Source organism: Centropristis striata, chromosome 4, assembly GCF_030273125.1.
Source record: "Centropristis striata isolate RG_2023a ecotype Rhode Island chromosome 4, C.striata_1.0, whole genome shotgun sequence".
Classification (NCBI taxonomy): Eukaryota; Metazoa; Chordata; class Actinopteri; order Perciformes; family Serranidae; genus Centropristis; species Centropristis striata.
This window is the reverse complement of record NC_081520.1, coordinates 7,531,069-7,603,157: the sequence shown is the minus strand read 5'-3', so window position 1 is coordinate 7,603,157 and position 72,089 is coordinate 7,531,069.

The following is a 72,089-nucleotide window of genomic DNA, read 5'->3' as shown; positions in this document are numbered from 1 at the left end:
ATCAGCATTAACCCTTAATAGGGCACTCATTGAAATACTTGCAAATTCCAGATTTTAACCCTAGAGAATATGAGAGGATATAACATACTGACAGAATGTGTAAAAAAAAACATACGAAAATAATATTTTGAGAAAAAAGTTTACGAGATTAAAGTGGCAAATCTACGAGAAAAAAAAAGCGTAGATTTATGAGATTTAAAGTGGTGAATCTGGGAGAAAAAAAAGTTGTTTTTTCCCATTTTTTTCTCATAAATCTGCAATTTTTTTCGTGCAGATCTGCTTCTTTAAATCTCTTAAATCTGCGACTTTTTTTCCTGTAGATTTTCCACTTTAATCTCGTAAATGTGCAACTTTTTTCTCGAAATATTACCTGAAATTACCAAATATAGTTCTTTGCCTGATAAAGGGTTAAAGGCCATTAAAGGCATGTTGAGGTCTCTGCGTGATTTTGGTGTTTCTGGTTTGTGAAGACTTCATCTGACTGAGTGTTTGGGACATCACAGTGTTATTGGGACACTGGAGGACACATGAACACAGGAGTGCTAACCCTTTCATGGCATCACAGTTAATGTTTGGCCTCATAGCTTGAGCCTTCACCAGGAATAGCAATAAAAATATTTAAATTATATATTATTGTATACACTATAAGTCAGAATATGCCACATAGAATATATTTAGCTTATACTAAGTGTGACAGTAGCATTTCTGTCTCATAAAGAAGGCTGTAAAACCTGAGAGGCATGCAATGAACAGACAACAGTCTTTGTCTAAGTAGTCTTTTGAGAGCAGCGGGATGGGTGCCAGCCAGCCTGGGCATTATGTGGTCCCCCTCTCAGCCCGACAAGGACCCCTCTTATCCTGCCTGTCGTGGCTGCAAGAGGGCGGGCACAGTGGGGGCCCTAGGAAGATCTATGAGACCCTACGGTGCTGTTGTCTCACGAAAAACGAATTACAAACAAATTGCTGAGGGCCAGCACATAATTCCAAGACTCGTGGCAAGTTTATGACTTGCTAATGTTCCTAATTACATGGCCGTGAAAGACTTAATTAATTGAGGGGTGCATGGGAGACACGGTGAGGGTGAGGGTGAGGGTGGGGGGAGTTAAGAAGAAGGGTGCAGAGGAGAGTAAGAAGGAAAGAAAAAAAAACTAGGCCCCAAAGTAAGAGAAAGAAAATAAGAGAGTGATGAGAAAGAAAGTGGTTGCCTGTGTTTGTTATCATGGTTCCAGTGCATTGGTTTTTACTGCCTGAGGAGAATTTAGTAGCTCTCACTATTGCGTGCAAAAGAAAATGTGAGTCTCCGGGAAACGCGACCATTACGATCAACCCCTTGCTGATACCTAATATGCCCCGCGTTCCCCCCATGACTTTGCCAAAGTGTCTGTAATCATATCATTGTAAATGTTGGTGCAGTTAATTGCATGGAGAGGAAAATGGGCTACGCTTGGTGGGTTATGGGGAATTTTTTGAAAGTTTGTTTGCCCTCTGGAGTATTGGAGGCACTAATAATGGTGGATTGGAGGCGAGAGTGCGAGAGAGAGAAAGATGGAGAGAGGAAGGAAGCAGGAGGAGGGCAACACTTAACCGGAGTGTTTCTTCTTTCACAGCCGAGTCTGATATGATTCCAACAAATAAAATAAAAAGAATGTAGTGCTGCTGATGTGGATGACTACTCTGGGGTGTTTTGAATTCAGCAGCAACTCTCAAACAACTGATAGATGGTGATGTGCATGAATGGACTATAGTTCTATGTTAATGTAAAGCCTTACAACATTTTTACAATGTTTAAAACCAAATAACTGATATAGAAATACAGTACTTACAGTCTTCTTTTTTTTTTTTTTGCAAAATGATGCAAATAGCACCTGACAGTGACATCTCCACAGAATGCATTAAACATTTCAATAAATTATTCAAACATATTTTAACTTTATTTGTTTAGTACAATTATTTATGGGGGGTTTTTAATAGGGGAACTGCAGTTAACATGATTTATTTCTATCAGTTTCAATACAAAGACACATATTGCACACTGTAAAAAATGTCTGTAGATTTTAAGTTGAAAAAATGCTAAACCATGACAGTAAAAGACGGTAAAATGATAAATGGGTTAATTCAGTTTCAGTAGCAATGAAACACCGTTACTGTATATATCAGCCAAAACAGTATTTTTTACATTTTATTTTGAAAAATACACCGTGTTTGTAACATAAATACACGGTAATATATATACAAGCCATCACTGTAATTTTAGCATTTATTTTTTGTAAAAATACTTTTTCTCACTGTTAGTATATATTTGACTTAGCTTTCCATATAGGGAAATTAGACTGGGTTCAGCCTTCATGAACTGATCAGTCTTTGTGTAATCAGGGATGTGTAGTTTGAACCCAGAGACTCTGTAAACTGCACATTTCTTGACGTATTGTAATAAAATGAAGTTAAACTGAGAACTCAGACGTGTCCTGCTCATCATTTCCCATCAAACGATCAGTGCAGAGAAATAGGTGAGGATTTTGTGTTGGAGTCAGATAATTTAATTTTAAAGGTTTCCTCAAGGCATTTCTCACACACCTTAGGGTTAAGTAGTGAAAGTAGTGTTGCCTTAAGAGTGAGGAGGTGGCAGCAGAGCAGAGTTCATGCCCCATCATAGGTATTCAATTAATATTTGCCGTTTATCAACTAATCTTCTCCACTCAGTCAAGTGTCAAATTATTTTCAACAACATGAAAGTAGGTCAGATTGATTCACAGCTCCAAAAATATTGAAGAACACATAACTCTCCACTCCACTACAACATCATAACAGAGTAAAGTACTGTACTACACTTATTTTCTCCACACTACAAAGAAGAAGTGAAGCACTGGCTGAACCTCACATCTTAAAAAATACCAAGTAGGTTTAGTGACAAAACAGATCATCCCAGTATTGTGCACAATGCAGTGTAAAAAATAATACCATATATTTCTCAGGCTTAACTACAACATAGTCATAACACAGCACAAAAGTGTCCACCTGTGCAGTTCGCAACTTAACCCTCTGGAGTCCACGAAAGCACCAGAGCATGACTTCTTCATGACGTAAAAAAGAAGCAGCATGGAGCCCTGCTGTCAGCTTTTCTCTAAAGTTTTTGCTTTTCCAGAAGTTTCCATGTCCAATTTAATGCATCAACCCTTTTTCAGCAAAGGTTAAAATCACCACGACCAAGTGTAGTAACATGATTTTACTTTTTTTGAGATTTTGCAGATTTTGCAGTGTGCGTTTTAACATTTTTAATGCAATCTTTTGTGTTTACTGTTTATTTGTGTGATTTTGGGCTATTTTTTGTGTGTTTTCATCTGTGTTTTTTGTAATTTTTTCATTTTTGTGTGTGTTTTTTGTAATTTTTATGTTTTTTGTGTGTGTGTTCTGTGTTCTTATGGCATTTTTTTGGTGTGTTTTTGTCTGTTTCTTGTGTGTGTTTTATGTGTGTTTTTTATGTGTTTTTTGTATAAAAAAAAAAAAAAGAAGTGTTTTTTGTATGTTTTTTATTTGTTTTTTGCAATTTTGTGTGCATTTTTGTTTTGTTTTTACATGTTTTTTTGTATTTTTTTTGTGTGTGTTTCTGTGTGTTTTTTTGTTTTTCAAAACGTTGATCCAGTAAGTCAAAATGACAAAATAATAATGAGGTGAGTTTGTGCTGAAAAAGATGATACCAGAATGACATGGTAATCATTATTTAAGTTGCATATACAGGCAGAATGAAATAAAGAGTCAAAAACCAACAAAATAGCCCCAAACACCAAAGGGTTAATGCATAGGAAATTGACAAATTTGAACCAAAATCTCCTGGACTTCAGAGGTTTAAAGGGCAAGATGGCGTGGCTTGGCCTTGAATGCCTTAATAATTTCTTCATATGTCTCTATAAGTTATTTTTCAAACATAAGCAATGAGAGGCTATTCAGTCTTCCCGTGAGCTTGGTTGCTCTGTAGCTAGATTTTATCCTGTTTACTGTTTTTGTTGTTTTTTTTGGCTGCCTCTGTGGGTGCACTGGCACACTCGTGGTTATGCCATTGATCTAAACTCTTGTTTATGTGCCATGAACATAATCTCTGCCAAAGCTTAACTGTAATCAATGAAAGAAAGCCAGGTATCCTGCAATACTGATATTTTTCTGTGGTAAAAGGGTTGACACGCTGACATGTGCAACACATGCATATTTACACCTATGCAAATAAGTATGTGCAGGCTTTTTGAAGTTTATCTTACCTGTCATAAGTTCATCAATTTTGATAATGCTGATTAATTCCATTTCATTCTTGTTATTATTCTAGTAAGAAAAGATTAAAAAAAATGTTGACATACTCTACACTGTGACGGATTGCTGTAAGAAAACAGCAAAATTGTGACAGTAACATACTGTTTTTCATTAAAAAGGTATTATACTATAGAAAACAATGCATTCTGGGCAATATTTGTAGGTAGCTAGGAGTTTCCCATAAAAATAAATAAAAAAAATAAATATATATATAACAAAAAATGAACACCCTGCTGCTTTTAACAGCCCCTCCTCTTTTTTTTTTTTTTTCCTGACATTTTTGTGTTTTGTGTATCTATCTATCTATCTATCTATCTATCTATCTATCTATCTATCTATCTATCTATCTATCTATCTATCTATCTATCTATCTATCTATGTATGATATTTTCTAAGTCTCTTCTTGTAAACATTTTAATGGCTGTATTTTACTTAACTAACTCATTCAGTATATGGTTTATTAAAATTACTGAGGTTACAGTGAATACAGCGCTTAATTCGTAGTAATTGGCTTTCAGACAGTAATATGCTCTATTTACAAAAAATGACTGCATTGTATACTGCAACAATATTGCAACTAGCTTCAATGCAGGATTTTACTGTAATTCAGTATGTGGTTTTATCACAGTAACATACTGTAAAGTAGATAACAGTAGAGGAACTGTAAAATTAACAGTAGAACAGTAGAGTGGGGACAGAGTCAGGCACCTCAAGCAGAGAGAGGCGCACTGGATTCATGTCCTTAGGGCCACCAGCTTTCCTGGCCTCAATGAGGATTTGGACCTTTCATCCTTTCTGTGATAAAGACATTTTTGTTGTATAATGATTGGATTTTTTTGTTATATAATGACTGGACTTCTTCCTTTGGGTTTCTATATTTGCTTTTCTATATTTGCATTTATGTTTATATTGCTCTTCTGTTCTGTGTCATTACTTTTTAGGCCAGCTTTTGGTTTATTGTTATGTTTTGTTTTGGGGAGGGGGGATTTTCTCTAAATATTGAGTTGGATTATTCTTTATCCTCAGATAAATATGTGAGCACTTAAATGGTTAGTTCTCATATTTGATACATTTGAACATTGAATGTTGTACAACTAAAGAACTAAAAAAAATGAAGCTTTGAGATTTGATACGATTGAAGATTTACATGAGGTTTGATACAATATATTGATTTTTGACATTTAAACCTCTAATGATGCATCTGAGAATAGAATATAGGGTTTCCATTTTGTCACCCATGACTTATGTTTTACTGCTACACTTTTTATCTTAATAAGAGTCAAGTGGTTTTGTCTGATTGTTCAGGAAGCAGAAAATCTTGGAGCCCCTGCCGGGGCCTCCTGTAGGCCTGGAGGAGCACTACATAGACCTGAGGAGCCACAGCTGAACTCAATCCCCCTATAATTGCATGTGTTTTTGTCTCTTGTCTCCTACACCCTGAGGAAGGCGCAAGCCGACACGCGTTGGTGTTTTTAGGCCGCGTTCAGACTGCAGGCGAATCTGATTCAAATCAGATTCCTACTCAAATCCGATTTTTAGGGCTGACTGTCCACACTGTTTTTAGCAAGTGTCCAAATCGGATATGTCTCTGTTCAGACTGGGCCCCATTATTGACTGATCTGACAGGTTGCCATAGTAACGGCGTCAGAGCGTCTGACGTCGTCAGAGCGTCTGACGTCGTCAGACGTCATATAATTGCTACAGCGTCAAGAACAACAACAAACATGATGGAGGCCGGTGACCTCAGTATATTGGCCTTATCACTGTCCAGTAGAGGTGCAGAACATCTCAGACGCACCAGGGGAGAAACCGGGCGGATGGACGCCCCTGTCGGGCCCGTATGAGTCGGGCCCGTATGAGTCGGGCGCGGCTGCCGATGGACAGCTCATCTCCGTGCTGCCCGCTCTACGCATGTCGCGTAGAGTGACGTCACGGACAGTCAAAACCGATCTGAGTGTTTGGAGGTTCAGACTGAGGCGCATCTGTCCAAATGCGATCTGAAAGTACCTCCCGAAGGTGGTTTCGATCCGGTTTGCAAAAATCGGATTTCATGTGATTTGTGACTGTTCAGACTTCAAAAGAGCCATCCAGTTCCAATCTGGATGGGCTAAAAATCGGATTTTGGCTGGCAGTCTGAACGAGGCCTTAGATGTAACCCATGTAAAATAAAGGGTTTTTAACTTTTGTCAATCCACCAGAGTGTCTGCATTTTCTTCTTTTGAGTTCACTGTTTACCCACTGCAAGTGCACCGGTGTATTTAGGGACACCAGCAGCGCTCCTGTTATTCTGTTTTTTCAGGGTTTTTTTACATGTTGACACATGTTGTCCTTTCTCAGATTTTATTAGTTTAATCCAGAAACTGACAAATGATATTTCCCTTATACAGTTTGAACTGAGGACCATGTCAGCCTACTGTATGTTTAAATGCTCTCATCATCTTTGATGAACATTAGATCAAGGGGATATTGGATAGTGAATAGTGCACATGCACACAGACTCCTACACATACACTTGTATGGGCTCCCTCTCCGCTTCAGTCATGAAAAGTGGGCCGGCCAGGCAGCACTGTGGCAGGCCCGACCACTCTGGGCTCACCCAGGGAACATTACTCATTTTCCAGCTCATTGCTGAGGCTCATTTAGCAAAGCCTCCTCCCGACCATCATCAATATCTCTCTTAAAGAGGCCTATGAGCAGGGAAGGACCAGGCTGCCCTAACCTGCTGTGGGTCACGCTTCACCATGTCTGCTGGAAAAGGCCGGGAACTAATGAGAAATGACAAGGGGCTATTCAGACTTTTCTCATTTTTTGAAACCTGTTGCATCATTTCTCTTTACATGCATGTTGTTCTCCTGGATTAGGGAGACCTGTCAGGACACAGTAACAGGTCGAGTCTACTCAGAAATACTCTTAAAGTGAAATTATTTTGTATTTGATTTTGTAACCGTCTTAATGTACAGTTCACACAGATTTCTGGCTTGGTCTGTGGTTTATAACACTGTATATTGAAGCTGAGTGCTGATTTTGATGGTCCAGAAACAAGAGCCTCACTTTTGTCTTTGTTTCACTGAAACATATTTGAGTCGATATATTTATGTTAATTTGTGTGTCATCTGCATAGCTATGATAACTGATTTTGTTGTATTCTATTGAACCAGTGAAGACTTTTTTTATTCTATTTAATTTTCTATTTAATTATCTATTGTGTGTGTGTGTGTGTGTGTGTGTATATATATATATATATATATATGTATATATATAACCACTGATACAAGACTGAGACGTTTCCTTGACTTCTTGTTTGGACCTTCACTTGATTGCAATCCAACCCTTTTTTTAAAACTTGGTGTCGGGATCCCACTTAATACACTGTTGCTTGTAAAGATGGAATAAAATATATATTATTTAACCTCTTTCTATTAAGTGATTGTGACACATAGTCAATCATTCACAAATATAGTTATAAATAAAACCAATGAAAACAATAAAATACTAAAAACAGTAAAAGAATAAAATAGTAATAAAAGCTCAATCTAATAAAGGAGTTAGAGTTAAAAAACAAAAGAAAATAGTAAAAAAGTAAAAAAGCCAAGGATTCTTGCCTAGCTGGGACTGAACGCCAAGGAGAATAAATAGGTTTTTAATAATAATTTTAAAGTGCTCCACAGACTGTGCAGCTCTGACCTGGAGAGGTCGGCTGTTCCACAGAGAAGACTCTGTCCCCACGAGTACAGAGTCTGGACCTCGGTACGACCAGGAGCAGCTGGTTAGACCACCTAAGTGCTCTGGAAGTACTGTGGGGTTTTAAAAGCTCTGATAAATAAGACGGTGCCAGACCATTTAAGCACTTCAAACAACTAATAAAACCTTAAACTGGATCCTAAAATTTACAGGTAGCCAGTGCAAATAATAATATTAATATTAATAATGATAATAATAATAATAATAATAATAATACAAAATGTAAATTTCTTCATTACAAATACTTATAAAATAGAAAAAGCAATGGATAAAATTACATGGACAGTATTGAAAAAAACTCCTAAATGTTGTTTTTATTTTACTGTAGGTCACCATTGGTTCCTGGATGAGAGGAGGGCAAAGGGCCCTGTCCTGCTGTGATAAAATGCTGACTACAGTGGTGTGTGATTGGCAGGAAGGCTGCAGCTCGACTAGTCCTCTGGTGTGTTTAGTCCTCAAACCACTGATCCGTCCATCATAGTTTTTAACACATCAGCATTTCCACAGCACTGACTAAGCATAGTTGTTGTTTTGTCAAGGTTATAGACAACAGCAGCTATTAATACCACCATTAGTATAATAATAATATCACTAACTAATAATAGTAATGGTGCTTTAGTACTAGTTATAACTTCAACAAAGGGTTTTTTTTTAGGACAGAGGGTGTCGTACCATGTACAGTCTGTAAAGCCCTTTGAGGCAAATCTGTGATTTGTGATTTTGGGCTATATAAATAAAATTGACTTGACTTGACTTTAGGCTACTACCACCATTACGTCTATTATAATAATAAATAAGAAATCCTTTGTTAAACTGTGTTAACATTTAATATAGTCATTGGAAAACTGTAGAAAGAAAATATATGTAATGTTAAACCTGATAAACTTTGTAAATATACATTAATTCTGAACTTAATGCCTGAACACCTTCCGAACAGTTGGGATAGAAGCATGTTTACCACTGAGTTACATCACCTTTTCTTTTAACAACACTCAGTAAGAGTTTAGGAACTAAATGAGGACACTAATTGTTGAAGGTCTGAAAATGAAATTCTTTTCCATTCTTACTTGATATACGACTTCAATGTCTCAACAGTCTGGGGTCTGGGTTATAATATTCTGAGCTTCATAATGCACCACACATTTGTAATGGGAGACAGGTCTGGACTGCAGGCAGGCCAGTCTAGTACCTGCACTCTGCATTGGAAGCCATGCTGTTGTAACATGTGCAGAACGTGTCTTGGCATTGTCTCGCTGAAATAAGCAGGGACGTCCCTGGAAAAGACGTTGTCTGGGTGGCAGCTCCAAAACCTGTATGGACTATTCACCATTAATGGAGCCTTCACAGATGTGGGACTTACCCATGATGTCATGGGCACTAACAGCCCCCCACACCATCACAGAAGCTGGCTTTTGAACTTTTGTATATTTTGTACATTTTCAAAAATCGAGTTGGTAAGGTAAAATATTAATTGTAGCTCAGCGTAACTTCAATCAATTATCAATTAATTCCCAATGATCTCTCTCTCATTCACTCAATTCCTCCCATTTCTGCTAATCAGCTGCCTTAATCAACACGTTTTTGTCAGGCTCTCATCATGCCCCTGCTGTCTGAGTTTAAAAGTTCCTCTCGCCTCTGCTGTCTGCTAGCCTGGGTATACCCAGACTGCCTTGCGCGCTCGAATTTGATTTCGAACCTCCAGCCAGTCTGGAAACGAGGCGATTATCTTAGCCCTGTTTTAGGGATCCAATCACAGAGCGGGGAGGGACGGTGAGACGATGACGCGTACTACTCGGCACTTAGAAGCTTTCCGGATCCAACATGGCTGCTGCAGACGCGAAACTCTCTTTAGCTGTAGATGGTGTTTTAAATAGTTTAGAGCGAAAGTTGAAAGGCGAAAGGTCTCTCAGCGGCTCCGCTGTCCCCCGGCTCGGAGCCAGATCACCGGTAGCGGGGCTATTAGCGCCGCACGGGCGGTTTCTGCGGCTCGTTGCGCCGAGCCGGCGAGACCGCCGGTCACCGCCGGTGATCTGGCTCCGAGCCGGGGGACAGCGGAGCCCCCAGAGACCCGCAGCAGCTTGTTTATTGCCCATAAAATCAGTGGATGTGTGTGGCAGAATGACATGAGGGGGAATAAAGCGTGAAAATAAATAATCTTGCAGAAAGCGAGAACTGGAGAAGCAAAGCAGCAGCAACACTCTCTCACAGACACACACACAACAAACATCCATTTCTGTTGCTCTACTACGTCATCTGGTATAACTGATCTGATTGGCTAAGAGCTACCTACAGACGCTTTGATAGACATTCTAAGCGTCCAATAAACGGCTCCGGAGGATCGTAAACCACACCTCCTCTACGGAGAAAAGCATTGTAGGTGTCCAGACCTAATCTCCAATGAGATTTGGTCTGGTGTTAGCCAGGCTAGCTGTCTGCATCATTTTAGGTGAAATCTATCCCCATTGACCTCCAGTCATAATACCAGTGCCCTGTTCAAAAATAGCAGACACATCATTGCCGTCTGAAAAAAAGGCTACAGTTTCTGTGAATTTAGGCTTGAAAAACACTGACCTAGGTTTAGGGCACAAACTTCCTGGTAAGGCTTTATAAAAGACAGTTTAAACAGTAAATAAATGTATGTAAATGCTGGAAGTGAAGTAGTTATGAGGGTGACGTGAGCCACGGAAGTTACGTAAAAAGTAATTTACTTTTGTATTCACACGGGACCCGAACCCTGCTCTCCTGGGTGAAAGTCCTCCAACTCGCCCTCCTGGAGTTTATTTTAGTTTTATTATAGGCTGGACATAAAGTGGCTTTAGTTTTTCGTTTGTTTTGTTGTGGCACAGTTCCTTTGAATTGATGATCTTAACAGAAAATGTTAGAGTGGACTGTTACACCTCAATAGGTGATTTTTGAAAAAATGTCTAAAGAAAACGCTAGAGTGCGCTGTCTTGTGTATCGTAGAAGATCTTCGTACCTGTTGTCCGCAACATTCATTCATTCATTCAATCATTCATTATGCTCCTGTAAAAGAACGAGCTTTTAAGTAAATAAAGTTGCCAAGAGAGAAGACTTTGAGTCATTATTGATACTGCTACGTCAGCAAGATGGTGGCAGAGGACAGTCTAAAACGTAAATATGAGTTGTATTTTGCTACATGTACAAACGACCTTTGTTGAAGTTTTTGAAGGGAGACCAGTCTGACATCAGTATGTGGATCCATCAACTCATCACATCCAGATCATCAACAGTATCTTCATCATCCCATCACCATCACCATCACCACCGCCAGTGTCCAGACTCACAGGGGGGATCCCTATTCTACTTAACCCTTCATTTCCCTGTTAATATATATGACGTCACCATGTGGTCTAATCACCCAAAGACTATTCACACTGCATCACTTCGTGCATATGACAAAAAAATAGTCTGTCTTGACTAAAATATATTGCCTTTGTCAAAATGGATTAGCAAATGGTCATTGAACAGGGATTGATAAAAAACTATATGACCTATCGAAACGTGGATTAATACACCAATACACAAGACTTGTGTCTACTGTTTAAAGTTTAAATGGAGTCTCTAGGTGAAATTGTTTGAAAATCTCCAATTATTGTTCTTTTTCGCTCATTTTTTTCCGGCCGTCCCATTCACTTCAATGCAAAATTTTGCAATTTTTTTATGTAAATGGGGTTTATTTATTTATTTCATTTAAATGTATTTGTTTTCATTCATTTGTAAAAATCAAAATACTTATAAAATAAGCCACATATTTAACTCGTGGATTAGTTGATTCTTTTGGGTGTTTGTGTTATGATCACTGACAGAAGGTTAAAGATTCACTTCGTACGTCAGTGCTGCTTGTAAGAGCATCTAGTCCATCGTCTTCATAAAGTGGTTTGTTAATGAAATATTACACAGTTTGCTTGTGTACTGTGTTGTGTTTCTGATGGCTGCAGAGTGCCTCTAGCTGAAAAAGCATGGAAATGAAGTGGAAAATGCATATGATTAGAACAAGGCAATCTCCTTTTCTTGTTTGTGTGTGTGTGTGTGTGTGTGTGTGTGTGTGTGTGTGTGTGTGTGTGAGCGAGCAAAAGACACGATTACATCTGCATTTCCACATCCAACATTTGTTTTCATTAAATTGCCATTCTGGTGTATTTGCTTTGGCATTCCTACATTTCACAGTATTTGCATCAAATTATGTGTTAAATGATGCACAAACATTTTGACCAGACTTAACTTATATAGAGATGCAGCATGTTCACTACTTACTCCTGCTTTAGGCTTTAAACTCATGATCACACTTGCTTCCAGAATCTGATTCCAAGGATGAATAATCTTGTTTTTCTTGAAACTTTGATGTTTCAAGTTCACATTTAAATATCTCTACCCATTTTTTGTCGTTATGGTATATATTCTATATCATCCTAAATAGAAGCACTGCGTCTACCCTGTCTCTCTCAGCCTGCCCTGTCGGTCAGCAGCCAGCATGTTCTGACTCACTATTCATGTCCCTGTTTAGTTGCCTGACTGAAAAACAAGTTAAAATTCCTGTTATTTTGATAAAACCACTAACAATGTACTTGGACTCAAATACATGATTGGACTCGTACAACAAATAAACAAAATTTGTCATCCCAAAGGCAATTTTGTGCACAGGCAATTTTATGTGCTTGCAGGCGACCTGCACACATCTGTTTGTCTGTTATTGTGGTGAATGAGAGGTGTGTGTGTGTGTGTGTATGTGTGTGTCTGTGTGTGTGTGTGTGTGTGCTGGGGGGTTTTCATATCAACAACAATGGAGACACGGAAAAAACCATCATGACCTGCCCACCTCTCCCGTCTGCATGTACTTGAAGGGGCCCAACAAGTGGCAGCAATTTTCCATTTTCATTTGTTGACCACTTGACCATGTGCTTTCCCCGGCTCCAGCGGATGAGCTCCCATTCATGGTCGACTTCTGGTCTGTACACACCTGCGCACTCTGCTCCGATGCACTGGCTGCTGACAGTGAACATATCCTTGGAGATTTTTTGGACTTTTGTTGTCTTTTTCATCCAAAATTGTAATTAAAAAGTAAGACATTTCTGTTTTTTTATTGATATTATCCCCACTTTACGCAATTAATTTATATCATACACACATTCTAATAATAAGTTGTAAGACACAGTGGCTATGCGTCTGCTGAGCGTGTTGATAAAGGCCACTCAGGCAGTTTTCACACCTGCCTCATTTAATTCAGTTGAACTGAACTCTGGTTCGTTTTCCCTTTGGTGCGGTGTGTTTGCCAAGTGTGAACACAGTAATCACATTTGGGTGCACACCAAAACAACAAATTGAGACCATTATGAGGAGATGGTGCTGTTGCAAACAGACTCTGGTGCGCTTCGGTACAGTTCATGTTTAGAACATGATCTGAAGGAACAATTGTGCATTTGTGGATTAAATCAGCTTCCATAGTTAGCTGCACTGTGCATTATGGGTAGAATTGTTATTCTGTCGCTATAACAATATTCAGTATGATGCATTAGAGTGATCAAGGACAGACATGGACTCGCAAGGAGGTGCAGTGCCTCATAGAGATTTAGTCTGATGACTATGACGATAACATCCAAATGTACTCACTTTTTAGCAAACGGCTCAGGGAAGAGAGGTTCTTGCGTTCTGCTGCACAGTACTGCATTAAGTTGCCTTAGCAAGGATGTTATAGAAATTTTTTTTTAAAATTCGGATTCATAACTTACATAACTTAACATTCCCAAGCAATAAGCTACCACATCGTTAAGGGGTTGACATCAGTGCTAAACAGGTGTAGGCTGTGTTGAGGACTAGGCAGACCTGCTCCACCTTTGGAAATCTGTTCAGCTGATGAGCATGTTGAAGTTCTAGTGAGCTAATGCCCGCCTTCTCCTGAAGTGTCTTGGTATGCACCTTAGTCAACTCCAGAGCAACAACAAGTTGTTTTCCAGTCGAGAAAACAAACTGTGTCATCTGCCTAAAGTGATGAATGCGAACAATCTAATAAACAGGGAATCAACCATGTGATCGTCCCTACCTGGTGGAATTGGAAAGCAGATCTTTTGCTCTTAATTTACTCTGTGTTTACTTCCAGCAGGTAAAGCTTTTGGTTTTTACACAGCATGATTTTTGGAATCAGGGTTGTTAGTGAAAGTTTATGGGTGAAGAGCCTGAATGTAAGGCCTTTGCCCAACACTTTGGCTTCACAGATCTTGTAAAGTAGTGAAAGTGTAACACAGGCGAGCTATGTGGTACCTCACAAAATTGCTAAACCTAATGAGCAGTTTAGTAATGTAAAGTTAAGCAGAGCTGTTTGGTGAAAGTTGACATCAACTGTCCTGAACCTGTGCAGCCCAGAATGATAGGCTGACTCCCAAAATTGGCATTTAGTCATCAAAACTTTGAGGGCCCGGTTGTAGACCCTCAGCATCCTGCTCATTCCTCTTTCTCTACATGTTGGCTCTGATCCCTGGAACCACTTGCTGCTCTCCCTCTGGCCTCCTCCACTGCTTCCTCCTGCTCAGTCTTCCTCTTGTTTTCCCTCCATTCATCCAGTGTTTTACCCTCTCCAGCGGCCCAGACAATGGGACCCTGGCTGCAGCCAGCCGCAGGGCCCCTCAAGCCCACTGAGTCTTTTCACAGTGAAGCCCAAGGGCTCCAGGGTAAATCCTACAACTTGGCATGCCAGCGTGCCAGCTAAAGGGATGCCAATGTCCGCCAGCATTGCTGCACTCTTCATTTGCAGCCTTTTCTCTTTGTTTTACAGTGTCTGTCTCTATGACTGTATGTGTCTATCTCTCGCTTTGTCTCTCAGATTTATTGGCTTTTCCAACTTCTTTAGTTTTTCTTTGTCTCTGGTTTGGCACACATCGGAGTGCTGAATGTCTCGTCTTCACCAGGTGTCCCACGTCCGGTTGTGAAAAGACTTTTTCTCAAAATATCCCTGTTAAAAAATGCACATTTAGAAACTACTGCCAGTAAAACGACCGCTGCAACAATAGTTATTACTGAATACGACCACAGGTGGATCCACGTGGACTTAAAAAAACACTTTTTTTTATGTTAGTGTTGTTTGGGACCTTGTTTAAGCTGCTTTCAAATGTTGGATTTAACCCCAACGGCTATGTTGGATATGTCAGAACACAGTGGTGATTGTCAGCTACTGTCCAGTCTGAGACGGGCCTGCTGCTGTTCCATCTGGCAGCCAAATGCAAACAAAAAGCTGACATGATAGCTTTGCCTAGAATGCAGCTCAACTGGCACCTGGTCATCCAGTGGCTTATGTTAAGATCTTTTGACAAATTATTTGGATTTGGCAGAGCATTAGCGTTTCACTTCAAGGGATGGTTCATAGTTCATAGTTCAACCTTTTGGAAAGTATGTAAGTTTGTAAGGCCAAATTAAAAATAAAAAAATACCACACTTTGATCTTTTTTGTTTTTACTTAATTCAATATTATATAACACTTTTTAAAAACAAAAATATATGTTTCTATCTTTTCTTTCTTGTCTTGAAGAAAATCACTTGTGCCTGTTTGGAACTAGCATTTTACATTGTATCTGATTAAATCTGAGCTTCACATTATTGAGTTTAAAAAGAAATAGTAATCCATTGTGAGGGTATGAAATATAATATATTTTTATTAGGGCCGGGCCTCGATTAAAAAAATGTATCTAATTAATTAGAGGCTTTGTAATTAATAATCAAAATGAATCGCATATAAATATTTGACCTGAGAACAGTGAGAAGTAATTTTTTTCACATGGATTTTTAGTATACCATTGAATAATGACTGAAAACATAAGCTTAAGCAACAAAAATATTGTTTATTTTTGTTCAAGTCCAACAGACCAGTGCAATTTTTGCCATTAAGTGTAGCAATAGCATATTTAGAAATATAGTACATTTCAGAAATTCAGGTAGCCTATAGGTAGGTAGACCTTCTGTAAACTATAATACTTTGGTTTTTTAAGTAAAACACAATCCACGCTAGCTACCACACTAGCCGCTAGCTGCTATATGTTTTGCATTGAGGTGATACTTGAGGCTCGATGTGCTGCGGTGATATGTGAATTCCTTGTTGCATAGCAACACAACCATGCTCTTATCAACGCTTCCATGCGTTGTTTTTTTGTAACAAAATGTCCCATCATCCACGGGGCCAACCAAAGCGTCTCATCAGCTTCTTCCTTCATGTTCACTGTGGTTTGTTGTTGTCTGAACTCATGAACGCTAGTTGGTGCTCCAGTATAATCGGTCCGCCTGAAACTCATCCAGTGAGAAACGTTCCGCGGTGCAAAAATAAGTGTGATTAAAATGCGTACATTTTTTAACGCGTTAATTTTTGTGTAATTATTTAATCTTAATTAACGCGTTAAAGTCCCGGCCCTAATTTTTATATTATGTTAGTTCATTAAATATAATTAATTTTGTTAAAAATTTCACTGAATAACACTTAATTAGACACAGTCTAATTGTAAACCTTATTAATATCGGTTGGGCTTCATAACCTAGCAAAAATAGTAGGAATGTGGTGTGAAGGTTTTTTAAACAGACAGCAGTGTTCATTTTTCAATGATTTATTATTATTAGCTGTGCAAGGAAGAGGCAAATCACCTTAATTCAACACTACAAAAATATGGAATTCTTTCAAATAATCTGAGTGGAAGCAGTTTTCTTATTTAGCTGGGTGAATATGTACATTTTGGAAAGCAATGTATTGCAAAAATCCAATATCATGCAGAAAATTGCTAATATCGAAATCAGGCATGTAATTATTGTTATTAACTTTCCTCTGCCTGGTTCCCTATATTATCTTTATCTATGCCTGGCTCCTGTGTCAGGTTCCCTGTATTTTCTGTCTCACAGTCCATGCAGTCTTTCTGTCCCCCTGCATTTCTCAAAGATTTTAAACACTTTAGAGCTTTTGAGGCTCATCAGTCACAGCTCTGACAGGCACTGCTGTAGGATCCACCATGAGCATGCTGGCTCACCCAGGGTCTGCTTGATTTTGGCCGCCTTTGCTGTTGTTGCTGATCATAACCATAACTCATCAACAACACACCCTGACACAACCAGTCAGTGATTGTATATATGTATATTTTCCAGTGTCAGCTCTGCTGTCCTGCAGCTGCAGACAAACCAGAGCCCTGTACTACCAAGCTGGATTTAACACAACAAAGTCTTTGGCTATTTTGTCCATTTTTGAATCCTTCATCCTGCCTGTATACACCACTTTAAAAAAAAATGTTTAAATGCCATGTAGGTATATATTTTTTCAGCACAACCTCACCTATATGACATACAAAATATATTTGACCTTGTCTCCATTTTTTACTTGGTATATCATCATCAAACTGAAACTGGCCTCATGGAGTTTAAAGCCAGAACTTTAGAGGTAAATTTACAGTAGGGCTCCACGCTGCTTTGTTTTGATGTCATGAAGAAGTCTGGATTTGGCACTTTTGATGACTCCAGAGGGTTAAAGGGTAAAGGAGGTAACTTCAGCTCTAACCCTGGGTTTTCAGTATCACAAAGGTGGTAGATGGTAGATTACCATGGTAACTCATGCTGAGAAGCTAACCTGGTTAGCTTCTAGATAAGAGTTTGGTATCTATTAAAGCGCCACCTACTAACCAGCGCCACCTACTAACCAATCAAAATGGCACACCCTTTTGGGAAGATCCTGTGGACGTTGGTACACGGATAGTGCGAGGGTTTTCGAGGCTGATAAAACCCGTTAGAAACCCCAAAGAATATTTATATAGAAGCTCCCAGCGCCCCCTTTATATGAACGCGAATTTCCTGAAGAGGAAAGGGTTAACTGAGAAAGTTAATGACCACCTTTGTGATCCCACTTATCCGTGACTGCGGTTGTTAGGCTTAGTGAAGCGAGACAACAGGAAGATATCCTGGGTATGTTGAACTCACTTCAGAGCACAAAGCTCAGGAGCTTCATCTCTGCCGCCTTTGTAAGCTCACAGAAAATAAATAAACTACAATAAGGACAGTAAATGAACAACCCCAATAAACGCTGTGTAAACATTAAAAAAAATAAGTAAAGGCAATACATTCATTGTTTCACCTCATCAACTATCAGTGTGGTTTTTTGTTATATGTTTTTTCTGAATTTCACTTTCAAACCTTCAACAATTAGTGTCCTCAGCTTCTGTGTTGAGTGTTGATAAAAGGAAAAGTGTAACACTGCAACAACTTTTTAAATTATATTTACAATGAGTAAAGTCAGTTTGAACAATATGTGTTCCTAATAGTTTTCAATTTATGATATGTCAAAAATTATGACACTTTTATTTACGTTTAAGATGGGGTCCCAACTGTTTTGAATCAGGGTTTTACTTTGTGGCAGATCAATCCGGCCTATAACACAAAATACCATCGTTAACCATAAATATGCAGTTGAGAGGGTGCACACACTAGAGTGACAGTTAGAAATAGTGGCTCATTAACATTTATTTACACAGTTTATGTACATTTGTTGTATGTTATGCATTATTTTCTTACCGCCCGCAGTACTTCCTGGTTTGTGAAAGGACCCGAGGACAGTGTATGCTGCCCTTTTATTTGCCTGTGTGGAATGTGGGACATACTTGGGCCAAACCAATGTTTCTTTTATTCCTCTTTGTTTCAGGGCTTATGGGTTGAAGTATTACTGTAGAATATGTATCACCATGTTGATTTAAGCCTGAAATAATTGAGTGATTATGACCCATGTGTTTGTATACATTTAAACATGAATTTATTATTTAATTGCCTGGAATGGTCTATTCCACAGTGAGGAGCTTAGGCTTTATATTGGTAGTATTTTTGCTCACTTATGGTAGCCTGGGTATACCCATACTGCCTTGCGCGCTCAATTTCATTTCGAAACTGCAGACAGTCTGGAAACTACGGCCATTTCTTAGCCCTGTTTAAGGGATCCAATCACAGAACGGGGAGGGACGGCAAGATGATGACGTGTACTACTCGACAGATGGAAGCTTGTAGTTTTTTAGTTTTCTTACGGATCCAACATGGCTGCAGCAGACGCGAAACTTTTTAAATAGTTTAGAGCGAAAGTTGATTTAAAAGAAGAACAACGTTTGACTTTACACTCCTGTTTCACCACAAAAAAGGATGTTTTAGCCTTGCTTCCGACAGGATTTGGCAAAAGCCTAATCAACCAACTAGCCCTGCTACCGCTCGCTGCTGTAACGCCGGTGATTTCGCTACGAGCCGGGGGACAGCGGAGCCACCCAGAGACCAGCAGCAGCTCGTCTATTGACCATAAAATCAGTGGATGTGTGTGACTGAATGACATGAGGGGGAACACACACACACACACACACCAACACTGCCGGTAGACTGTGAGCAGCCAGAGTCTGAACATGCTGCAGAAAAACGTTGCAGAAGCAGAATTGAGCATTTTAGTCTCAAAGTAGCGATGGGCTAGTCTGGCTATGTAAACATCAATTTCTGACGCTCTACATACGTCATCTGGTATAACTGATACGATTTGCTAAGAGCTATGTACATACGCTTTTGATAGACATTCGTAGCGCGCAATAAACGGCTCTGGAGGATTGTAAACCACGCCTCCTCTACGGAGAAATGAATGGCTGGTGTCCAGACTAATCTCATTTGTGATTAGTCTGGCGTTAGCCAGGCTACTATTATGGTAGTTGCTGGGGGACTTCTGAGCTGTGCTGACACTCCTGGGTAGAATACATACTTTTGTTTCCCCTTTAATTTCTATTTGATGTTTTTGTAGTTCTCTTTTGATGTAAATAGTTCTTGTGGTCGACCATAATGAATGGGATTTTTGCACCTTCACTTTTTGACTGCGGCTTGTCATTATCTTTGTAAGGTTCTTTTTTTTTTGTTTTTTTTCCCGTACAAATTGTTTTTTGGGGGGATTTTTTCCAGTGTGCCAAACGGCAACGTGTCAGAGTGTGACATAGTTATTTACTCACACCTGTTATTACCATATCTAACTATAATCACTACACCAATTCTAAATTTTACCATCCCAGTATACTGCTGGAACACACACAGACACATGGCACTGCCCTTTGTGTTATCAGTGAGCCAGAGGGCCGCTGAAGGAGAGGACTGGGCACGTGCTGCTGGACAGCTACATAAAGGCCACTGGCATGAAGAGTGATGGGCCGCCGCTGCATTACTATTCAGCCTTCAGTTGCTCTATCTGACCCCTACTGCCCCAAACCTCATCCACCTTGCTGACCACCCCTCCTCTTTCATTTTTGCTTTTATGGAATCATTTGCATATGGCATTGGCTGTGCTGTTTTTTTATTGAGGTCATTTTTATCACTGCTGTGTGGCAGCCGTGACAACAATAAATCCAGTTTACTCCTGGACAAGGATGACCTTTTTTCTCTCACTAATCAAGCGGTTACAGGTTGAGTCCATACTCAGAGAAGAGTCCTTTCTCTTCTTCTGTTCATGTATAATTATCAGCTGAATGAATGAATGATCGCTGGGTGTGTGGAAACAGCCCTGGAACGGCAAAACAACACCAATACACATGCTATCACAGTCACCCTTAGTTTCCTTTAGGGCTGGGCGATATAGTCCAAAAGTCATATCCCAATATATTTAGGCTGAATATGCGATATACATCCCAATATTTTTATCGCTAAGTGAGAGCAAATGTTCAGTCAAAGTCAAAGCCAAATATGACATATCACAAATAGTTTTATTGAAACCGTTTATTTAAGTGAATGTAAATACTGTATAACAACAGGAGTACCTTTTCATTAAAATCAACGCTCCAAAACGTGCACATTTAAATAGAAAATAAAAACATCTTAAAGCCGCAGCTTGCCTGGAGCAAGGATCACAGTGCAAATTTGAACTATATCGATATATGTGATATGGTCTAATTGATAATCACATTTAAAAATATAACGATATATATTTTATATCGCCCAGCCCTAGTTTCCTAAAAAAAAAATTATATTCATTGAAATAAATACATGAATGGCTTTTTATTGATAGGATTAATGTATTATTTTGTTTCTGAAATTGTCTTTCCAAGTCTGAAATGTAACAAATCTACTAATACATTTATACAGGACCGTTAGCCCTTTCATGAAGGGTTCCATGTTCCTGCATTGATCGTTTACATCCTGTCAGCTGTGTGTATATATATATATATATATATATATATATATTACAACCTGATAATACATATAGAAACCTGAGAATATATTATATTGAAGGTTTTAACTGAAGGTTTTAATATATATTCTCAGATTTTCAATATATATTCTCAGACTTTTAATATACATTCTCAGGTTTTGAAATAATTATTAATTATTTCCCTGAACGGCTTGCCACAATGTGTGTGTGTGTATATATATATATATATATATATATATATATATATATATATATATGTGTAGAGATAGATAGATAGATAGATAGATAGATAGATAGATACCGTATTTATACTTCCACATCATGTATCCTCGCCTATTTCTCCTCTGGAAGCCTCCTCCCCCCTCTCTCTTCAAAGTCATTCATGCAATTCAACATTCAACATGGCGGATCTCGATCGATTTCCGGGTCAAGTGAGAGAGTAGAGAGGAGTCAGGGAGGCATGTTGAGACGAAGCCTAAATACACAAGGAGAGGTAGTGGATTTGACACACGTGAAACAAATCAGTGCAGGGCAGACAATAGCTGGATCGCAATTCCCAATCATGTGCCTCCTGCCTCCTCTCTCCTCTCTCCTCAATCCTCAGGCCCATGACCCGGGATTGCATGTCAAGGAGCGAGGAGAGAGGAGGCTCACTGATGGCCAGTGCAAACACTGAAGTATACTCTTTTCAACATTAGTGAGTTTTTTTTTTGCTTTTACATCTTTATTGAGACAGTTATACTTCTACAATAACAAACATGCCAGGGGGACTAAAGGTTGAAAAAACAAACAAACAGATAAAACTAACAAATAAAAAGTTAAATATCTTTTTTGTAATGCTCACATGGTTATACAGTTTAATAGCTTTTTTGTTCGTACATTCAGATGTAGAGAAACGGGATTGTGTGATCCGGGCAGTCAGCTCTGGAAGAAAAAAAGAAGCTCAAGAATCTGGATTTGTGAATAAATAATTTTATCAAATAGTACACAAATTAAAGATCAAAATCAAACACTAAATATGAGCCCACAAACCAAAACCTAGAAAACAAAATCTTCAAAATAACGTGAAAAAACAACAACAGATGAACCAGGAAGTCTTAAAACTCAAAGTTAAGTGGTGACCTGTGCGTTGTACTGTACATGTTCTTGAACAGTTGGAAAATAATTGTCTAAGCCAAGAAAATTCATTTTGTGTCACCACCAGTATATAAAATACACACAAAAAATGGTTGCAAGATTATTAAAAAATTTATTCAAAAAAGATCTCTTTATATAAGAAAAAATAAGTAAAGCATTTTTCCTTGGACAACCTGACAGAGTAGGCTTTCACCCTTACAAAGTGATCATACTGCTTTATTGTTATATTGGCACCTTTGTGCTTTGTGTAGATGGATATGCACATATACATATACACAGACATATACATAATTAAAGGACATTAATAAAATGTTTCTGGAAAATTTCTCTTATCAAGAAGTAAATATTAAACTCAACATAACACATTATAACTTGATTATATTACATTACATAAATGTTATATCTTGAAGAAAGTTTACAGTGAAAAGTCTTCATGGGTTTGCTGCTAGCACTGTAAACGTGAATATAAAGAACTATAGAAGATGTCATATGATTGCTTTTAACCTTATTTATACAGTCTATGCTTTTAACCCATTATCGGGCGAAGAACTATAATTGGTCACTTCAGTGGATATAATGGATTTATTCCAGCTAATCAGCAAAGATCAGGCTACGTCACAGACAGTGACACCATGACATCTGACCAATCACTATGATAATAATATAATAATATAAACTTTATTGACCTTGACCTCCAATGTAAAAACTAAAAAAATTAGAAAAAAATCTGCATGGAACAGTCGTACAAACAGAGTTATTCTCCAGTGACTTGTACGAGGAGAACTTGACTATGACGGCATATTAGGGCCAAGTATGAATAAAAATAAAAATACAACCCTGGGGGGAGGTAGTATTTCGAGAAAAAAGTTGCAAATTTACTAGATTAAAGTGGCAAATCTACAAGAAAAAAAGTTGCAGATTTAAGAGATTTATAGTGGCAAATCTGTGCGGAAAAAGTCGCAGATTTACGAGAAAAAAAGGGAGGAAAAAAGCAACTTTTTTCTCGCAGATTCACCACTTTAAATCTCATAAATCTGCACATTTTTTCTCGTAGATTTGCCACTTTAATCTCGTAAACTTTTTACTCAAAATTTTACCCCCTCCCCCGGGTCCGTATGGTTTTTTTTTACACATTCTGGCTGTGTGTAATATCCTCCAATACTCTCTAGGGTTGAAATTTGGAATTTGCAAGTATTTCAATGAGTGACCTATTCAGGGTTAATACCAAAAGTGTGGATCATGAAGCTAGACCTTTATTTAGAATTAGCAACTGGTTGACATGATTTCTAAACAATCTTTTTTTCATGGATGTTGAAGACGTGTGGGCAATCCCACAGAATGTTGTTATGATTGGATACCAAGTAATACCAGACTCAGAATACCAGATGATAATCAGAAGCAGCTTGAGTGCTACAGCTAAATGAAAAGTTAAATGAATGAAAATATAAAAGAAAATACATTGTCATTATCATCAAACAACTTGTCAGACATTCTGCATTTTTCCTTTTTTTGCAATCAGATTGATTCAATGGATGCTCAAACTAAACTTAATATTCATAATACCCCTACTTTTGGCATTAATCTGCCCATTACTGAAATATATGCTGATTGCAGCTGAATGCTTCCAGTTCCAGTAGCACTCTGAGGAGTTAAATCATCAGCACCAGACTCATGATATTTTCTCTCTCTCGACCTACTGTATTGTCTGAGCCACTCTGGATACTCCACACGCCACACTCGAGCGTCCCCCTACTTTCACTGATCGCTATTTCTGCTCTGCAGTCTGCACCTGCAGCCCTCTGTGCCTCCCCACCCTGATCTGAGACAGCTGCTGCAGAGGATTAAGTCTGGTCTTTAAACAAACACCGCTCTGCAGCACTCTGCAGGGGCCTGGGGCAGGGGTCCAGCTCCGGGGCCCACTGAGAGTGAGCCATCCCTGAGGAGAGGTAGAGAGAAGGGCCTCTGTGTAATACGATGAGCCCCTGAAGCTTGTCATCAGCGCTGGAGCAAGAAGGAGTTGTTTTGACTTCAGCGCCATATGAATTTCCAATATGGTCTCACAGGAATCCGTGGAATAGCCACGGAATCACTCAAATTTCCGTGAAACTGACACGGATTTCGCTACAATGCAAGTTAATGACAGTCATATCCCGTGGCTATTCCAACATACAAAGTGATTATGTACATTCACTAAGTGAATATTTAGAAAATAAAACATATATTTCTTCGAAATGTGATCAAAATCCATTTTTATGCAGAAACTAAGTCAAAATATTGATTTTGATTGATCAGTAAAAATGAGAGAACTGTCCACCATGTTTTTTGTTCTGACCGCCGGGACCTTGAAAGTCACGTGACTTGGAACAAACCAATAGGAAAAAATATCCATGGAATAGCCACGGGATATGACTGTCATTAACTTGCATTGTAGCGAAATCCGTGTCAGTTTCACAGAAATTTGAGTGATTCTGTGGCTATTCCACGTATTTTGAGTTAAGCGAATTTACGGATTCCTGTGAGAACAGGTTCTGAATTTCACATAAAGAGGACGGTACCGGTTATCAGTTCCAAATGCACGGGAGCGAGGTCATTTTGGCTGCTGGTGGCCTTTCAGCCCCTAACAAGGAAAGAAGTGATCACAGCTCCATTTCAGATAAAGGTGAAGTGTCTTCCTCCTCTACCTTTAGCTAGCCTTGTCATCCTCTTTCTCACTGCATTCGGCCCCGCGTCACTTCAGACAGAGGTCATCTCAGCAGATTAACTCCGAAAACCAGATCCAAATGAAACAAGCCGCGGGGAACATCTATCACTCGCAGATGCAATCATGCTAAATGTGTCTATTTGCATCCCCCTTTTTTCCAAAAGCAGGAGGGTCGGGGGAAGAGGGGGGTATCCATCTCTCTTGTAGTTGACAGTCCCCATTAAAACGCTGAGCGTGCTGAGGACTGAGCCAGCAAGACGGCCGCAACTTGTTTCTCACACTGTTGTGACAGCGAATGCAAATAGCCTGACTTTCCCCCGGAGAGAGACGGAGAGTGGCAGGCGGGAAAAATGCAGGAAAAGAGGAGTGTGGAAAAGAAAAGGGAGATGAGTAGGGCTAGAAAAATGAAGGGGAAAAAAATCACTCCTCCCTCCTTTGGTCCCTTTTAATGACTTCTCCTTCCTCGGCTCTGCCATCAAAATATTATATCAATAATTGCTGGCGAAAAATTAAACAAGTAAAACAATGAGACGGCCTGGGGGCTGCCTTCCCCCTCCAAATTAGTCTGTGCATTTTAGAAGAAGGTCACTTCCTCCTCCTCTCCCTCCCTTTCCACCCCCTCACGGCCCCCTCCTCCCGTTTCCATCGGATCAGTGACACATTCTCCGGCGTGATAGCGCTGACCTGAGTTTGAATTTAGAGTGTTCATTAATAGGATATTATGCCATATGCTCACTGCACTGTCTTATTGTAATGTCTGGCACTGGTTTAAGAATTTGTAATTAGTGCTGATATAATGAAGGGACTGGAGGGCCCACTGCTAACTGTGGTGCAAAAAGGAGATTTGCACTTTGAAATGTAAACTGTGAGGATTGGTCATCTACTGACCCATTGGCTCACTTGGAAACTGGGAAAAGACCTTGAAGAAGAAATCAGCCTGAGCTACTCCCAAATCCTCAGAGTCACGCATTTTTGGTGCAAATGTTAGGCTTAAGAGTAAAACCATGTTATCAGTATGCGTAGACTCTCGTCCTAAGACATATTTAGGAGAGCTCCAGAGGTTTCAACTGTTAAGACCCCAACACCATGACTGCTTTTAAAAGGGGACTGTGAGTGTGTTCCATTATCTACATTTGTACAGTTCATCATGTCAAGATTACAGAAATGCAAATATCACCCACAGGTAGCAGGTTCCTCCTTTCATCTGTGAGGTGAAGGGAAACGAGGGAACGTCTCTTGCCTTGAGAGGTGGCCGGACAACACATCAAACTAAACAGAGCACTCAGTAGAGTTCAGATGTCTCCCTCTCCCTCCAAACAAGAGTTTCATCTCATTCAGTTGCCCCTCCTGCGGGCAACACCATTTATCCATGAAGGCTACCTCACTGAACTGCTGCGACCTGCACATGTGTAGTGTGTTCAGTAAAAAATATAAAGTTTATAGTATATATTCTCTTTGACTTTGGACACAAGCCATGTTTCCTTTAGGGGGAAAAGTGGCTGCCGGGAAAGTCTCAGGCAACGCCCTCTCAAATGTCCACTCACTCTGCATGTCTCCATTACAAAAAGGCCCCAGAGGGATTTACGAGACTCGTTGCGTAATTGCTTAGTGACCGTTTCGACCGTGATCCATGATCGGATCAAACACGGGAGATGCAACAGTGGCCGTCGTTGCTAACTGTGCACAACGTCAGCAGCTGATCATAAACAAAGCAGCATTGCTAATTGTGCACGGCGTCTCCACTGATCATAAACATAGTGATCCTGAATTAACCGGCATCGCTAACTGTGCACAGGTCTGAGTGTCTAGTGCTTGTAAACAAACAGAGATCGCTAAGTGAACACCTCCTGCAGCAGCAGCACATACACACTGTACTGCAACAGAGCTAACAGTTAGCAACCTAATAGCAATTTGCAGACGGGATGCTAAGGGGTTAACATCCCTTCCGGCTCTGTGACTGCAGCTGGGAGAGACTGCTGCAGGAGGACTGTGTCGCTTCGACTCGTTCTTACTCTTCTTAACAAGTCGCGGGGGCTGGCGGCTCGTTAAGACGAGTAAGAACGAGTCTCCAAAAGTCTTCAATAACACCAGGAAAAGTCGCTGGATTTGTCGCCAGAAGCTTTTTTGAAAAATATTCGCTAAGGGGGTCTGAAAAGTGGCTAATTATAGCAACAAAGTCGCAAAGTTGGCAACACTGCTTCGCTGGCTATAAATGGCATGTGTTGATGTGGTGTCGAGTACTGCGTCACATCCTGCTTAGCGATCTATCCAATCAGTAACCAAGGTTTTTTCGGGGGAGAAAAAAGACCCTGCTCTTCTACAGGGACGAAAAAAGTCCCGTCAAAAGACCGCTCCGGACTGCTCGTATTCAAATTTGGGGCGTTTCGGCAAGTGAGACCCGCCTCATTCCGGGTATTGGGTTGTAATGGAAACACCCTTATTATGTTTAACTGGCAAAGCAGGCCAAATATTTTTTTTCCCTATACACAGAGGGTAGTAACTCCTCTCTACTGTCACGTCTCAAGCTCTCTCACCCAGTGAGCGATGATGTCAGAGCTGACATAAGATAACATTAATGTTAATATGCAAATAAATCAGATTATGTTCTGGCAGTTTAGTGACCCCCAAGTTGTGGTTTTGAAATAAAATTTTTATTAGTTTGTCTGAGAGTGAGACCTTCAAAAAGTGGACACCATTCCACTCCGATGTGCTTGCAGGCAGCTGACTGTAAACACAGAAAGGAAGAGAGGAGGGCTGCATCAGACTACAGCTAACTCCTTATCTGCTTTTTCTTGCCAATGTATGGACTCTGGCTAACAAAATGGATGAACTGGGCCTGAGGATCAGCGCTCATAAATGGATGATGGACTGCAACATCATGTTTTTCATATTACCAATAGCACCACTGAGCTAACAGGAGGGGTGACAGTGAAGCGCCGGAAAGGAAACAGAAGACAAAACAAGAGCATCATTGTGAAAAACAATGTGGCACAATAATTGTTTAATCTCTATTATTTTGTTTTCATAAGCGTTGAAAGCCCAAATCATAATTATTCATTATTATTTATTCAATCATCATCAGTATTATATTTAGTGTAGCTTATGGCTGGAAATGCCTTTTTCCATATAACTGAAGCAGTTGTTGATGACCAATGACCCGACTGGCAGGATCAGAGTGAGAAGTCACCACTGAATAGTGATAATAAAAAAGATTTTTCAAAAACTGTAAATCTTTTGTAAACCATGAGATTCCATCTATTCCTCTTATATAACCCAGGTAAAAAAAAAAACAATTTTCTGCATTCTGCAGTTAAATATTTCTTGAAACTTAACCTTGCTGAAATAGCGTGACCTGTTGTAACCTCTAGGATAATCACAGCCTCATGAAACTTTACACTAGAGACCGAGAGCATTCACAGGATGTGTTGCTTTGACATGAGCTGGAGCTTCAACACCATGTAAGCAGTTAACAGAACAGAAGTGCTCGCCATCCAAGTGTTTTAAATCATATTTTAAGAACAATTCTGGCAACGTATCATGTCAACCAGTAGTATCTTCTAGAGAAGTCATGTCCTGGCGTACAGGGAAGCTGCTGTGTTCCCAACACTCTGCCCTGGTGCTTTTCTTGCACTCCTCCGCCACGTCCCACCGGCACTAATTTTCATCCATAATGATCTTCATGGGCGGCATTGAAGAATGAGTGTCTGAGCGGCTTTTGCCTTGGCGCTGTCCCAGCACTTTCAGCCCTGATGTGCTGTCATAATTATGCTGTCCGTGCTAAATGCCTATTGTGTAAATGTGCAGTGCAGCTGCCAACAAAAGCATAAAATGGGGGGATTTTTCCATCAGCAGCTAGTAAATAATTGCATACAATGTGGGTTATGCTAAAAATCCATCCCCATAGAAGGCATAATCTGGGAGCAATGTATGGAATAAGACAATGACAGAGGAAGTCATGTGTTGGCAGCTGCGAACAGTTACACACATATTAGAAAAGTGCTTTGAGGGAATTCACATTTATTGGAGGAGAATAGCTGCTACTTCTGTTTAGGCACTTAGATTCATCAGCACGCTGTTATAAAATATCAAAATCAAACCATCACATTCTCTATGTACATTAAATGACTTGGTAGGTGTCCTAACATAGGCTGAGAAAAGGATAATATCAACTTGTGTACATTTCTGTACAGCACAACTTACAAAAATCACATTTTAAGATTTTAAACAACTATTTGAAAAGTCAAGAATGAACTTTCTCCAGAAAGGAAGGACAGGGACCTATTGATTTATTTATTTAAACCAGGTAAAACTAGCATCCATCTATCTGCCCGTGTCATGGTCCACCTCAAAGCTGATCATTTCTATTTGCTAACATCAGCCAAGTGACTCTCTTCAGTGTCAACAAAGCTGGACCTCATTGGCTCTCATTTATCAAACGAGCGTAGAAACGAGCGCAGATCTGAGCATATATTTCGTCTTACAAATGATCAGCTGTTGATAAATGTGGTGGCTCGAAACAAGCGTCATTTAAATACCACGCCCTAATATATATAATATATATAATATATACCTGATTCAGAAGGCTCGCCTCGAGAGTTTACCACACCAGAGGGGGCAATACAGCCAAAAAGAGGATTTTTCCCCCTAAAGTCAGCTTTATTAGCAAAGTGCACCGTTACAAATAACAACAGGAGGAAATAGACATTTTACAGAAATATGCAGCAACAGAGGTTTATGTAATAAAACTTCTTATAGTTATAAACTCAAACAAGTTCGGTGAATAATTTGCATTTTGAGCACAGACTTAAATGTTTTACAGCTTTTTGGTGGAAGGATTGGGTAGACCATGTTTTAAAGTAAGTTTTAATTCCAAAAGAAGAGGAATTTCTCAGAGTCAGAAAGTGAAACGCTGACGTCCAACAGCTGCAACACAACAAACTGGTTTTGTTTGGCAGCATAAAAAGTGAAAAGGAAGGAAATGTGACAGTGGTGCTGTCAGCAGAGTAGCAGTGGAGCATTCAACTCCTGGTGAGGTTGGAATATTTCATTTATGATATATAAAGCCTAATAGCCTATATAATATGCAAATATTATTATTATTATTATTTTTATTATTATTATTATTATTATAATGGAGAGATATAATTCACTTCTTTACATTTAGTAATAATTCTGTCCCAGTCAGAGGAGCGTGTGGCAACGCTGATTGGAAATGTTTCTATTGGGTAGAACCGCTGGTGAAGGAGACGCTGACGCTCCGGTGTCCAGCAGGATAACATTAAATAGCAGAAGACAACAAAATTTAATATCCTCGGCTAGTATTCCGTTTAAAGAATTTCACGGTCGCAAGATGTATTTATTTTAATGATGTTTTTTTGATAATAATGATGTAACCTAAACATGCTTTGGTTTGTCACCATTAAAAATCAAAACACCACAGAGTTTGATCAGCTCCAGGCATCGATACAATAGTCTAAGATCAATTCTCAGACTCAGACGTGTGGACTTCACGCTGACTCGAATTTGTGTATACAGCTGAGAACAGACTGAGATCTGATCGTACCCTCCGACAGATAAATGCAGAGCCTTGCGTAAAAATGATCGTACGCCCACTTTACGCTCACTTTCTGTCGTACGCTCGTTTGATAAATGAGGGCCATTGTGTGCAGTATTACATGTTGAACAGCAACGATCCACATTTATGGTATTCTTTGGAAGGCTGATATTAGATTATTGGCAAAGTTCCTGTGCATAAGAGCAGAGCACGGTGGAATAAAGTCTGCTGCTCTCCTGCACATGACATCGCACATAAATATTCAATAAATTAGCTGCAGCCGTTTTATAGATTGATCAGTCATCTCTGGCACACTGTGACAGGCAATGCTGTGGCTGAAATATTAATGCTGACAAATTAGGGATTTCTGAGTAAATGATGTCACATTGCTCGGCTTCACTCAAATTGACTCCCTGGCATGAGGGCCAGCTTGGTAATATACTCGGCTCCCCAACTTCCCCCGTTCCCCTTCCCTTTACTACTCTTGTCTCTCACCCTCTGTCTCGCTCCTGCCTCAAAATGACATTCATTATTTTATCGTTAAGCAGGAGTCATTCTTTTCCTGCAGCCCAGGAACTAAGAGAAAAGCAGGAGAGGAGAAAATGAAGTACCGAAAGGCCAAATCTCAGTTCGACCAGGTTTCACAGTGGCAATTGGACCTCTTCTTTCTGTGACCCACGGCCCCTGTTGAAAATGGCAGTGTGTTGCGCTGTGGAGGCTGGAATGTGACAGACTCTCAGGGGAAATACAGCTGCATGTATGAGGCAGAGCCTGCTGGATGCGGACAGAGGGAAGGGATTGTCTGTCATAGTGTCTGGGAGGATTTCCACCAGCTCCAATCACAGACAGACAAATCACGCCTCAGCTCACTGACAGATATGTGAAGACGGCTCGCAGCTATCAGAAACACAATTAGACAAACTGCATTCTTCTCAATGCAGGGACTACTACTGGTGCTGTGGGATTTATTTTGGGTCTTTAGGACAGAAAAAGTCAGAATTCCTAGCTTAATTCTGAGACTACACTGTAAAAAAATGTTTGTAGAAATTAAAGTAAAACACTGTCAAATTGCATCAGGAATGGGGCGTAAAATAAAAAATTGTGTATCACCGTAGTAGGCACTTTTAATTACCGTAAATCAAGGAATAACACAATTTTTACTTTTACTGTCATGAACTGTAGGAAACTCACAGTTCTGCTGTAAAAATATAACATTTTCATGTAAAGTTAATGGAGATTTGCTATGATGTGTGAATGAATGACACAATTACCCTAAAAATTACGAGAATATTCAGTCTAAATTTCAGTTTTTGATAGTTACATTTAAATTTACAGTAGAAAACCCCCTCACTGTATTTTTTACGGTGAAGTTCTGGCAACCACAGCTGCCGGTAATTTACCGTAAATTTAACAGATTATTTTTTACAGTGTACACTGTAAAAAAAGATAAACAATAACGACTCAATACAATTGAGGCAACAGATCGCAGGCAATATTATTAATTAAATCTAAATGCGTTACAAGTTGAGTTAACAACTTAACAGGAAGTGCCTGTCAAATAAATACAGACTAATTCTATTGTGTTGGATTCATTCAAAATTCTCTTGATTTAGAATTACATACACAAAAAGATTATATTTAATGTGATCAAAATAAGTAGATTCTATCTCAAATATTTTTATATTAAAGTTACTTAAACAACTGCCTCAAATGACACATTTATATTTTATAAATTTTATCAAATATATTAAGTAAAATGAAATGACTATAGAATAATTTATTACAGTGTAGAGTAAATAATAAGATGGTCAGATCCTTCATGAAATTCTGAGATGAATTGCAGAAAGTAAATTGTACATGTCCCTATCTCTACTTTATGAAAAGACAGCATTCTTTCTTTATAATATACTGTATAGATATAGATTGTGTTAGTGAATGGGAGTGAGGCATGACATCCCAGAGGTTTCCCCTCCAACAGCAGAAGGTTCAGGGTTCCATAATCCAAAATCATAACAAGGATCTAAAGCAGATGACAGATTAAAGAGCAAAAACAACTTAAAAATACATTCTACAAGCACGGGATCTGCTCGTACATTGCAAATAAAAGAACCATTGAAACACAAGCATCACATCAAAAGCATCACATTTGAAGAGTAGGTCAAAACATTTCTGCAACACAAAATTATGTGGATTTTTTAAAAAACTTTTTTACTGTAAAACGCAAGAATCAATAAATTATAGACGTCACAGGAGATCAGAAGCGTTGCTTTCCTGTAAGGATCACACACTATAAAAAATGTTTATAGAAATTACAGTAAAACACTGTCAAATTGCATCAGAAATAGGTCGTAAAATTAAACATTGTAGTAGATACTTTTAATTACTGTCAAAGAATAGCATAAAATTTTGAATTCTATCGTCAAAAACTGTAGGAAAGACACAGTTTTGCTGTAAAAATATACAATTTCTATGTAAAATTAATGGAGAACTACCATGATGACACAAGTATCCTAAAAGTAATGGGATTATCCAGTATAAATTAGAGTTTTTGCTGATATTTACATTTACATACGCTCACTGTAATTTTTACAGTGAAGTTCTGGCAACCACAGCAGCTGGTATTTTGCCGTAATTTAAACAGATTTTTTTTTTACAGTGAATGTAAAAGGGTTAGCTGCACTAATCATTATTTTAAATGTGCAATGGGTCAAGTGAATATATAACATGTAAAAGGAGTTACTTGCAAGGTTATTATAGTTAACGAAAACTAACGAAATAACGAAAACTAGAATTGAAAAAACATTTTCGTTAACTGAAATAAAAATAAAAACTAGAGTTTTTAAAAAAACGATAACTAACTGAAACTGTATTGTGTGGTTACAAAACGAACTAAAACTAACTAAAATTATAGTGAAAATGTCCTTAGTTTTCGTTTTTGTCAACTTTTTTCATTCATAATTCAGTGTTTCTATTTGAACGTGCAACACATGGTAAATATGTTTACTGAGACTGTCTACACTCGAACCAAAATTCAAAACACTCGGAACTGTAAGAGTTAATAACCTTATTGGAGCTGAGATGGATAAACCAAAGAAAATAAAGGCAAAATGTATGTATGAATCTGGCACCCAACACATAGCCCATTACAAAAAAACTAAAACTAACACTAAAACTAATAAAACTAAACTAAACCTAAGCATTTTCAAAAAATAAAAACTAAACTAAAACTAGAAAACTCACTCTAAAAACTAACTAAAAGTAACTGAATTTGAAGACAAAAATTCACAATGAAATTAAAACTAAAACTAATGAAAAATACAAAACTATTATAACCTTGGTTACTTGCAGTTATATTTCAGATTGTCAGTCTTGTTTCTCTGATCTCAAATGTAATGTTAGCTTCAGTCTCACTGCCTTCATGGTGAGGGAGGTTAAAAAGTCCAGTGTACTCTCCCTGCTCAATAGAACACACACTCACTTTAACAGATAAAGAGACAGATATTTCATCAGGTGAACACAAAACCAACCTCCAACTAGCCAAGAGAATGAGTTGTGCAGTTTTAATTATCACTCCTCATTCTTTAAGTCATTTAAGTCAACATGTCAATAAAAACAACTGCTTTCAAGCAAAAATCTGAAAATCTGTGGTGGTTGGTGGTTAAAGGACACTGCAAAAAAAAAAATAATGGGTGTCTAAAAACAAGATAAAAACACTAAATCTGAGGGAAATGATCTTGCTGCATGGACAGATAATTTCACTTGACATGATTTGTTAAATTAAGGTTATTACATCTAGAAACAAGCATGTTGTACGGTTAAAATAAGAAATTAAAGAACTCTTAAACAAGGTAAATTAAAGCTGCAAGCAGCGATGAACTGGCCCGAGCAGAGTGCACTGCAAAGTATTTGTTTCTTACCAAGATGAAAAAAAAACTTTAGATTTAGAAGTGTTAGATAATTTATCTTGTTTTAAGAGTTAATTTCTTATTTCAAGATTTAACAATCTTAATTTAAGAAATCTTGTCAAGTGAAATTATCTGTCCATGCAGCAAGATAATTTCCCTCAGATTTAGTGTTTTTATCTTGTTTTTAGACACAACTTTTTTGCAGTGGAGGGAAACCTGTCTAGTGATGGCAGATGGCAGAAGAAATAAAAAGCTGATAAAAAATATAATTTCCTACAGAAGCCTTTGATCAAGGCACGACAAAATTTTCTTTTGTCTTCAAATAATGAATTTGGTAAATGTTGAGGAACGCCTGGTCTATATCTAGTAATTGGCACTTAATTCTATTCTAAAAATATCTCTCTTAACTTTAATTTTGCCTTTTTCTGATGGCAAAATAAATAAATCTGGCAGAATACCACCAGCTGCATCACTACATATGATCAGATCATTATTCCTGCATGTGTCCCTCTCTCACTGAGGGAATGTTGGTGTTATGTAACACTGCTGAGTAAGACATAAAGCCCACCTTCACATTTACTTATGCATGGCTTCTACAATTGACCCTTGTGGTTTTCCAGACGCCAGAGAGAAAGGCCCGGCTCAGCAATAAGCCTGAGCTCATCTGCTGCTAGTCAGCCTGTAATGAATGAGGCCTGTGTCTCAGATCAATACTATCTGTGAGGAATCACCAGCAGGCCGGACAGCCACACATGCCCTGCTAACTGCTCTGTGTGTGTGGATTACTCATTACGGTACCTCTCATATATGAGACCGTCCCTTGTTTTTGGGTTCTGTCTGTGCTGCATGTAAACCTGGTCTGGCTGGTGCCATCAAGAAAAATGTCTCTCCTTTGATTTATTTTGGACAAGTGGAGCAGAAACACAATATATAGAGAACAATGATGCTAAGAAGGCTATAACAGTGTGACATGAATCAAAGGAAAACTAAAAATTGTTCATGCAAAAAAAAAAATCGATTGAAGAAATTGATAAGATGATTACATTTATTAAGCAGAAGCATAAGGGTCGCTGCAGTATAACTATTTATTATGATTATTATTTATTATTTATTTATCTATTTATCTACACAGAGGCCTCAGTGCCACTTTTACATGCGTCAAACTTCAGAAAAGTGCATGTTGAGTGCATTTTAACCCTTTGATGCGCAACATATTGACACTCCTTCTAATTCACAACATGGGTCAAAAATGACCCACATTCATTTCCACATCTTCAACTGTATCAACAGCTAACTAACACTTGTACCTTCCAAACATGAACTTACTCTCAAAGTAAGCTAAACCTAATAAAATGTTATGTACAGCTATCTTTCACTTTACAATAACCAACTAAGTGATGTTTATAGATTGTTTATAGGTCAATTATTAACCATTTACAAAGTGCTATACATATTAAATCTTTAAATGTTTTCAACCAATGTCTTAAAGGTATATGAATCATTTCAAAATCATTGACATACTTAATATGGTGTTAAAATGTTAAAATGAGTGCAACTAAACCTATTGATAAACTATTAATTATTAATTATATTATATTAATTATAATTTATTGATCTGTTAATGGTAAAGTAACTATAAACTAACATTAATATACCATTCATGTGCCATTTATAAATGATTTAATTAGTTAAACATTAATAAATTATGTATTTACCATTCTAAATGGCCTATATACGGTTTATAAATGATGATTAATCTGTTTACCATTTATAAATGATGGTTATTGTAAAGTGTTACCATATTTTGTTAGGGTAACAGTAGAACAACTGAAAAAAAACAAAAAAACAAAAACAAGACTTACGTGTTCCAGATGTGTAAAGGGAGCTGTGCTGAGCTGTGAATATGTTCGTACTCCCAAACAAAGACATTTTTCCCGCCAAATTCTGTTATAAATCCATGCCATTTTTGACCCATTTGTATAAACTTGAAGTAGAAGTACAAAAGCTGTGCTTGTTCAAAAAGTAGGAAAGGAGAAGATAAAAAGAATGATTTGTGCTAAAAAAATAAATAAATAAAATAAAACAAGACATTTACTAAATACATGGAATAATAAATGATAAAATATATTTATTTCAAAGATGTAAAAAAGAAACACTCAGCCATACATGAAATAACATTGAAAATGGATACGGGTCATTTTTGACCCATGTTGTGCATTAGAAGCGTAGTGATACAAAAAGGGATTTTATTCAAAAATGAATAAAGGAAAACATAAAATTATGATGTATGATGATCAGAAACAAACTAATTGAGGAAAACCTGGAATACTGAATGATGAAATTAATTTTTTGCAAAGATATAGAAAATAAAAACTCAGTTGAGTCACTTTAGACTCATGTTGTGCATCAAAGGGTTAAGACATTCTCATTCAGGACACCACTGCTTTCAGGGCTGATAAAAAAGAAAATATTGGTCCTGTTGTTTTGCATATATAAAAAAAAAATGGTATCAGCCTTTATAATAGTAGACCCTTGTGACTACCTACACAAGCTTCAGTAACTCATATGATATATATCTGCTCAGTGGAGCCTCCGGTCCACGCTGAAAACTGGACTGATTTAAATGTGCGTCAAAGTACATGCAGCCAAAAATAATGTTTGAAAATACTGTAAGTGCACATTTAAAAATGTATCACTAGAACACTAAAATGATGAACTGCACTGTATGTGTTAAAGCATCATGGTAATAATAGTCAACCACATATGGGTGATTCTCATGAGCCAGTCTAAGTTTTGTCTGTGAAGGACATACTTTATTGAACTAAATATATTTCACTTTCATATGATTGAGCAATATAGCCATAATGAGTCACAATTCATTGTTTTGTGTTAAAATAATATTTTCTATATTTTTAAACATATTTTTGATCCACAAATTCATTACCGTAATGTGTCCAGATAAAAATTCCCCATACTATACAATAAATATTTAATAAACTTTATAAAAATAAATATACATTTGTTTAAAAAATGTATAATTTAACAGAATATAATCAAACATAATGGTTTTAACAACGTATAAAGAACAAAATCTGAACGAAAATTTATGAGAAAAAATGGTTTAATGTTACGGTAATGATCAAATTGTTTGCATTAAAATATGTGTACATTTTATTAAAATACATTTTGGTGAAACCAGCTACCCTTGAGCATATTTAAGTGCTTGCCAAACAAAAAAAACCCCAACAATCTTTTGTTGGTTTTTTTATTTAAAAATGTGTTACGGTAATGAATTTTGCTCACAGTGTCTCTAAAAATGTCAGAAAATACCTTAAAAATGTTAATAGATTATAATTTCATATTAAACAGTGACTTTAGATTTTATATGTTATAAAGGGTCAAAGAAAATATGTATTCAATGCTCTTGAATTTTTTATATGAGCTGCACCATGTTCATGATAATCACCCATATAAGGTATAATTTAGACAACAGTATACAGTCTCCAGTTGTCTCTTATTGTATCATTAAGAGCTTTTTGAAGTTCAATGTTTTTAAATGTAGATTTATATGGTTTATATGGTCAACAAGTAAGGGTTCAATTCTAACTACTATTACTACTACTACTACTAGTAATACTTTGACATGATCTTTTAAAAAATGATACAGTTAAACAGCGTGAGGAATTTTCATCTGGAGTGTGTCCTCTGTCTGCTCTGGCTTCCACACATGACTTCTGCCTCCAAAATGTCAGGGGGAGTTAGAAAGAAAAGGGAAACTGTTCACGGTACGTCTATCACACACTTCTCTCTATTCTTAATGCAATCACTTGGCTACACCACCGTCTGTCCTTTTTTTTTTTTATGCCAGCCCGTTTTTGTAAGCAAATTACTCCGTCAGAACCCGGCGGCGCCTGTCCATCAAAGTGAAGGAGGAGGTGGAATGTCGCTCAGACAGCTGACTGACAAGGAGGCACGCACAAGATGAAGGTGGAGGATGGACGGAGCGAGGGATGGAGATAGAACTGAGGGAGGAGGCGGAGGAGGACAGGATAAGAAATGGTAGGACACATGATGTAGAGGGCAAGAGCATGAGAGATAGGAAACAGGTTGAAGTGAAAGGGGGTAAAGGAGGAGAAAAAAGTGGGTCTCTTTTTTCGTAGTGTCCCCTGGGTGTGGCAGTATCAAGTCAATCTGGGGGGCTAATTCGTGTCAGGGTTTGAATCCTATCTCCTCGAGAGGCGAGCAGGAGGCTGATAAAAATTGAAGTGGAATTGAAGTTGGATGCACAAGAGGATATGGGCCACAACAATGGAGTGGGGGATGGGGATGGGGGGTGCTGAGCAGGTTGCTCCCCCTCTGATGCTCTCCCTATCCACTCCCAATACCTCTGACCTTGCCCAAAGTGTCCCTGCCACTCATGCTCTAACTTCCTCACTGTTCTTACAGGACATTTGTGGGATTTTACTCCATGGGCCTTTGCAGTTCAGTTCTATCAGCTATAGTGAGATTAACCTGTAGAACCTGATAATGTAATAAATTCCCGATAATGTAATAACCCCGATAATGTAATAACAATCTGCACTTGAGTCCATTTAAAATGTAATAAAACCTGATAATGTAATAAAGTGCATTTCCCAATAATGTAATACACTTTTTACCAATAATGTAATAAAGTATAGGGTGAATTCGGGTAATGTGGGACAGTTTTTGCAATTTTGACTGTTTATATTTTTCTAAATTTAAAAATATTTTATGTAATTTCAATATTACAATATTGGGGAATTATTACATTATCAGGACTTGCGAAATGAAGGCTAACCTGATAATGTAATAACCTCCCATTAATGTTATACTTTATCACATTATTGGTATCAGTTTTTTCAACGCAACCTCACCTATATGTCCTGATAATTAATTTTTAACTTTGACTGACTTAATCAAAATTTTGACCGCAAAAGAGACAAAGGAAACATAAAATTTGATCTTGAAAATTATGTTCCAAAACACAGCATTTTAAATATTGCAAATAAAGTTTATAAACTACATTACTATGTGTTATACATACATATATATATATAAATATTATTGTTGTTATATAACTGAATATGGTAAATTAACATAGGGAGAAGGGGTGGGATTTAAGAAGCTTTGGCCTCTTCCTACTCCTTTTGAACACAAATAAGTGTTGAGTTTTGTTATTGTTTCATTTTGTGTTGTTGTCTTGTACTTATTGTTGTTCGTTTGTTTTTTAATGTTCATCTTTTATTTTGTGTTCAAATAAATTCTCAATCAAAAAAAAAATATATATATGAATACAGGTTGCATATATAACATATGACAGGTAAAATGAGGATAATATCTAGTTCAATATTTTATACTAAATATATTTGACAATATATCTGGTTTTACTTGGCCGAATATCATCAAAAAAAAATTGGCATGGAGATTCAAGCCAGAACTTTAAAGGGAAGCTGATGGCAAGACTCAATGTTGCTTTATTTTTTTGTCGTCACAACGTAACGTAATGTGCAGGTGTTTTCATGGACTCCAGAGGGTTAAAGTCACTGTAGGAATTTCTGAGATTTGATTACGATGATCTCAGATTCAGAAGAACAGAATGTCCCCCTTAACATGAACCAATTTATTGTGATATTTTGGAAAGTAAAAGGAAAAAACTAAAAGAAAATAGAGGCAATATGCTATACGTTTATTGTATTTCTTTCTACTCAGTGACCACACTTTATACTACTGACACTATGACATCATTAGTAGGTGTTTGGCAAAATAGCAAAGTCTTTCCATCTTCAGTTGTCAAAGACAGAACCTCTCCTCAGCTGTTCAGTCACAGTCTTATATGATTAAATGCTGGAGCAAGGGTGAGCTACACTATGAATAATGCAGCAATGTGCGGTGAACAAAAGAGTTCTCACAACCTGAACAGATCTGGATGCTGAGACACTCACTCGCTGTCAATGATGGACTGCAAGTCCATTCGGTCTCAGCTTCTCCACCTCTTTATTTCTTGGGCCTTTGGTACCACCCTCACACAGATCACTGTCAAGATCTGGGAGAGGCTCCAGGCCATCTTTAGCCAGGACTTTGTAACCTTAGCATACACTGTAATAAATTATTCTGTAGTCATTTCATTTTACTTAATATATTTGATAAAATGTATTAAATATAAATGCGTCCTTGATTTTGAGGCAGTTGTATAAGTAACTTTAATATAAAAATGTTTGAGATAGAATCTACTTATTTTGACCACATTAAATATAATCTTTATATGTGTGTAATTCTAAATCAAGAGAATTTTGAATGAATCCAACACAATAGAATTAGTCCATTTTTAATCGGCAGGCACTTCCTGTTAAGTTGTTATTAACTCAACTTGTAACGTAGTTAGGTTTAATTAATAATATTGCGTGCAAACTGTTGCCTCAGTTTTATTGAGTAGCTATTGTTTGTTTTGTTTACAGTGTACATTTAATTGTGTAAAACAATCTGTGTGGCGTGGACATGCACACTATGCTTATTTTGTCCACACAGTCCAACATCAGCTCCTGTCACAAATCTAAGACATATTGACAGTCTTGCAGACACACACACACACACACACATCTGACTTGGCAACTTACGTTACAATCTAGCCTGTAAGTGCAATTAAACTTCACTACACTGCATGTAGTGAAGTGAGTTCCCAGCCCCGTGCATAATTTTAAGTGCGCAGACATACAGCTCATTAAGCATCAGCTGTAATGGACAAACAATGCCCACCTGTGTACTTAACTTGCTATTTGTTGTTACATTTATTTTACATATGGCAAGGTACATACACATTAGGTAGGTTACAAATGCTAATGTGGAACTAGGTTTCCCCAGGTTTGGCTTGTTAGCCAAAACAAACAATACACAGCATCCTCTAGTTCAGTTTTTTTTTTTCTCCGGCAAGTGCTAGGGAATAGTGTCCCCTAGTAATCTCACAATGCTTTTAAAATTATCCCATCTTCTTTTAATTTAATTTATTTTAAATTTAATTCTGTTTTGTTTTGTTTTTTGTTTGTTTCCTTTACCTTTGTCAATTCTGTATTTTATTGCACTTTTCGCACTTTTATGTGAAGCACTTTGGTGCGGCTCAGCCATCTGTAAATGCGCTATATAAATAAATTTGACTTTGACTTAGACTTTCATATCAAACCAAGGGCGACAGGCCCAACTATAACACATTGACAAGTACAGTAACATAGCAACAGTAAACACTTACCTTTTCATTTACTCATTTACTAAAAACACCGGTGCACTGGCAATAATAGTCCCTGGTAATTCACTTACGTTGGGGCTTTTTTAAATCTGCATTGTTGTTTTTCTTTTATTTGCTGCATAGTTTCTTTTTGTTTGTAGCGTTTCTTTTATTTTCAGTGGCGTTTCTTTTTGTTTGACGTGTTTCTTTTATTTTCAGCAATGGCGGGTCCTGGCCACCGTACAAACATTGGACATCGTCACTTAAATATTTCAGGCTTAGATAGACAATGTTACGAATATTCTACACTAATACCTTTACCCACAAGCCCTACAACAAAGAGGAATAAATTGAACATTGGTTTAGTAAAATCTAAGAAAGTAAAAGCTCCGTCCCCTTAGTTACTGTTGCTATGTCCGACCAGTGTTGCCAACTGACGCCTGGATTCCACTGGATGCGTAACGGCTGCAGATCCGTCGTCGGAGCCGTTACGCACCCATTATAATCAATGTGTGAGATTCCACCGACTGCAGATCCGCTGCGTAATGAGTCCGACAACGCAGGGCCATCCGACAGCCCTCGCAACACTTGCGCAGAGCTTCTGTTTTTGTCGGACGACGAAGCACTGCGCATAAATTCAGCACAGAGCAGATCGTTCGGGACAGGAAGTCTTGCACAGACACAAAATAAAACACTGGTATATTTTCAAAATAAAATACCTCGGGTTCGCTAACGAGGTCGGCCGGCTTGTTAACGAGCCGGCCGACCTCGTTAGCGCTCGTTAAGACGGAGTCGCTGGATTTGTCTCCAGTCATTAACGAGGAGATGTTGATTATCTTCCAGTTATATCAATTGATTAGGCGTGAATTCGTGAGATCTCATGCGTCCTCGGGACTCTGCTGTCCGCAACAGCTCCGACACAGATGGATCCGGTGGGTGTTGACGGACTGCGTAGATACGCAGCCGTTGCGGACAGACCCCTGTCGGAGTCGTTACGCATCCAGTGGAATCCCGGCATTAGCGACCTTGTTGCTAGATTTAGCGACTTTTCAGACCCACTAGTGACTCTTTTTCAAAGAAGCGACTGGTAACAAATCTAGCAACTTTTTCTGATGTTATTGGAGACTTTTGGAGACTAGTTATTACTCTTCTTAGTGAGCCGCTAGGGCTGCCGGCGGCCCCTTCTTTGTCCCTTAGCACTCACAAGCGGCACAGTCCTCCGGCAGGAGTCTCTCCCAGCTGCAGTCAGTGTCTCTTTTGGGTCACTTTTGCCGGTCCCGAGGCCAGATAAAGGAGGAGGGTTGGATTTGTGACAGAAGACACTCGCAGTTCTAAACATATTTAGGGTGTTTTTTACTCACTTTTTGTCTTCCCCATTATTCCTCTCTTCTACAGCATCCATTACAAGTACATGCACATTAAATTCAGCAAATTAAGTGATGATGTCATTTTGCGACTTCTAGCGACTTTTAGGACAGCCAATAGCTACTTTCCTTACTAAGGAGTTGGCAACACTATGTCCGACAAGCTTCCAAGACTGTCAGCAGCCATGGAGCGGACAGTCGATGTTTGAAAGATTTTTTTGGGGGGCATTTTTGCTTTTATTGAAAGTGATAGATAGAAAGGGGGAGACAGAGGGGAGGACATGGGGCAAAGGGACCTCAGGCCGGATTTGAACCTGGGTCTGCCGCAGGAAGGACTCAGCCTTAATGGTACACGCACTACCAGTGTGAGCCACCGGGACGCCCCGACAGTCAATGCTTTATCGAGCAAACAAACAGCTGTAATATATGTATATTTGAAAAAGTTGTAATTACAAAAAAAGAAGTCTTAATTTAATGAGAATTAAGTTACAATCTTTCATTAAAAAATCCACCTGCCCTAGTCTGCTGCACATGACATTATTGCTCTGATGATGTAGCGTAGGGGCTACACCGTGGCGTAGTGGCGTAGCGTGCATGTCCTCCCCGTGTCAGCGTGGCTTCTCACCGGGTACTCTAGCTTTGGCAGTCCAAAAAACATGCACTTCGGTGTAATTGGTGACTCTAAATTGTCCGTAGGAGTGAATGAGAGCGTGATTGTCTGTCTCTGTGTGTCAGCCCTGTGATAGTCTGGAGACCTGTCCAGGGTGAACCCCGCCTCTCGCCCAATGTCAGCTGGGATCGGCTCCAGCCCCCCGCGACCTGAGTGCGGATAAGCGATTAAGGATAATGAATGAATGTAGCAAAGGACAGTAATGCCTTCAGACTGTCTGACAGACACAGAACCTGTTTGACCCTGTGTCTGCAAGAGACAGTTTAGAGAAGCAGAAAAACAGACACAAAGTCACTAGTTGCAGAGTCAAATAGACACAGACACAAAAAAAACTGAGAGACATATTCACAGAGAAAGACCAGGACACACAGACACAAAGTGTGTGAATGAGCGCAGTCTGTAGTGTCATCTTGAAGAAGGAAGAAGTAAGGAAGATGGGGAAGGCCCACTTTCTGTTCTACCTTCATTTGATAAATGAGGGCCAGAGCCTCTGTGACGACACATCTCAAGGATCTAATGCGTCTTCACTCCAAAGATAACTTGAACAAGTGTGCTTAAATATTGGTTGGGCCGATTATGTTCTCCAAAACATTCAGGACGTGTCCCCACTGTCGATATGCAAAACCTTCAGGAAGGGCACTGTCCAGACAGGCTTTTCAGACCTAAATGTTTGACCTTTTGCAGCTCTCAAACGTGGATCACACTAATTAACTTAGTCTGCCAATGTCATACACTCAAATAGCCCCCCCCCCCACACACACACACACATACACACTGTGATTAGCACTGTCTCATCCCTGTTCCTAATACAGAATGTCCACACACTCAGTCTGCAAGCCTCACACCAAAGCTCACACCAGTTTGACTGTGAGTGTCACCAGAATACTATTTGTATTGTCACAATCCTTTTTTGTAAATGACGTCATGCTAAAACCTCTTTAGTCTTTTGCTATTTCCTTCATTTCACTGCAGATGGGAATGCGTGTGAAAATATCAGACAGTCTCATGTTTTTCTTATTAATGAGGGCAGATTAAGAGATTTGCCATTCGACGCTGAAGCCCACAACTGTGAAAACAGCAGGCAGGAAAAGCAAGTTCTTTTCTCCATTCTGGAACAGCCCCCACTAAGAAAACATGAATACAGATCTGTGTGAGTGGGCATATTTATGAGAGATAAATTTTGGCGTGTGTGAGTATGACTGCATATTGGTATGCATTGTAGAATTAAAACGGATATCAGTCAGTGTTGCCAGACTCGTGTCTTTTTTTTTTCAGATTTTTGTTGATTTGGGGATGTTGTGATCAATGTCACAGTATAAACTAGATCCAAGAAGAATGCTGATCTGCATCTTTCTATTGGAGGTTTGTCTGTTAAAGACAGCAGCTGTCCACTGTCTGTCTGTCGACTCTGAGAATCGCTAGGAACGCACAATCCGCTTGTCTCTCAGTGACCTTTGAACTTTTCTGCAGTACAAATGCCTTCAGCTGCCAATGTCACGGCCGAGGCTGGCAGCACCGGCTTTGTCCTGGATGTCATCCTCCCCTCACTGCCCGCGGCAACCCCACCATCCCAACCCCCTCACCACCACCATCCCAACAAAGCTAGACAAATGATTTCGATTTGTCCTCTGCAGTCCGGGGAAGAAGTTATCGATACAATCCGCCAAATGATGTCAAGGATTTGTCAGCAAAGCTTATGAATGACAAAAACAGCCCACCTCCTTCCACTCCCCTCCCTCCCCCTCTGAACCTAAAAACACCTTTACTGCAGGCCAAGAAGATTGAGAGCCAGGAATCTTTATTGATTTCTTCTCCCTGCATCCTCACCCTCACCTTCTTAAATAGAAGCTCAAGCTACAAAGGCCAGAGCAGCAGCTTTTGTGTGCTAAAATGTGGCTAAAAGCTTTCTGGAAGGTTGAGGGAAGGGATTGAATTGGATACTGCATCTAATGCTGCCTCCAGCAGATGGGCTTTAGAGCCGGCTGAAGGAAAGGAGCTGTGTTTGGATGGCAAGCTGGCTGACTGCTTGTTTGACTGGCCGGCTGACATCTCTGCATCCCATCCTTCTTTTAGCTTGGTTGTTTGTGAAAAAGATCAGTCGGATACTGGGTAAATAGATCAACTTTGTGCTGCTGACAAAAGAGGGTGTTGGAAGGGCAGCAGGCTGAGCTGATGCCATTGAGAAACAGCCTGACAGAAGGGTGTGATGCCAAAGATGGTATGTCTGGCTGGGTGTGGATGTGCTAAATGAGGGTTGGTGGATGGTTCAGACATGGAAAACAAATCAAAAGAGGGAGGAGAGGCGTGGAGTGGACCATGCGAATGCCAAAAGTGGACAGATAATGAGAAGAGTGATTCTGTGGTCCACAAAAAACTGTCCACCGCACAAAGATACAAAGGTTATTTTAGACCTCAGTGAGTTTGTCACGTAGTTCATATCAACTGATTCCCTGGTCACACAACACTTTTGTTCTTAGTTTTCTCAATCCTGTATAAAGAGTGAATGGAAACGAAGACTCGATTTGTCACATGGGAATCTTCTATCATATTCCATATCTTTTAATCTCCGGTATTTTGGCATTGAGCTACTTTGTGACCTGGGGAAGGATTTTTTCTGAGGAACTTCAAATTGAAAGAAAAGCACAGCTTCCTCTATTTGGGACTCTATGGGTGCTAATTCAGAAGACAGCAGGTCAAATTTGTCTGGGGAAAATAATACTGATGATGTCGTCTCCGTTAAGGATTGGAGACCACATGTACTAAACAGACGGTTTAGGTGTTTAAAGTCAGGATATCTCAACATCAATTGACCATTCTTAAAAGTATAATAATAATAATATGTGTCTCTTGTTCATCGCCCAACTATGTAAGTGCAGTAATACATTTGAGTACCTCTTAAATAATCTATGAAGTAATCTAGACTTTTATCAACAGCAATCAGGGGAATTAAACTCTGACACTAATAACATAGATGCTATAGAGATATAAAGAAAAAGAAAAGAAAAGTATAGTTGCAGCTATCCAGTCACATCTCTATATAAAAGTACACAAGTCTTGTGCTAACATTGTCTTTCTGGCGTGAGAAGTATTTTGACTTTTCGCAGCTTTGTTCTCTTGCAGCACAGCTCCTCACTGAGCTGTGTACAGAGAGAGCCTTGGATGTCTGTTCCAACACTACAGTACAGAGTTGAAAAGTCAGACGGTTCAGCACCTGGTCGGGTAATTGTTGAGTCATTGCTATTGATCAACCCTCCCCGAAAGAACAGCTTTAATGCACCTTTAACCTAAAACCAAAGGGGATCCAAAATCTTGAAAATAAGGGGAAAAAATATGTATTAAAGGCACACAGTCGTGCCCTCACGCACCCGCCCCCTACTTGGCCTCATCCTCTCTGCATCGTAGGAGAACACACAAGGACTCCCATCTCCTGAGGTAAGCTCTTTGGCAAACATAGTGCTGATTAAAACAAACAGGCCAGCGAGCCCTGCTGCTGGGGAGGACAGGGCAAACAGGACTGGAACAGCAGGAGGCCCGGAGATGGCATGAACCAGGCTGCAGCTCAAAGAGCAGAGCAAAGACAAAGCTTCCTGTCAGAGGAGAGCTCAACCTCAGCACCATGGAGGAGAATGCTATTTTGGTTATGGTGCCCAAAGCATTATTCACTTCCATTGTCTTTATTTGCATGAAAAACAAATATGCACAGATGACCGCCGTTTGATTGATTTTTTTTTTTTTTTTGGGGGGGGGGGGGGCACACATCCAATGACTGCAGCAGCTTACAAAGAAATTTAAAATGCATATTTTATGTTGTTTATTGAAGGAGAACCACTACTGAGATACACCATCTGTTTTACAACAGAGACAAGATATTATGTATCAGATAGATTTAATCACGAATTATTCTATAGTGAAAAAACAAAAAGGGTTTATTTCATGCATAAAACTTTGTTTCCTTTCCTTTCCTTTCATTTCCTTTCTTTCCCTCTGCATTTAAAAATATATTTGGTGGACATTTTTCCCTAGCAAAACTTATGAACAATTCCATTTGACTTCTAATACACTTGTTATAAAGCTCTTATTTTAAAAACTTCAAATTTTAGTCTCAAATAAAATAAATCCTTACAGTAAGTGAACATGCAACAGATCCATTTGCAAACACTAATGAAGATCATGATATGGTTTGAAACTTGGAAAAAAGGAAATAAGTGGTCCTGGACGCAAAAGTTTCCTGTTCTGCTGGTTTGTATTTTCTCTTCTGTAAAAAAAATAAATAAAATAAAGCTGAAAAGACAAAAGTTAAGATATGCCGTTTAAAGTAATTTAACTGTGACATACAGTTTTAATTACATTCAAGTTAAATTGTAAAGGCAACCAGATAAATAAATGCATAATGCACAACACAACAAAACTGCAATAAAGCATACATACTGTACATTACTGTGTTTTTAAATTAAGTAATTGAGAGCAGACTTTGAAGCATTAAACGAAACATGATGTGGACAGAAAAGAGATTAAACTGTCTGGACAGCTGTAGATGTTGTTTGCGTGCCAGAAAGATGAACCTTTACTTCCTGGTTGGGAAAAGAGGTTGGGTTCCCCTCACAATGGCTATAATTTCTCAGTGTACTCAATGGTTTTAGTGTCAGCTTATTGGAGCCCAGTATCCTGCCAAGACTAAGTAATGGATCTCCAGGCATTTAAGGAAGCATGTGAAATCTTCCTTCATGTTCTCATCCTGCCCTAATTCAATTAGGCTCCTCTCCAAATGAGCCTGAGACCACAGATTCTTTTCTCTGCTTTACCTCTGAAGAGGAGCAGCAGACGGCTGCTGGGGTGTCAGGACTAAACTTACACCTCATCACTATAGCCTCTCCATATTCTCTCTGCATGCTAACACCCTGATAAGCATCAGATGCTGCAGCGGTCAGCCAGGATCCCATGACATCATACGCCAGGCCAAAGAGTCAACTGAGCAACTCTGCAGCACTGTTATTGGTTGTCTCTTGTCCATGTTAATGATGTCATACTCATCACACTCAGGCCTGGTACATAATAATAATAATAATAATAATAATAATAATAATAATACATTTTATTTGTAATGCACTATACATTAAAGGAAATCTCAAAGCACAACAGTCTAATTAAAAAAGGATTTTAAAAAGAAGGACAAAACAGCTAAAAACAGAAGAAAAAGTATACATATATGCATACATACACAAGCTAAAAACCATGTGGACGGGAGGAACCAAAGGTTTTGCTAAAAAGGAAAGTTTTTAGTCCTTTTTTAAAAGTGTCTATGGACTGTGGAGCCCTCAGGGTGTCAGGAAGGGCGTTCCACAGCCGTGGGGCAGCAGCACAGAAAGCCCTGTCTGTCTCCCATGGTGCTGAGTTTTGTTCTTGGTGTGTGGAGGCGGTTTGAGTGGGTGGAGCGGAGGGAGCGTGTTGTGTTTTGTGGGGTGAGTAGTTCTTTGAGGGGGCATTTCCGTAGAAGCATTGATAAGTTATTCAGTCCTGGTGGAAACAGGGAGCAAATGAAGTGAGTGGAGAATGGGGGTCATCAGGATCCTAACTGCAGAGTTCTGGATGTATTGAAGTCTCTGCAGACTCTTGCTAGGGATCCCGATGAGAAGTGCATTACAGTAATCCAGTCTGGAGGAGATGAAGGCCTGGACCAGCTTTTCAGCATCTGGGAGGGAGAGAATGGGGCGGAGTCTGGCAATGTTACCAAGGTGGAAAAAGGCGGTCTTGCAGAGGTGATTGATGTTTGACTCAAAGGTGAGTTGAGGGTCCATTTTTACCCCCAGGTTGGTAACTGAGGGGAATGTTGTGGCCAGAGAAGGTGATGCTTATTATGGACGATGACTTGGTCTGATGAGGAATGCCGATCATAATGGCTTCGGTTTTTGAGCTGTTGAGTTGGAGGAAGTTATGCTCCATCCACGCCTTTATCTCCTCCAGGCAGGTGGTGAGTTTATCTTAGTGTGAAATGCAAGACATTGAGTGTGTCACAAGTTGACAAAATACAGAGAAGAGCTCAGAATAATGCAAATACAAAAAGACAGTAGTGAAACAGCAAGACAACCAGATTTCATTCATATAAAAAAACACATCACAATATTTGATTTTATAATTTAGAAAAATGACGAGTGTAGGTCAGGCTCAAAGTGTAAAAGGCAGGTAACTGTAGTATATTTTATGCTACAAGTGGTATATTTTATTGTTACTTTTAATGTGAGTCTTCTGCTTTAGTTGAAGGTCACATCCTGACCTCCTGATTGTGTAACAGCCAGTTTAAACCAGAAATAATGTGCTATAGGGTTCTGGGATTTGTTGGATATTAGAGGCGTTTGGAAGCATAACATAAACAGTATGAGTTGTATCCTTTTAAGGTTAAAAGTAGACCTAGCAGCGTGCACGTGCACCGAAAACATGCCACATACATCGAGCTGTGGGCTGTTACAATTCTGGTTTACAGAATTGTTTAAATACGCCCTGACACAGACAGAAAAAGGAGAGAGAACTCAGGGCTTTATTGAAGACGGGACACCTCTTTTTTCAGCAGCCCTTAAGATTGACAAAGTGTTCTCCCGCTGTACCTAGGCAGTGTAATTTGATGTCTGATATTAAAGGAAACGAAAAGGAACATCGACGTGCTCTTTGATTCATTTTCTCACTCAAGAGAGGTAGTAAATTCCACTACATAACTATCAACAGTCAGTAGAACAGAAAGTTTACCTAATTGCCAGGATGTTCTGCTTTGGTTGGGATGTTGGCCTGACAGAAAAGAGGGTTCCAAATTGAAGATTTATTTTGGGAATGGCAAATAGGGGAAATTCTACATGTAATTACTGATTTCTGCATTTTTACTTACCAGCAAAGAACAAAACTTAGAAAATATCAGCTTTGCAATGTTCCTGACTGTAGAATGCAGCAGCCCTTTGGAGTCTTGGGCTATTTTGGACGTTTTTGAATCCTTTTCATTCTGCCTTAATTTAATTTTTCTCTTTGACTTACAAGATTAATATTTTGACCTAAAAACACAGAAATGAAAAAAAATAAAGTCTGTTTTATTTTTCAAGCAAGTTCTTTAGAGGGAAATTGACAGCAGGGCTTTGTTTTTACGTTGTGACATCATGAAGTCATGTGATTCGATCATGCTGGTATCACTGGTGACTCAAGAGAGTTAAGAAATCATGAATTCAGCTTTGTTGTAAAGAATCAGAACCAATGTTTTAGAGAGAAAGACATCTGAAAATACAGTGTGGGTTAACAATATAGAAATCTTACAGATTTAGCAGATGAGTCTAACACTACTTTCAAGAGATTTGATTAGTGATGCAATGGCTATCAGGCTGAAATGAAATCTTTGTCAAGTCAAGCACTGTAGGCTGTGTGAGTTAATCCCTACTGGGAGTGACATCCAGAGGAATAGCTTCAAAATGCTCGAAGCCCCTCTGACCTTAGCTGACATCTTCTGTTGCCCTTGGTTTGACTTTTCAGTGAAGTCCCTGAGCTTTCTAACAGAAGCCCAGCTCCATAACACACATTCATCTCACTCTTTCCCCATTAAATCGCCCCCCCACCCCCACCCCCTCATATTTACAGAGGCTTACGAACAAGGCCAGGGCACACGGTTTCTCTTCCTCGGATACCCAATCTGCCTGCCACTTATCTGAGGGATTACTGCAGTAACGGGGCCAGCTACCGCAGATTAGAGACAAAGGCCAAATTAAAACAGGGCCTATCAACAAACACCGGGACAAGATGACAGGGAGGTGATCCAATTACACTGATAACCCAGCGATCCCCCGCGTGCAGCAGGAGACACTGAAACAAACGGCGGTAAACAGACACACTCACACACAGCAGCACATGTCGATAGAGATGCATGCACATGCATGTGGACAGATTGACAAGTGCCAGTCAGGTGGTAAACAGAGCAACATTGCAATACAGCTTTGGACGATTACTGCAGGTTTCTTGTTATCCATTAAAACAAACAGCTCATTATTGTCACAGTAACCGTGTGTGCTGCATCCATTACATCACCGCTTTCTGAGGGGAGGTTTTTCAGTGTTGTTTGGCTGTTGACGACTGATAATTGTTCGTTTGGACACCTGTCAATCAAAACAAATGTTATATTCTTAAAGGGATAACAATACTTGGAATTGCTACCAAGTGCTGAACAGAGAGGCAGGGTGACTGCGATTTGAAAGTAAAAATGGTTTATTGCCAAACTCCAGACGGGAGTGACTTTGAGCAGGGTTAGCTGAACCAGACGTCCAGGTGAAAGTCCAAAGATTGTTTGAGTCGAGTGTGGAGCCAGGGCAGGGAGGCAGGAGTGCAGAGAAACAAGGTGGGAGACAGGGACCGCGGAAGACAGCTGAATAGTAAAAACATGATTATGGACCATTTTAACCAGCATAGAATGCAACAGAACGGGCCTGCACCCTTCACAGCACATTGATATCTGACACTGGTGTGCAACTACTTGTTGAGGATATTAAAGGACAACGTGAGAACAACCAACATACTTTTACAGCCTATATGCAATTACATTTTTTCCCAAAAAACCATCACCACAGATTTAAGTTACTATCAGTAGTTGTGAGTTGGATCTATGGGGCTATCTTGCTATTTTTAGTGTGGTGAGGACCCAATTGCAGCACACAAAACCGTTTACATGACAGTACAGTTCAAGACAATGCAGCAGGTGAGTAGACAGGAGCCAGGAGTGAGCAGAACAAAGCACACCAGTGGACTTGTTCAGGGCTGAAAATGTGACACAGCAACAGGAACAGGCAGACAGAAACCAGGAGGAGCAGGGGCAAAACTTGTGGTAGGGGTAAGGCTGAGGCGTTTTCCCGGGAATCGATGAAGCAGGAGAGTCAGAGGCAGGCAGAGTCGGCAACAGGCAAGCAGTCCAAAGTAAAGCACTGTAGATTCTGGCATAGAACAATTTGCTAGTTAGTGTGTGGGAGGCAGGAGTTTATATCGTGGCTTGATTAGTGATCAGAGTCAGCTGGATGAGCAGGTGAACAGAGTGGTTGCAGTGGCTGGCAGATATAATGGAAAAGTACTGGGAAAAGTACTGGGAGACAGAGGCTGCAGGAATGAGCAGGAGGGAGCATTGCTTTAAGATGTGTAGCACTGGCTGTAGGAAGTGACAGGGCGGCTCAGATGGCTCGGGGTTCGATCCCTGACCATGGCAGTACATTTCAAAGTATCCCTGGGCATGATACTGAACCCTAAATTACTCCTGATGCTGTTTAATCGGTGTGTGGTGAATGTGTTAATTAGCAAGGTGGCAGAGAGCATCATGTCGGGTAGCCTCAGCTTTCCGTGTATGAATGTGTGTGTGAATGGGTGTATGCTGACCTGAAGTGTTAAAGCGCTTTGAGTGGTTGCTATGGCTAGAAATGACAAGAAAAGTGCTATACAAGTGCAGTCAATTTACCACTTACAGAAAGGGAGAGAAGGTTTTATTCAAACATGATCACACCTTTGAATAGATACTGTGTCAAAAGCTTTAAAAAGCTGAACTATTTGGAAGGTTGAAGCTTGAGTTCTGCTTTGGTAGGATTTCAGCAAACTCCACTACACACTTTCTAACCCTAACCCAATTTCATGAGGAGAATACACTTTGTGTGCTGATGTAGCTGCTTTGTGCGTCAGTAGCCGTGTTTCCACTAGGGGAAAAGTGGCCACCGGGAAAGTCTCAGGCCACACCTTCTCAAAGGTCTGCTCACTCTGCGTGTCTCTACTACAAGTTAGCCCCCAGAGGGATTTAGAGGCTCCGGAGGTGATGTATGGTTTTCACCGTCGCTAACGGTGCACAACGTTAGCGGCTGAAAGCAGCATGGCTAATTATGCATAGCGTCTCCGCTGATCATAAACATAGTGATTGTGAATTAACCTGCATCACTAACTGTGCACAGAGTGTCTGGTGCTTGTTGTAAACAAACAGAGATCGCTAAGTGAACACCTCCTGTAGCAGCAGCACATACACACTGCACTGCTACAGAGCTAACTGTAGCTAACTGCCACTAACGGCGGCTCTTCTTAATGAGCTGGCGTCCGGCTAAGGGGGTCTGAAAAGTCGCTAAATTTGGCAACAAAATTGCTAAGTTGGGAACACTGCTTTGCCGGCTTTTACAAACGGCGTGTGTTGTTGTCGTGTAGAGTACTACGTCACATCCCGCTTAGCGATTTAGCTAATCAGTTTCAGGGGAGAAAAAAGACCCTGCTCTTCCACAGGGACGTAAAAGTCCCGACAAAAGCCGGCTCCGGAATGCTTGTATTCAAATTAGGGGCGTTTTGGCGAGTGAGACCCGCCTCATTCCGGGTATTGCCCGGTAGTGGAAACAGCCCTAATGTTTTAGTATCTCATAACATACCTTTAGTGACTCAAAGTATTCATGGTCTAAAAGGGAAATGTGATGAGATGAGGGAAAAGACAAGATCAGCAATGATGACAGATAGAAGGGAAACTAAAAATAGCATAAAGTGAGATAATAGATAAGACAGTGTCAAATAAGCAAATGACAGTAATTTATAACAAGGAGCTTCTTAAAAATGAAATAAATTGTCTTTGCACTTTTTTCATCACTGCACTGTAATGACAGTGTCATATATTTGACTCCAGCTCTAATGGAAAAGCCACAATCCAGGAACTAACTATGAAGTGAGTGACAAGGAAGTATGAGCTCACTGTGGCCCCAACACTGCCCTCAGCGCTGACAGCAGACAGCCGGCAACCTCCAACTCTCCTCCTGGCCAATCGCGGCCCAGCTCATTACCGCTGCAGCCCCATTGTGTTAATTGAAGCCACGCTAACTACATCGTTCCTCCCGCTCTATAAAAGCAGAAGACTCGTCACCCTCTCTGGCTGCTTTTCCCTGCAGCTACACAGGTAATTGAATTGTGGCAGGTCTCTCAGTAAGCTGGCTTGTTTTAATAACTTCACTAGATTATGTTTAATAAGTGTGCCTTAAACGGTCTTTTCGTCAGGCCAGGGAGGATGAGGAAGGTCAAATGTGATAATAGAAATGAGGAAAAGGGCCATTTTCCTGGCCTTGCTCTAGGGACAGATGTAATCACCGCAGCCTGTCACCTTGTCTGTACAGTGTGAGGTTCAACTGTGGGCCACAATGCCAGAGACTGTGGAGTTGAGGTAGATCTGCTCCAATATATAGAGAGAGGAAGCTCATCCTGGTTGCACAAGCTGTCCTTCTCTCTATGTCTGTCATGATTGCCGTATGCTGGGTAAACCTTGTTACCTTGTTTCTCAATTGTCCAATTAACAATACATTCTGAAAAAAGCAACCTTCATATTAAAACTCCTCAAAGATCTGCCGGCCTAGCCCCTATTTTGTTTTTAAAGGATTGTAGTAGTACGTGGCCTAGAGGTTAGAGAATCGGGTTTGTAACCGGTAGGGCTGGGCGATATGGACCAAAAGTCATAAACCGATATATTTAGGCTGAATAACAATATACGGTATATATCCCAATACTTTTATGGCAAAGTGAGAGCAAATGTTCATTCAAAGTCAAATATGACATGTCACAAGTAGTTTTATTAAAACTGTATATTTAAGAGTGAGTACCTTTTTAAAAAAAATTAAAGCTCCATAAAGTGCACATTTAAATAAAAAATATATTGAATGAATATAGCCTATGAAATTAAATAGGCCAATCTTTTTGCAGAAAACAATATATTTATATGGGAAAAGAATAACAAACATTACAAAAAAAGTAAATATGACAAACCCTAGTAAGGGCAGCATTTGCATATAAAAAGAAAAAAATATATATTGAAAAAAACTATATCGATATATGCGATATGGTCTAATTCCACATCACATTTACAAATATATCGATATATTTGTTATATCTCTATATAGCCCAGCCCTAGTAACCAGAGAAATGTGCTGCCAACCGCTCTTCAGCATGGTGTGTAAAAATAGAATGGGTTAAATGCAGAGGTTAAATTTCCCTGTTGTGGGACTAATATGGGAAATAAATAGAAAAATAACTGAATAAAAATAAATAAATAAAAGATCTGAGGAATCCAACAGTACCAACCATTAATATAACACTCCAGAGTTAGGGGACCCTAACTGACCTGAAATGTCAAAAGTTTTTTTAAACCAAATGTATTTTCTATGTAATATCTAATATTTTTCTGTGGTGTTTCTCAAGATCTTGGTGTCTTGATGTTGTTTTCTGGGGGGATTTTTGACCATATGTATAAATTCCTGAGTGGTTGCATCAACTTATTAGACTAAGTTCATTCATTAAAATAAAAAAAATATATAAGGACTATGACTATCAATTATTTTATTTAGGATTTATGACTATAACGTGACAGACATAGGGACATACATGTTATCTGTTGGTCAGTCCTTAGGTTAGTTTGTAAGTTCAACACTGAGCTGCATGAGACCAGAAAAATATATTAAAAATATTGCAATATTACCATATTCCATTGGAAATGTACATGTGTTTTGGCCATCAAAACCCTTGTCTTGTTTGCTTTAGTTTACCAAAGAGTTGCTCCAGCTGTGATTGTTTTGACTGGCTGGTGCATTTTAAGGTCATTCAAAAGTTCAAAGGTTCAAAGATCAGACTTGGATAGAGTCTTATCAGTCTCACGGTTTGATTTCACTGAAAGCACCACCATACTGGAAGGACCAGGAGAAGCGGCATCAATAGGTCAAAGGTCACACTGCTGAACAAATAAGAGATGACGGTGTTCTGTTTCAAGTTGGGTCTAACTTTTGGGAGAGGGAAATGAGAGATACACAAAGATAAAAAGAAGTGGATTTTGAAAGAGAATGGAGTCGGTTGTGATGAAACCAGGGGTCGGCAACCTTTATGGGCAAAAGAGCCAATGTTGGCCGAAAAAAAGGGAAAAAAATATCGGAATGGAGCCTCAAGCCTTACGATGAGGATAAAACAGCCTACTAAGTCTAAACTATCCTGCCAGCTTTACTAATAGGTCATAATGAGCACTATCAATATGATTTTTTCAGAAAGCAGTGAGAACCAAAGTGCAAATGAGAGTCTTGACACCGAAGGAATATCTCAAGAGATTTGGAATCGAAAGCTAGCCTAGCTAGGGAAACTTAAAACTAGGCTTGAAGTTGACAACATTTTGAGGTTAAGGAGCCAGTCTGTAGACATTCATAAGCTATGATGTACATTTAAGTTGACCAAAAAGTTAAAAAAAATAAAAAATTAAATGTTGTGTTTCAATGTCATATATAAGCCTCACATTTTTACAATCAAAGAATGCAAATTGCTTTGGGTCTACACCAATGTTTAAACAAATAACCGTTTATTTCATATAAATGTTTTGGTCAAAGCCACAGGGAGCCACTGCAGATGGCCTGAAGAGCCACATGTGGCTCTGGAGCCGCAGGTTGCCTACCCCTGACCTAAACAGAGGGGACGAACCAAGAGCTGAGTCAGACAGTGAAATAGTGTGGAAGAGACAGATCTGCAGAGGGGGAGCCAGATGTTGGGAAGAGTGGTAGATAGGCTTGTAAAACCTGATAATGTAATAATTCCCGATAATGTAATAACCCCGATAATGTAATAAAAATCAGCACTTGAGTCCATTGAAAATGTAATAAAACCTGATAATGTAATAACTTCCCGATAATGTAATACACTTTTTACCAATAATGTAATAAAGTATAACATTAATGGTAGGTTATTACATTATCAAGTTAGCCTTCATTTCGCAAGTCCTGATAATGTAATAAGTCCCCAATATTGTAATAATTTAACAGCAGACCACCCATTACTTGGGTTCAAGTGGTGATACTGTGTAGGCAACTCTAGCTCAAGATCTCTAGCGCCACCAACAGGTCAAAGTTGAATGTTTATTAACTTTTGACCCGTTCATCCATTTTTCACAAACGAGGTATCCATGACACACGAATTATACTTCATTACATTATTGGGAAATGCAATTTATTACATTATCAGGAAGTTATTACATTATCAGGTTTTATTACATTTTCAATGGACTCAAGTGCAGATTTTTATTACATTATCGGGAATTTATTACATTATCGGTAATTTATTACATTATCAGGTTCTACAAGGCTGTAGACAGAAATGCATAAGGAATGTAAGTATACTGATCAGCAGTCAGCAGGGCCATGTGGCCAACACCACGACAGCACTACTGTCACACGGATGCCGTTTTGCATAATATTGTGTGTTCTCAAAGGAGTGACGGCTAGTGCAGGTAGTTATCTGTAGGAGCAGGACAAACATGTTACCCTGTGTGTGTATGTGTGTGTGTGTGTGTGTGTGTGTGTGTGTCTTTTCCCTGGCCGCCTCTTCCCGTCACCTCACTGGACAGGTGGCATCCCCTAGCACTGTGATTAGTGTGTCAACATCTTAACATGTCGATGGGAACGCCACTGCAGGCATCTACATTCATATATAAATGTAAATTCAAACCCTCCCACCTTCACACACCTGCACCGCGTCGTCTGTCAGTTCAGGATTGATTTGGCCGCTTCCTATCCGCCGAGACAGCTGCAAACGGGCGCTGGGATCGCCTCGGACACCGACTAACAATCACAAGCCGCTTCAAATCGTCAACAGGAATGGGGAGCCGGGGGAGGAAATGACAGTCACAAAATGTCCCAATCAAGAAAACTTTATATGAAAGCCATCCAAGAAACTTTTGAGCCTTTATTTCTTCTTTCATATTCTAATGACGTGTCTGTGTGGAGTCCTCATCAGGACTCAGAGGAAATGACAGGCCTCATCAGATTCTAGGAGTGACCACTTTGTCAATCCACACACACTGATTTGGGATTGGGTTTGGATTGTGGGGAAACACACTTCATGTTGACGAAGACATTGATGATTTTTCTGACGGGTAAAGAGGTGTCAATTTCTTTTTGCACTGAGCATGAGTTTTCAGCTGAGGCCTTCAGCTTTGAATTTGTATTGCCAACAGAATAAGGTTGATTTGATGAACACTTTTCAGTTTCTTTTAATCACAACTTGACAAATATCAGATATGTCTAAATGTAGATTTGAACATATTTTCCATACAAACTATAGAAATGAGCCTTCATGTGTAACTGACCAAGATCAAAGGCTTTAGAGATGTGTGTGGCAGTTTCTTGAATTTAAATTTATATGCCACTTGGGACCTTTTAAAGTATCACCAGACTTACACAATATTTGATTTGTTCCAGGATTTTAAAAAATGGGGTTATACCCATGTACAGCTATCATTGAGCACAATAACCTGTAAACCAATCAGAATTTTGTGGCAGAATTAAGATTAAGATTTATCCTTTATTAATCCCACATGGTGAAATTCAACTTCTGCATTTAACCCATCTTTTTTTTTTACACACAAGTAAACACACCATGCCACATTATTAAGAATAGGGTCGTTTTTAAAAATATTTTTTTACTACATATAGGAGAGCTAACCAAGCTAGGCTAATCACAGAAAACCATATGGCCAGAAAACTGACGACAAGCAAGCCACCCAATAGTTGTTGAGACATTTCAGTCAGAACCGAACATGTCAAACTACTGGTGGCGCTAAATGAAAAGTCAAAGTTTCATTAGGAATGTCTAGTTACCCTGAAGAACAGTACAGAATTGTGTGCCACTCCATCCAATAGATGTTGAGATAAATAAACATTTTGACTTCATGGCAGCACTTGATAAAAGGTCAGAGCATCCCAAAAGTCAGTTGGGTTCATCTTCTGGGAACCATGAATGTAAATGAACAAATTAAAGCTGAGGGAACTGTTTTATAGTCATCTAAATTTCTGACTGGGGGACCTACTGACAGACTAACATTGCCATTCCTGGATTCCACCACTAGTGTAGTTAAAAACAAAAAAGCTAGCATTCAATCTAGTAGCACAGAGAGCAGTATCTGCTTTATCAATCGCTAGAGGAAGCAATGGCAATGGGAAAGGAGCAACAAGGCCTAGCTAACTGATAAGACTGGAAGAAACTGATAAGTCCCAATCAGGAAGCAAATGTGCCTATGTCATTGTTTCCAAAGGCATCCATTTGCCTGTTTCGAGACTAAAATGCAATCCTGGTATGAAACTAAAACAGGCTCATCATTGTTTCCAATAGTCTGTGTTTGAGAGGTTCATAAACACCAGAGTAGTGTGGGTGCTCAGCACAAATGTAGCAATTGTTGTGCATTTTGAAATGAAATGTTCTTAGTGGATGCAGCCAAAAGGGGCAGGATGTTGTTAGCAGGTTGGAGTTAGGGGTTGGTCTAAGTGTCAAGAAAGTGCAAGACAGAAGATGAACCCGGATTGGCCTCTACCTGCCATTGGTCTGGACAGCCATGTTAGTTTAGATGTGATTGCCACTGGTAATTGCCGGCACTTACAGGTGAAGCCTCCACAGCCCCGCTAAGCCCAGGGTGTATTACACACTTACTGGAGATAAAAATACACTGAATGGTGACCTCTTGGGATGTGCATAATGCGTGTGTGTGTGTGTGTGTGTGTGCGTGTGTGTAGGAGGGAAAGCCAGATGCGGTGATGTTTTCTTCCTGTTGATTGTCATTGAGTGACTTATCTGGTGTCATCAGCCCTGTGTTGGCATTAAAAAACGGTCCCTAGAATTTTTTTCTTTTTTACTAAGTCAACAGACTCAGTATATAAAATACTGAAAATACTCCCTGCTTTTCTCCAGTCATGTCTTCAATCCCTGCCACCTTTTCACACATAAATAGCCTTGAAGGTGTGATCAGATTCAACCTGTATACATTTCTTTCAGGCAGTGCAATAACCGTTTAAGTAAATGTTAAGATATAAATCCAGGGTTACCTGAATTAAATCATAATAATGTGGTTTACTTGAAAATGTTAAACTTGTGTGTATTCCCAGGCTTTGTGACTTATCTGAATGTACTGTATCCTACTGGAACATTTTCTTTGCAGTCATTGTGATCACATATGAGCAGTCACACTCCACACAAAACACATGCACAACACCGAGAATAGGATAATAATTCATAATTCAGACCATATCGTTTCCCTGCACACGGTTGTCAATATGGCAGTGGCTGAGCAAACAGGCAGCAGCTAACAATGCTAACTTCAAACTAATAAAAAGAAATGGAGGAGCAACAGCGTCACCTGAGTGGGAACCAGTGGTCAGCCATCAGGTTTCTGCTACATGGTTGTGGATCAGAGAGGCATTATCACTGATAACCGCCATAGGAGAGCAGTGTAGAGCAGCGACACACCAACATGCATGTGTGGCCACAGTAATTTATTGTTGTTTGTTGTCAACAGGGAACAGAGAAGCTCAGATTAAAACACATATGGAGGGAGCGTGACTTCATTCTCTGCTCAGGATGCTACTACTCGCATTACTAGCATACTTGATCTTGCAGTGTTAGAAACAAAATAACATTCTTAAACCCTGGGGGTATGGTTGCTGCTTGAGTGGATTTTTGCCAGTAAAAGATGCCATCTTACAAGAGCTGTAAAGATGTGTATCTGTTCACAGTATTTGGGGATTTTTTTCATTTAAATCAGGTGCTGGCAGGGAGTGGCACCAGTGTTATGTCTTAAATGGAGTCGGGCAAGTGTGCAGCAGCACTGGGTTCAGCAGCCTCTATGGGCATCATGGTAGAGGCAAGAAACAGGAGAGAGCCAGTGCGTTTACATGCACAGTTTAATCGAGCTATGCTTAAAAATCAATATTGGTGTCTAATAGGACTTCTGTCCTTGTCCCAGTTTACATGCAACTGAGAAAATTGAATAACTGATGGAACGTGTCCTCCTCAACACTGGGTGGCGATATGCGTCGTTTCAGCAGGTAAATATGGCCGCCTTTCCAGTTGACCTCAGTTTGACACTTTGTGCCATCGCTACTGACCGGTCGGCTAATGTGAACGGCTAATGCGACCTGCTGATGTGACCGGCTAATGTGACGAGCTAATGTGACGAGCTAATGTGACCTGCTAATGTGACCTGCTAATGTGACCTGCTAATTAGATCGCCTAGTGTGACCGCCTAATGCGAGCTGCTAATGTGCTACCGGCTAATGTGACCGGCTTTCTTGGATTTTTTTTCCCAGGGTCATACGCCAGCATGGGGATGGAGCATGCGCACATGCGTTTTCTTGTCATACATGCTGGCGAAAATCCTATTCCAATTGCATTATCTGGGTGTCCCAACATCAGTCGGACTAACATGTTTACATGCACTTCAGTTGCCCAGTTATATTTTTTTTTTCTTCATGCATTAACGCCACGCCACACCGTCAGTGCACCGCAACAGAAAACACTATTGTTTATATAAGCGTGTGATATTAACAACTACTATTTCAGTGGGCCTAATTTGGCTCCATCTAACAATACTGTAGGTAGCTCCTGGACAAGGGGATAATATTTACCTCATTGTTGTCTCCGACAGATCATGTCATGCATCAACATCCCTCTCCTCTGCCGCTGTCAGACTGAACAGTGAAGTGTGAGGACAAACATTCTCTGCTTGGTGCTCACGGTAAAACAACAACAAATAGAACAAATTGCAGCGAAGGGCACACTCCGTGTCACACACCATCTGGATTTGAATGAATTGCAATAAACTTTTTATAATGCATAGCCGTATATCTGTGGTTCTGTTGGTGGGAGTAACGCAGAAGTAGGGTTAGCGTTAGTTTGTATTTGATTTTAGGATGAAGGAAAATTATTTTTCGTCAGTAACAGAACATTTTATTTGATTACTCACACTAACAAGCAGAGTTGACTTAAAGGTTATAATAAATGCCTTTGTCCAAATGAAAAACTAGAAGTGAAACTATACATGTGGGGAATGGAACAACTCAAAATGACCCATATTAACAGCCTTATTTCAGCCTTCAAATTATGACTTTACCTGTGACTAGTGTTTCGTATTTATTGTTACAAGGCAGCACAGCTATTTATCTATGACATCAGTGTTTTATATGCATGCAACTGCAGATTGAGTGCTGTTATTTTTGTGTTCTTCTTTTACAATGAGAAAACAAACATGCACATTCTCCTTGTACACAAACCAGAAGAAAACATGTTGAAACTGCAGTTAAGAATCACTGACATTGGTAAATGTTTCATAGAATAATTTATTGGCCCATGATGTTTGTTATACACTACGAGAATATTTCATTTCCATTTATCCTACATCCATCCCTCATTCAATCTATAAAATATTCTAGTCAAATAATGTCAAATGCTATAATTAACCACTTGAAATGGTTATCAATCCATGGTAAATATACAAAAGAACCTTCCATACACAAACACAAGCACACACTTTCACCAAGCAGTGTGTGTGTGTGTGTGTGTAAGAGAGCCACTACAGCCACTCCAATTAAAAAACATGGGCAGGGAAGAGGAATGTGCAGGTTTTTCCCTTAGAGACCAGAGTCAATACAAACACTGAATGACACACTGATGCAGGCTAGGAGCTCACTGCACTGACGCACACACAGCCACACACACGTACGCATGCACGCACGCGCACACACACACACACACACACACACACACACACACACACACAGAGGAATGAACACACGCACAAACAAAAGAGTCAGCATCAGCAAAACAAGTTAAAAACACAGAAAGAATCTCTGAGACAAAAAGAACATCGAGTGTGTGTGGGCTTTTTTGTCTTCTTTTTTTTTTTTAATCTTTTCTTCTGCATCTTGTGACTGGCCTAATTGAGTTGTAAATCATCAAAATAACAAGTTGATTTCATACTGAGATGTCAGTATTTTTTTTTGACAAAGCTGAGAAAAGGCATAATTACAGAGGAAATTAAAAGTGTGCTCAAATGTGCTGTTGCAAACAGAAACAACAAACATATTACATTCCCCCTGCAGGCTACATCAACACTAGCTGTACAGTACGCTGCATTCAATAATAATGCATTTAATTAGCTATTCCATTCTTCAGTAGCTTCTTTGAATGGGTTATGAAATGGTTTAATTAGAGAAGAATATAAAAATACATTTGAATTGTTATTTTTCCTGCAAAGTGTGTGTGCTTTCCAGAGTCAGTATTGATGGGAGCAGATGGTATCGGCAAGCTGCAACACGGGCAGGCGGTGTGTGTGTGTGTGTCTGTGTGTGTGTGTGTGTGTGTGACAGGGCTCGTTTCAATTCATACTCTCCCTGCACCTTTGATAGTCAAGTGGATTACACCTTGTGTTCAAACAGAAAGGGAGGAAAGAAAAGCGGCAGAACACAAAATGGAATTAGGAGGCTGCTTATAGGCCCTGATTCATTTATTGTTAACTCCTTCCAGTTCATTAAGCCTAATCCCTGTTAGGATGGTGAGTAACACAGGACCTGAAAGGGCCCAGGCTGGCTGAGGGGGGGGGACATGTGGGGCTATTGTGGCCTCTCTTGGGTTAATCCTAGTCCCTGTGGTGTGTTTGTGTGTTTGTGTGTGTGAGATGGGGGAGAAAGTGAGAGTCAGCTGGACAATGGGGTTTTCTCGTCCTGTACCCGTGCTCAGTCTGGGTGGGTGTTGAGTCCCACCGTCCACCCTGAGGGTTTTTAACCCCCATGAGTTCCTGTGACAAGCATGAAGCAGTCCTTTCCTTTTGTGAATCAATCTGGCGGGGCTCTTCGCGCCGCGGCTGGCCAGGCGCACACACACACACCCCCACACACACACACTAGGGTCACTGATGGCCGTGTTAATACAGATGTACATGCCAATAAGGCCTCTTAATCAGTACACAAGAGGGAGAGATCGACTTTTAAAGAAGACATACGGCCACGCTTTCTTTCAACCCCAGTGGAGACATTCTCTCTCCGCTGTGCTGACTCCTTTAATTTTCCCAGTATGGCTGACTCGGGCCATGCTCTGGCTGAACACACACAGACAGAAAAACGAACACAGCAGATAGGATCGGTAAACACACATTTTAATGCTGCAAGTGTCATTCACAATGGTGGATCCAAGTGCCCAAGTCAGAATGAAAATTAGGTCCTAGCCTTGTTAAAGATTGCAGTTTTTAAAAGCTGTTCTTTGGCTGAAGGCCCTTTTAAATCAGGGCATTACAAATTAAAAGGACAAAACTGCAAAAACATTGCAGCCAAAGTGAGGTCAATTTAACTATCGCCTCCAGATATGTTTTAAGACATTAAATATAATTGGCTTTGAATGATAACATGTCCCATGTATGTATGATAATAGTTTATTATTTACAATTACCTTGTTTAAAAAAAAATCCTGGGAATGACTCTACGTATTCTCCCTCACTGAAAAAAAAACAGAATCTCTGAATATGCAAATATGACAAAGGTCTACTCTAACTGAAAAATCTATTCTCAGTGTTTGTATGCTGGAGGTTTCAAGCTTCCATCACATTTGAATAAGTAACATACTGGACCATGTCTGCTGCTGGTGTGTCCAGGTGTTAATCCTCTAAACCCTGCAGCCTCAAAGGCATGCTTTCTTTAAAAAAAAAAAAAATAATGACAGCATTTATCAGATAATGAAAAGAAAAGAAAAAACTAGAAATATTTGCTAGATTTTTTAAATTCTGAAAGTTCTTGAATTAATCTTTTTTTGATGATTCCTGAAGATTTTTCATTAAAATTACTTTATTACATTTGCAGTTCAAAAATAAGTGGTTTGCACTAACACTAACTAAGCAGAGAAGAGAGGACAAGAGGGTGGAAACATGGAAATAGTTCAATACGTATAGCATTTCTATATAAAATCTAAGAAATTCAACCTTTTCATTATGAAATAATGTACTTGTTGCTTAAGTGCTATTTGCAGCTGCGGTCCGCTAGCTCAGTAAGTTGTGTTGCCACCATGTGTTGGATTTTTTTATTGTTGATTATGCTACAGCGTATGAAATAAAATATGAACTGTACCCTTTTATTGTCTGTCTTTTTTGTGTAGAGAGGTGAATAAATATTAGTGATGTCCCACCCTCACATATTTCAAAAAAGCCTTAAATAGCCACCTCCTCACTACCGCCTTCGACTCATAGGCTGACATTTTGCTTTTTTCTCTTGTCTGTCTGTTTGCCTGTTTGCTTTGTTTTTTAGTTTCGGATATCTTTTTTTCTTTAATACTGTAGAATTCTTCAAAATGTATGCCTTTAATGAAACGAAAGACACGTGTTTCAGTGCAGTGTTGTAATTCCAGCTCAGTGTAAGAGTCTTTTTGCTTTGCTGGTTTCTCTCCTCTCAGATGGAGACACACACACACACACACACACACACACACACACAGCGCCAGTACAGAGCAGTGCCTACTCGGCAGTCCACTAACTTGTTGCTCTCCTACCAATCAGCTGCTCTGTTTTAACATGTTATGTCACGGTTGTGGCCTCGTCTCTCCGGTTCCCTCATGTTTCTTGTGCCCCCCCTCCTTGTTCTTTCCAGCTTTTCCCTGTCCGTCTGTCTCTCCCTGCCTGTGTGTGTGTGTGTGTGTTTGTGTAGGCGTGTCCCCTGACTCTGCTCAATCTGCACACCTGCCTGCAATCAGCTCATCACTGCCTCAGCTGCTCCGCCCTGCGGTATATCTACCCCGGCTCTTCATCCACAGATTGGTGTTCAGCTCTTGGTGGTAGTGTGTCTCTGGTCACTCACAGGCCATGTTTATACATAGCAGGGTATTTAGAGAAACAAATATCCCCCCCCCCTGTTTTCAAAAATAAAATTGTGCACACAACATCGTTTTCAAAGAAGTTGTCATTTACATCAACCTGCATAAATACGCCGTTGAGCACCATTATAACTATGCCAAACCTATGGGCGCCAGTGTAGGGAGAAGGATAAAGCCATGCAAGCCAATCAGAATCCTCAGAATCAACAACAACGAATAACACAAGCCACTTCCTGTTCCTTTCAAAACAACTACATAGAATGAGCGTGAGAACCTAAAACCCTATTTCTCCCAGTTGACATGACAACACGTAAGAAAAATATAGAAATAATCGTTTTCTGTGATAAAAACGGGGTTTTTGTGTAAATGAGAGGCCAAACCGCATGGAAATATCTGCGTTTTCCCTTCATGTAAACAGGGCCATAGTGTTAGCAGTCTTTCCCATTTGTTTTTTTTTATGACTTTGAACTCATCATTTCTTTCCTATTACCATCACCCCACCAGTTTATTTATCGCCTAGTAGCTTTTCACATACGGAATAAGAACTTTGGGGATCGAACCACCAACCTTCCGGTTACTTGAAGAATATAATTCTTATATTCCTAATAAAGATAAAGTTTCAAAAGAAATGTTTACACATCTGCTGTAGAAATAACAGGCAGTCTGGATTGTGTGGAACAAAAACACAGCAGAAGAGAAACACATGAAAAGACTGGATCTGCAGTATTTAAGCCAAAACCTATGGTACGTTGTACATACAGTACTACCTGACAACTTTACTGCTACTGTTAATACAATCCAGTTACAAAACAATAAAAGATAATATTTTATTGACAGTAGTCAACATGTAGTCCAGAGACATAAGCCATCTTGTCAGGGGGAAACTTTATACACTCTTTGCAATGTTGTCATTATTTGTGCCTTAATGTGCATTCGGTTATATTACTATAAACATTAATTACTTATATTACATTCATTTATTTACATTTATGTGTCAAAAATGTGTCAGATGCAGATGAAGTCATCTGCTCAGGCAGTAATAGCCAACTGAACATCATTCATTTTCCATTAATATTGATTTCACTTTCATGCAGTTTTGTAGAATACCACATTATATGTCTCATGCACAAAATATAAGTTATAGCCTTATTAATCAATTAATTTAATTAGTTTAGGCCTCAGTGTTTACTATAAGCTGAAGCATAATATTTAACAAGTTTTGGTATGATAATCATTAAATTTGTGTGGGAAGCACACTCCCTCACATACACATCAAATATGATAAGAACAGCGGATTTCAGGTGCAGTAAAACACTGGCTTATAATTGCGGCACCTGGTGGATAGATAAACCATTAAAACTCATTTCCACACATGGTGCTCAGGGGCGTTACAAGTCAGTCCTGTGTGCACTATGTCATCGCTGGGGATTTCATTTTAGCCATGGACCCAGTGAAGTCCCAGCTGAGACCAGTCATGGATTGGCCTGGGTCCCACTACGCAGGAATGGGAAATTTGTGATGGCTGCATCTGTATAAAGTTACATAGGACTAGATATGTTTTTTTACTTCCTCCTACCCCCTTTCGAGCATGCTGTTTTTTAAATTTTTTTGCTTTTTTGTTTTGTTTTTTTATTTATTCATCTATTAATATTTAAACTTGTTTTTTTTTTTTTTATTGCTTGCATGTTCGAAATAAAGACAATCAATCAATCAAACATGTCTAAATGTTTTTGTGTAGATACAGATCTATTGAATTAAAATCCCTGTTTCGTCTCAGCTGCTCTGGTCAATCTGCTCCCTGCTAGTTCCTTTCTCCCCTTTCTCTGCAGCAACATTTAGCATTTCAACCTGTCTTCATACATGTTTATGCTACAGCCTCAGTAACACACATCAGTCCACATGTTAGATTGGTCTGAATTTTCACTTGTGAAATTAGGATTCCCAAACTGGGGGACGGGACCCCTGACAAGAATTTGGAAATTATTCTGTTTTTATTACCATTTTATATAGCATCCCAACTCCTCTGGAATTGGGTTGTATACTATTTTACAGTTTGTTCTAACCTGTCATCACTGTCCACCAATGCAAAAAATGGCACAAAGAAATTGTGAAAATAGAAAATGTGTCAGTTATTATTCTTTTAGTAATCTGTACAGTTGAGGAGTCTTTAAAAATATTTACTCGCCACCAACAAGCCGGTGCCATCCTGGTTCCAAAGACGTTGGGATGCTGTGTAAAATGTTGATAAAAACAGAATGCAGTTATTTGAAAATCTTTTTTTAACCAACCTGTAATTGAATGCCGTACTGAAACGAAGATATTCAATGTTCAGACTGACTGTCAATCCAATGGAAACTGATTATAATGATCACATCTGTGTATACACTCAACAGAAATTCTGAAATATTTACACACACCATTCAATGAAAAAAAATACACCCTGCATTAAATGGTAAATGGACTGCAGTTGTATAATGCTTTTCTAGTTGTAATTACCACGCAGAGTGATTTTACACTAAAGGTAATCATTCACCCATTCACACACACATTGATACACTGGTGGCCGAGGCTACCTTACATGGTGCCAACAGTTCATTCCCCGATGAGGCAGCAATGTGGGGCTCAGTGTCTTGTCGACATGCAGACTGCAATGGTCAGGGATCGATTCGGGAGCGTGTCTATGTTCCCCGGCTCCTATGTTCCCCTCTTTGTATGAGACTGGGGAACATAGGACCCTTTTTTCCCGCTTTTCCCAAAAAGGGTCCTATGTTCCCGGTCTGTTACTTTTTCCACCATTACTGACAAATTTCATGGCAAATAGGCCTATCTAGGCCTACGGGCTGTTTGATACGCACATGCAAATAGGCCTAGACGAGGAGAGATTAGGTCAGGGATGGCAAACCTGCAGGTCTGGAGCTAAGCCTAACCCTAACCCCTAACCCCTAACCCTAACCCCGCAACAGTGGGGAACATAGGACCCTTGTTCTGAAAAAGGGTCCTGATTTTAAGAAACAGCCTGAGCCAGTGCATGTGGCAAAAGAGATTTTCTGTTTTGTCACCCTTTTTCCCCTCTTAAAACCTAACCCTAACCCCGCAACAGTGGGGAACATAGCACTTCAGAAAAGGGTCCTATGCTCCCTGGTATGTATTGCTACAGGACCTTTTTTGGGAAAAACAAGGAACATAGGGATGATCCCATCGATTCCCCAACCTTCCAAACATGTGAGCCAAAGCCACTCTGCTATGTTACCAGATATAACTTCCTACTCAGATAATTTCAGACATCATTCTCTCTCTCTCTCTCTCTCTCTCTCTCTCTCTAATATGTTTGTTTTTAGTAAAAACACAGTTCACAACTACAAATGTAACCTTTTAAGCGGTTGTTGGCAGGCATTGGAAAACACTGGATTGTTGGACCACTGCACTGAGAAGGTCCTCATCATTGATGATCAACGTTATCATACATCCAGTACATTAAGTTGGTTTGAACCTTTAATGCAAGGAAAATGACAAAATCTCATTTAAGGTATACAGTGAGCAGCTGATTGAAAAATCCTGAGTGATCCCAGACAGGTGTGTGAAGACAACTACAAGAAGTTCTTAGCTTTAGACAGACAAACATCATTAGACGGAGTGTGCTGGAGCAGTGTACAAAAGGAGCAGACATCTGAGGAACAGGGAACACTAGTTCTGTAATCAAAAGTCTTAATTCATTACTTTGCTGGAGAGAATGCAGTTGCTATGGACATTGAGAGAAAAGTGTCCTGAGGCAAACCAATCAAGAAAGACCTATGGTAGCACGTTGATACAAATGCCTCTGAATCACAATGAATCAAGTTGGACAATAGGGCCACAATGGTCCCTAGATTAGCGACTATTACTCGGATGCATTAGTGCCTCACACCCGTATTAAGAGTCCTCATTTAACACCGTTCAAGGGGCGGTCCAGAAATCCCCAAGTTTCTAAATTGGAATTTCATTCCCCCAGGTACTTCTGCTCATATGAGAAAAGTTGGAATGCATTTGATCTGTCCTAATTTCAATTAATTAGCGACAATGGTTGCTCAGGGAGTCCCACAGGGCAGAGGGAAAAATGGGCTGAGGGGAAGCGAGCGTCAGAAAAGTGATGGGAGAAGTGGCATCAATAAACTGTTAGAGACTCATTAGCAGGCTAAATGGCTCTCCCAAAGTCACGACACTTTAACACGGGACCTGGTGCCTAATTACTGGCCCCAGTATCCATTACAGGCCCCTCCTCTGCTCCCCTCCCATCCCGCTTTCTTTTTATTCCACCCATCTCGGCCACAGTGGAATGGGCCTGTTAATGATTGCTCTACAGAGCAAGATTAGAGGGCCATTGTAGTGGGGCTTTGAGTGTGGGCAGCCAACACGAGGAAGTGAATGTGTAAGTTGGTATCCGTGTTAATTAAAGCTTTCAGGGATGTTAAAGTAGTAAAACTGCCCGCTTGTGTCAACCTCTTGAACTCTGTCAGCCCCACCTGTTGTCCATCATTACAAACACATGCATGGCTTAGCATAATGTAAACTCACAAAAGGTCGTTCATTGAAAATGATGCATAAGGCTCCTAGAATATTTCCATTGAATATTAAAATGAAACCTAAAAGTCATTTAAATTTTTTATTTAGGTTAAGTTTGACATAATAATTCAACATAAATCTTTAATAGAAAGTTGGAAAATATCAATATTGAAAATACATTACATAAGTGTGAAGCAAATTAAATATTTTCCCTTCTATAAGTAGTGTTTTGAATTTTGATTATTCGATTATTCACCGAAACCAACACTTCTGTTGTGTCATAAGTGATCAACTAAATATATTCCTCCCAATAAATCATTTTAACATTCATGAGTGTTAAAAAAAAGTATTTATTTTGCTATTAGCTTTCCAGTCCAACAAGTTCTCCAACCTAAAAGACAGAAGAGGTCATATGTCAGTACGACCCAATACGACATGTAGGTCGCGGTACTGCGGCACGTTCTAAATATAGCACACAAGGGCTGCAGTTTCATTGGATTTATGTCGTAAAACCTCTGACCTAGGTTTAGGGCATAAAAACATCCTGGCAAGGTGTTATAAAGGACAGTTTACACAGCAATTAAATGTACATAAATGCTGGAAGTGAAATAGTTACAAGGGACATGTGACTACAGCAACATACGCTACGTTCAAAAACATCATTAATGTAACTTAAATTACAAATTGTTACTTTTGTTTTCACACAGGACGCAAACCCTGCTCTCCTGGGTGAAAGTCCGCCGCAATTTTTGCCTTTAAGTGTAGCAATAGCATAGTAAAGTAAAACACAATCCATGCTAGCTACCACACTAGCCGCTAGCTGCTACATGTTTAGCATTGAGGTGATACTTGAGGCTCGATGTGCTGCGGTGATATGTGAATTCCTTGTTGCATAGCAACACAACCATGCTCTTATCGACGCTTCCATCCGTTGTTTTTTTGTAACAAACTGTCCCATCATCCACGGGGCCAACCAAAGCGCTCTCATCAGCTTCTTCCTTCATGTTCACTCCATTATAATCGGTCCGCCTGAAACTCATCCAGAGAGAAACGTTCCGCGGTGCAAAAATAAGTGCGATTAAAATGCGTCAATTTTTTTTACGCGTTCA